Source organism: Arachis stenosperma, chromosome 9 (assembly GCF_014773155.1).
Source record: "Arachis stenosperma cultivar V10309 chromosome 9, arast.V10309.gnm1.PFL2, whole genome shotgun sequence".
Lineage (NCBI taxonomy): Eukaryota > Viridiplantae > Streptophyta > Magnoliopsida > Fabales > Fabaceae > Arachis > Arachis stenosperma.
The window spans coordinates 161339273-161410011 of record NC_080385.1 but is presented as its reverse complement, the minus strand read 5'-3'; the positions used below and the strand labels follow the sequence as shown (position 1 = coordinate 161410011).

Sequence of the window (70739 nt, the reverse complement as noted above, 5' to 3'; positions counted from 1 at the left end):
TGCTTTGGTAACGGTGCAATCTCATTAATGACTGCTTCTTTTTTACCATTATGCCCCTGGGCGCATTTATAAATACTTTCCCTCTCTCTCTATTTTCCGTTTCTGCAATCTTTCAAACTTCTCCTTATCTTGTTTGTGCTGCATTCTTGCGTTCGAAGACTTCTGTTCTTCTCCGACCTTCATTTTCGGATAAAGGTTAGTTTTGCTTTCTCCATGTCTTGTTTGCATGTTTTGTTTAGCGAGTAGATAGGTTGACCCATAGACCTCAGATTCGTATCTCTTCTCTTTAGGGGCCGTGTTTTTTGATTTTTCTTTTTCTTTTTCTTTTTGTAGGTTTCTGCCACTTTTCTTTGTATAAAAAATGGCTTCCGTAGATGTTCTTTCTTTGTGGGTTGATGACACTGTTCTTGGGGAGGAACCCCTGGTCGATGCTGAGTTTATCACTCATCTTCGCACTCATCACCGACTCTGTACTTCGGAGGAGGACGAGCCCAAATATGAACTGATAACCCCGGGTCCTGAAGACCGGGTCTGTTTTGGGAGAGAAAATGAGGCGGCCCCTCATTTTTTCTTTATGTATGAGTGTATGCTCACCCGTTTGGGTGTTTTTCTTCCTTTCTCCGATTTCGAGATATCCGTTTTGCACCACTGTAAAGTTGCCCCTACTCAGCTTCACCCCAATTCTTGGGAGATCTACCAGTTTATAAGCCATGCTCTGGACTTCCCGACCTCTTTGAGGGTTTTCTTCTTTCTTTTCCATATGACCAAGCCCTTTAGTGGGCTAAATAACAAACAGCAGTGGGTATCCTTCCGAGCCATACAAGGTCGGAGGATTTTCACCCTTTTTGACGAATCTTTTCATGACTTCAAAAACTTCTTTTTCAAACTTCAAGCTGTAGAGGGTCACCATCCCTTTTTCCTGGATGAGCATTCCTCCCCTCGCTTTCCCCTTTATTGGTTGCCGGCCTCCCCTTGTGAAAAATATGGTCCAGATGACCTGGACGAGGTGGAGGCAGCTATTGTAGGGTTTTTCCGAGAAGCGTGGGGGAGGTCCCCATACTTGGATACCCGAAAAATCCTTCAAGGAACGCCGACCTTTGTTCAAACTCAATTAGGTAGTGCATGCATTCTTGATTTCCGAGTTGTTTCTAATGACTTTGAACATTACCGACTTATGACTGTTGGTCGTTTTTCTTGTAGATATGGCAAAGAAGAATGCGCAAGAGGCCTACCAAAGGGTCCAGGAGGCTAAGGCGAAGTCCCGGGCTAGATCGGGAGGTGCCAGGGCGATCACCTCTCCTCCTCCTCTTCCTCCTCCTACAAATACTGGGACTCCCTCTCAACCCATTGTTATTTCTTCCTCAAGTTTGCCTCGACCACCCCCTTCTGCCCAAATTCTCTCCGAGCCAGAGAAGAAGAAACGCAAGACTTCAGAGTCTGGCCATTCTTCTTTTGATGGTGGGGTTAAGGCGGATGCTTTGGCATTCGTCCGAAAGAACATCTATCCTTTTATAAATATGGATGATGTTTCTGTTCGAAACCACCTCACCACCATGGCCGAGGAGAGTTTTAGGACAGCGGGTGTTTGTGGCAAACTTTTGGACATTTTTGAGAAGACTCCCCTCAGCTCTTTGGGGGCATCCTCGAAGGTTGAGGAGTTGGAGGGGAGGATTCTTCTTTACGAAAAACATGAGAAGGAGTTGAAGGAGGAGAGAGACAAATTGAGGAAGGAGAGGGATCACCTTAGGGAGGAGGTAGGTAAGCTGCGGGCTCAATGCACTTTGGAGGCAAATTTGAGGAAAACAGCACAAGACAGCTACCACAGTTTATTTCAAGATATTGTTGCTGTGAGGAAGGACTTGCTGAACTCTCGGAACGCCTACGCCGAGTTGGAGGACTCTATCGCCGATGGTGCCGAGGAGTCTTGGAGAATTTTCTTGGAATAAGTCAGGGTTATTGCTCCCGACTTGGACCTTTCTCCTTTACATCCCGACAAGGTAGTTATTGATGGCGCCATCGTGGATCCTCCTGTCCCCGAGGTCATTTCCGAGTCAGACCTGAAGACTCGGGGGCAGAGGATTATAGAGTCTCCTCCTCGTCCTAAGGATGCCTCGGGTTTTTCCTCCGTTCCTCCGGCCGGTCCTGGTGGCGCCCCTCCCGAGCCTAGCGGTGGTGATTCCTCGACTCCTTTGAAGAAATGACTCTTAATTTTTTATGGCTATATGGGGACCCGGCTTGTGGGTCCCTCCTTTTTTAAACTTCTATTTATTTGTTGGTAGTTGTGAACAATTTTCTTCTGGCCTTTTAAGGCCGTAAACAAAATATTCTGTTCGGTGCCCTTTTTGGATAAGGGTTTTAAACAAAATAAATGCCCTTTTTTGGATAAGGGTTTAAGTTGCTTTGCGCGTGTGCATGCTTTTCTGTTTTGAACGTATTTGATCTTTTCGGAAAGAGCCCTTGTTAGTTTGTATTGTTTTCTCGAGCCTTTTTCGTGCAAAGGCTTATATGCAAACTTTAAACTTTTCAGGTTTTCATATCTCTTTTGTTATCCTTTATACTCAACTTTGCTTTAGTGAGTTTTTATGACTTAGGTTATTTTTGCGATGCGTTTTTCCTCTACTCGGTTTTATACTCCGATCTGTGGATCGAAGTGTTTCCAAGTTTTCCTATTCGGGATTTCGTTCCGACTTATGAGTCGGGTTGTTTCCCGAGTTTATACGATCGACTCATATAACCTCTTTACACCGACTTGTACCTCGTCGTTTTATCCTGACGACCATCTAGGTCGATTCATGGGATTTTCACGTTTTGTCGAGCTTAAGTCGGCGCGTTTCGTAGAAAGACTTAGAAAAATAAAGGAGGATATTTGTAAGAGATATTATAAATGAAAAAGATCTTTATTGATTGGGGAGGTACCTTCTTTCGCTACTAAGGGCTTTGATAGTCTGTTCCCTTAGTCTCTACTATGATGCCTCGTTAAAAACCCTTCTCCAGAAAAAACCCTTTTGGGAAAAAATCATGAAGTTGGGAAAAGAGTACATCAGGGAGTAGAGTTCGCTTAACTATAGTACCTTTTTAAATTACAAGCATGCCACGACCTTGGTAGCTCAGTGCCATTTAGGTCGGTTACTTTATAATAACCTTTCCCTAACACTTCCTTGATCTTGTATGGCCCCTTCCAATTTGCGGCGAGCTTTCCTTCTCCTGATTTGTTGACTCCAATGTCGTTTCTGATTAGGACCAAGTCGTCTAGGGCAAATGTTCTTCGAATGACTTTCTTGTTGTACCTGGCAGTCATCCTTTGTTTTAATGCCGCTTCTTTTATTTGGGCCCCTTCTCGGACTTCGGGGAGCAAGTCGAGCTCCTCTTTGTGCCCCTGTATGTTTCCGACCTCGTCATGGAGAATTACCCTTGGGCTTTGCTCATTGATTTCTATTGGAATCATGGCTTCCACGCCGTAGACTAGTCGGAAGGGTGTTTCTCCCGTGGCGGATTGGGGAGTTGTCCTATAAGCCCATAGCAACTGAGGGAGCTCTTCAGCCCAAGCTCCCTTTGCTTCCTGTAGCCTCTTCTTGAGTCCTGCCAGTATGACCTTGTTAGCTGCCTCGGCTTGCCCATTGGCTTGTGGGTGTTCAACCGAGGTGAATTGATGCTTGATTTTCAGACTGGCTACTAGACTCCTGAAGGTAGCGTCAGTAAATTGAGTTCCATTGTCTGTGGTGATGGAATAAGGTATTCCATACCTTGTGATGATGTTTTTGTAGAGGAACCTGCGAGTTCTTTGAGCGGTGATAGTGGCTAGTGGTTCTGCTTCTATCCACTTTGTGAAGTAATCTATTCCCACGATCAAGTATTTGACTTGCCCTGGTGCTTGGGGAAAAGGACCTAACAAATCCATTCCCCATTTTGCGAAAGGCCAGGGGGAAGTTATACTGATGAGCTCTTCTGGTGGAGCCACGTGGAAATTTGCATGCATCTGGCATGGCTGGCATTTTTTCACAAAGTCTGTTGCATCTTTCTGCAAGGTCGGCCAATAGAATCCTGCTCGGATTACTTTCCTGGCCAGCGACCTTGCTCCGAGATGGTTTCCGCAGATCCCACTATGTACTTCCTCCAACACCTCGGTGGTTCTTGAGGTCGGTACGCACTTCAGCAATGGCGTTGATATCCCTCTTCTGTAAAGGACATTTCTCACCAAAGTATAATGTTGTGCTTCCCTTCGGATCTTTTTAGCCTCTTTCTCCTCTTTGGGGAGGATGTCGAATTTCAGGTATTCGACTAAGGGATTCATCCATCCGAGGTTTAGGCCGACTACCTCAAGTACCTCTTGTTGATCCTCTGTTTTTGATACCGAGGGCTCTTGGAGGGTTTCTTGGATCAGGCTTCTATTGTTCCCTCCGGGTTTGGTACTTGCTAACTTGGATAGGGCGTCAGCTCTGCTATTTAGATCCCGAGTTATGTGCTTAACCTCGGTTTCCGCAAAGCGCCCGAGGTGTTCCAAGGTTTTTTCCAAGTATTTCTTCATATTGGGGTCCTTTGCCTGATATTCTCCACTTATTTGGGACGTCACCACTTGTGAGTCGCTGTAGATTATCACCTTTGTAGCGCCAACTTCTTCTGCTAACTTTAATCCGGCAATCAAGGCTTCATATTCTGCCTGATTGTTTGAAGCCGGAAATTCAAATTTTAAGGAGACCTCTATCTGGGTTCCTTTTCCATCTACCAATATTATACCTGCGCCGCTCCCAGTTTTGTTGGAGGATCCGTCTACATAGAGTTCCCATGTAGTCGGTTTTTCCTCTTGTTCTCCTGCATATTCTGCAATGAAGTCGGCGAGACATTGGGCTTTAATTGCAGTCCGAGTTTCGTATCTCAAATCAAACTCGGAGAGCTCTATTGCCCATTGAACCATTCTCCCTGTAACATCCGTCTTTTGGAGGATTTGCTTCATGGGTTGGTTCGTACGGACTCTTATTGTGTGAGCCTGAAAGTAAGGTCGTAGCCTTCGTGAGGCTATTACTAAGGAGTAGGCAAACTTTTCTATTTTGTGGTACCTTAGCTCAGGGCCTTGTAAGACCTTACTGGTAAAGTAGACCGGGTGTTGACCGACCTCGTCTTCTCTGATCAGGGCTGATGAGACAGCGCTGTTTGCCACGGATAGGTAGAGGACAAGGTATTTTCCCGGTACTGGTCGGGTTAAGATAGGAGGTTGGCTTAAGAATTTTTTGAACTCTTGGAACGCCTCCTCACATTCCGGAGTCCATTCAAACTGGCATTCCTTCCTTAATAAGGAGAATAATGGAAGGGATTTTAGTGCCGATCCTGCCAAAAATCTGGAGAAGGCTGCAAGTCGGCCATTGAGCTGTTGAACCTCTCTTAGACAAGTCGGGCTTTTCATTTCTAAGATGGCTCTGCATTTGTCGGGATTGGCCTCAATCCCCCTTTGAGTTAGCATGAAGCCTAGAAATTTCCCTGCTTCTACTGCGAAGGCGCATTTTGCGGGATTTAGTCTCATCCCATGCACCCTTATAGTGTTGAAGACTTGCGAGAGATCGGTTAAGAGGTCGACTTCTTGCTTGGTTTTTACTAACATGTCGTCGACGTATACTTCCATTAGGCTCCCTAGGTGGGTGGAAAACACTTTGTTCATCAGCCTTTGATACGTGGCTCTTGCATTCTTTAGTCCGAATGGCATGACCACGTAGCAATAGTTGGCTCTTGGTGTGATGAACGATGTTTTCTCCTGGTCGGGTTCATGCATCGGGATTTGGTTATATCCCGAGTAGGCGTCCATGAATGATAGGTATTGGTACCCTGAGCTGGAGTCCACCAGGGCATCAATACTCGGTAGAGGATAAGGGTCCTTAGGACATGCCTTATTCAAGTCGGTATAGTCGACGCACATTCTCCATTTACCGTTTTGTTTTTTGACTAGCACTACGTTGGCTAGCCACGTTGGGTATTTGACCTCTCTAATAAAGCCGGCTTCCAGGAGCGCCTGTACTTGCTCTTCTACTATGGAGGCCCTCTCTGGGCCGAGCTTGCGTCTTCTTTGCTGTACAGGTCGGGACCCTGGGTAAACCGAGAGCCTGTGAGACATGAGCTCGGGATCAATCCCGGGCATGTCGGAAGCCTTCCAGGCGAAGAGGTCGGAATTAGCTCTTAGGAGTTCACCCAACCTTTGTTTCAGGGTTTCCCCTAGGTTGGCTCCTATGTAAGTGGTTTTTCCTTCCTCCTCACCGACTTGTATCTCCTCGGTTTTTCCTCCCGGCTGGGGTCGTAGCTCTTCTTTGGTCCTTGTGCCGCCCAGCTCTATGGTATGGACTTCTTTGCCTTTTCCTCTCAGATTTAGGCTTTCGTTATAGCACTTCCTTGCCAACTTTTGACCTCCCCTCACCGTTGCTATTCCTCCTGGAGTCGGAAATTTCATGCAGAGGTGGGGAGTTGACACCACTGCTCCAAGGCGATTAAGGGTAGTTCTGCCGATTAAGGCATTGTAGGCTGACCCTTCATCGATGACTATAAAGTCTATGCTCAGAGTCCTTGATTTTTCCCCTTTTCCAAAGGTGGTGTGAAGGGGTAAAAATCCCAGCGGCTTTATTGGCATATCCCCTAACCCATATAGGGTGTCGGGGTAAGCTCTCAACTCTTTTTCATCTAACCCTAGCTTGTCGAAGGCGGGCTTGAAAAGGATGTCCGCCGAGCTTCCTTGGTCTACTAGGGTTCTGTGGAGATGGGCGTTGGCTAGGATCATAGTTATCACCACGGGATCGTCATACCCGGGGATTATCCCTTGCCCATCCTCTTTAGTGAATGATATAGTGGGGAGGTCGGGTGTCTCATCCCCGACCTGATAGACTCTTTTGAGATGTCTTTTGCGAGAAGATTTGGTGATTCCACCTCCCGCAAATCCTCCTGAGATCATGTGGATGTCTCTCAGGGGTCTGTGGTGGAGGATCTCTCCTGTCCATATCATCTCGCTTTCTCTTTCCATGGATGTCCGACCTCTCCATGAGATATCTGTCAAGCCGACCTTCTCTAGCCAGCTTTTCTATCACATTTTTGAGGTCGTAACAGTCGTTGGTGGAGTGACCATATATTTTATGGTACTCGCAATACTCGCTGCGACTTCCCCCTTTTTTATTTTTAATAGGTCTTGGGGTGGCAGCCTTTCAGTGTTGCAAATCTCTGTATACGTCCACTATAGAAGTCTTTAGAGGAGTATAAGAGTGATACTTCCTGGGCCTCTCGAGACCGAGTTCTTCCTTCTTTTTGACTTCCCTTTCTCTCTCCCTAGAGGAGGAAGTGGGTCCAGGTCGTGAACTCAGGTCTCTTAGCTTTGCATTCTCTTCCATGTTGATGTACTTCTCGGCCCTCTCTTGTACATCACTTAGAGAGACGGGGTGTCTTTTAGATATGGACTGTGAGAAGGGACCTTCTCTGAGTCCATTGACTAACCCCATTATTACTGCCTCTGTGGGCAGGTCTTGGATCTCTAAACATGCCTTATTGAACCTTTCCATATAGGCTCGTAAAGACTCTCCGACCTCCTGTTTTATTCCCAGGAGGCTGGGTGCATGTTTTACTTTGTCCTTTTGGATTGAGAACCTCATCAAGAATTTCCTAGAGAGGTCTTCAAAGCTGGTGATGGATCTCGGGGGAAGGCTATCGAACCACTTCATCGCTGCTTTCGATAAAGTTGTCGGGAATGCCTTGCATCTCGTAGCGTCGGAGGCATCGGCTAGATACATCCGACTTTTAAAATTGCTTAGATGATGCTTTGGATCCGTGGTTCCATCATAGAGGTCCATATCAGGGCTTTTGAAGTTCGTTGGAACTTTTGCCCTCATTATGTCCTCGCTGAAGGGATCTTCTCCGCCCGGGAGTTGATATTCGCCTTCGTCGCGGGAGTTCTTGAGGGAGGATTCTAGCTGTAAGAGTTTTCTTTCTAACTCTTTTCGCCGTTCCATCTCCTCTTTAAGGTACCTTTCGGTTTCCTTTTGTTTCTCCCGCTCTTGCTCCAATTGCTCCAGGCGGCTATGGACCAATCCTATTAGTTCAGCTACGTGGGATGGTCCGTCCTTTTCTGATTCACGCCCCTCTGAGGAATTTACCTTCGGATTCTTTACTCCGGAGGTACCCTCTCTGTGCTGGTCATTGTCTTCATTGCCATTTCCCATGTCTAGATTCTCTTGTTCAGAATCTGTTTCGACATGGCCTTCTTCATGGGATCTATCTGCCATCGTGGGATGATCTCGCGGGTCCCCGGCAACGGCGCCAATGTTACGGTAGGTAACCGGAGATTAATACGACGAATGGCGTTTAGCGGCCCAAGTGTGTGGTGGAGGAGAATTCTGGGTAGGTTTGCAACTCGGGAGGCTCCGTCCGACTTGTGCTCGCGTGTGAATGGGGGGTGGTACCTGCAAAGACACTCCGATGCCTAAGTTAGCAAGAGTGTGAGCAGGTCTAGAGAGTATTGGACTTAGAGATACCTGAGGAGTGTCAGTGTACTTATAGTGGTGAGCCAATAACCACCGTTGGAGTAGTGCCGTATCTTTAGGATGATAACCGTCTCATTATCTTAGGGAGGTTAAGATATGGCTTTGTGAAGCGGTTAGAGAGATTTTAGGGGCGGTTACCCATGTGAATGAGTGCTTATCAGCCAGCTAATCTCATGTCCGACTTCTTTAGAGCAAGTCGTAGTGAACACCGACTTCTTATGTGAAGGTCGGTGCTTAGCTAGGCTTAATCTATTGGATTAGGCCTTTTAGTTGGACCTGGGCCCTTAACATTGGGCCATGGTATGAACAATATATATATATATATATATATATATATATATAACTGTAATAGTAGAATGTCAATTTTACACTAAACTTTATATTATATAAGGCTAATGAAAATTTATCGACAACCAAGTATTTTACTAACCTTATTAGAAAAATAATTGGCATATGATGTTGTGCTCCATGTTACACATTTTATTTTAAGTCTGAAAGTATAGTTAATGAATTAGTTATACCTACGACAAATATTTATACAAAAGTATAAATCATAATATGTTACTAAAATGAAAATACTATTTTCTTATTTAAATATTATTAAAAACTTTGTTGAACACGATATTTGTTGTTGACTAGTTTGGATTGCTGTCTTCATCTAGAAGTAGAATGTTCAAACTATTGCGACTCTTAACTCTTGACAAAGCAACGTGAAGTTGCCTATTGGTGAACACTGATTTTAGCAAGTAAAGTTCTATATGCGATGATAATTTACTACATAGTGAAATACCTTGGTTTTCAATGTTTTTCTCCTCATATATAGTATCCCGTCAGCCAATAATGTCTAAGTTGCATTCCAAATACGATTTAGTTTGTTAACATTATTAGATATCAATAGCATTACAAACAGTTTTTTCAATTGATGACCATACCTCATTAATAGCTTGAATGAATTTTCTATCGTCAAGCAATAGTCCCATAAAATAGAAAACATCTTGGAAGCTATATAGGATATGTAATCCCATTAACTGTCCTAATAGACTCCTATGTTGTGCAACTTTTTTGAATCATTACAAAATTCTCATATAATAGATATCACATGTACCCGGTGGAATATAGTTTAATCTCTCGATAAAATATTATCTCTTGCGTGAATATCATTTCTTTTCTTCTATATTATAAACAAATTGATTTGAAAACTCAGCATACGTTAAAGTTTGACCTGCTTTCAAATTCTTTGTTGACCTCCATCCATACTAAGAACATTGTACCTTTTCCTTTCTCTTAATCCATGATTTTCTTAAGATTGTCATCGTATTTAAAGATGATATTTTATTTTTCGGATAAATAAAAGGTAAATAATTTATTTGCCAAAGTTCTCCACACAGCCTCCCATGTAGATAAATACCCACAATCATAAAATTATTTAATCTCATAATACATTTTTTTAAGTATGCTTTATCTTTTATATTTTTAATACTAATATACCAATAATAATATTTTAAATAAAAAGATAGAAAAATATTTATTCACCGAAAATAATTTTTTCCTCAACAAATTAAAATTCTTCGAGCACAAAAAAATTTAATATAACAAAAATATTTATAATAAAATAAAATTAAAATAACAATCTAAATAGAAAATACTAAAATAGATAAATTTAAATTTATAGAATAAAATCTTAAAACAAATCTAAATAGATAAATTTATATTGAATTTAATATTAAAATTTCTACATTTATTTTACTCATAACTAATTATAACTTAAAAAATAACAGCAAAAAAAATTGTACCAAAAATTAATAAATTCATAAAATTTTAAACACACTTTAAAAATTAATAAATTTTAAACACACTTTATAAATTATTTTTTATTAAAAAAATAGTTATAATTTAAAAATTAATAATTAATTAATTATTTTATTTTATAAAAATAAAACGACGTAAAGTATTTTTTTAAAGTATGTTTATTTTTATATTTTTAATATTAATATATCAATAATAATATTTTAAATAAAAAGACAGAAAAAATATTTATTTTCAGCAAAAACAAATTTTTTTAACAAATTGAAATTTTTCAAGTACAAAAAAAATTAATATTATAAATTTTTTTAACAAAATAAAGTTAAAATAACAATTTAAATATAAAATATTAAAATAAATAAATTCAAATATATAGAATAAAATCTTGAAACAAATCCAAATAAATAAACTTATAATGAAATTAATATTAAAATTAATAGATTTCGTTTTACTCATTTATTATGTGAGTGTTTATATTTAAAATATAATAATTGATTATTCATCATTGACTTCTCTTAGCAAATTTATAAATCAAGACACAAGAGTCCTCTTAACTGAGGAATGTATTTCTTGAAATTTTTTTTAAAAATTTTAATTTATGAACAAATAATTTAAAATTAAAAAGTAACAATTTAAACAAATAATAATAATTTATAATTTAAAAGAGTAATCTGTAAATAATTTAAAATTTAAAAAATAATAAACTAAGCAAATAATTTAAAATTTAAAAAATAACCACATAAACAAAATAACTTAAAATTTAAAATATAACAACCTAAACAAAACAACTTAAATAAATAACTTCAATTTAAAAGGTAACAACATACATCTTTCGATTCTTTTATGCAAGCTTCTGTCTATCTCTCATTCTCAATCGATTCCTTTCTTTCTTTCTTAAATTTCATTTGGTAGAATGAATGGATGAAACACAATGAAACATATATATATTGCTTTTTTTTCACATTGGCCGAAAGCTAAGTAAATAATTTTCTTTTCCTTATCAAACTTATTAATTAATTAATTAATTAATTAATAATATTTATTTTTTATTTTTTTTAAATATCTCATTATAATGAAAATAGTTTAAAAATCTTAATAAATTTTAAATTAAAGTATCATAAAATTTAATTTTAATTACTTTTTAAAAAAATTTCTTTAATTAAAATTCTCAATAAATAAAATAAATTATGAATAACGCATTATTTAATTTTAAAAAATTCTGGTTGATATAATATCCAATAATATCTAGAATGAATTAAAATAAAATAAAAAATTATTGTCAATAAGTTTGTTAAGTAAAAAATACAATCGAAATTATCAATAAAATAAATAATTTTATCCATGAATTATACTTTTTTTAAAACAATAAACTTACTAACCAAATACCTGTAATTAAACCCATGAGTATTGAGAGTGTAAAACTCACAAAATTAAATCCATCTCATGCGATACTTGAAATTCTGGAAGTATCCGCACATCAGTATGTTAGTTTAAATTAACCGCATACTCATGATATTACCCACATTAAGTCCAATGATACAATTTTTATATGAGCGCCACGTCACCATATGAGATTTTCATTTATATTACTATGAAGATAAAGATTCTCTACATTTGATTGGCTTTAATTTAAATTTGAATTAAATTTGCAGATAAAATAAATATATAAATATATTTAAAATATAAATCTTAAGAAACATAAATATTCAAAGTTTCAAACATAGCGTTCAAATAAAAAGAATCAACAGATTTTTAAAAAGGTATTTTCTTAACTATAACCGAGGCATATTAAACATCATAGAGATTTTATGCGACAAAAGTTGTTACTTAATTTATAAATAAAATTTATATTGGCATTATTTAAATAATTAAATAATATCTTTATTTAGTTTAATAAATTTAAATTAATTTTTTCAAAAATTTTAATTTATGAGCAAATAATTTAAAATTAAAAAGTAACAACTTAAGTAAATAGTAATTTATGATTTAAAAGAGTAACATGTATATAACTTAAAATTTAAAAAATAACAATCTAAACAAATAACTTAAAATTTAAAAAATAACTACCTAAGCAAAACAACCTAAAATTTAAAAAATAACAATCTAAGTAAAACAATATAAGCAAATAATTTAAAATTTTTAAATAGAGTTTCCTAATTAGCTAGTACAAATTTTAAATTTTTAAATAAAATTTCCTAAATTAATACAATTTTATCGGAACAACATTAGAAACAGAATCACGTATAGAATAATATCAAATTAAAATTTTCTTTTAAATAGTATAAATAACCTCACATCTTAATAATACTGGTAATTCTATTTACTTTAATATAATCTTTTGTAATTAGTCTAGTAGCTTATAAATTATATAAAGTTTTAAAAAGTATTCTCAAACTCAATTGCTAACTTAAAATTCAAAAAAAAAATTATTTGAATTTAAATTTAAAATTTTAAACAGAATACTTTAATTAAATATTATAATTAGATGTTTTTAAATAAGTACACATTAAAAATCAATAACTAACTTAATTGTATGAACAATAATTCATATGAGAAATTTATAACTTTATGACATTAAATGCAAAATTTGAAATTAATAGAATGTCAAAGGTGTGAATAGAATTAAAATAAAACCACAAGCAATAACTAAATAACTTCAATTTATATTTAATAAAATTCTAAATTCCAAACATAAAAATTGAAAAGAACCAAAAGAAAAATAACAACTCAAGAGCAGACAATGTTTCCACCAAAACAAACATATGCTCGGCATTATTCTATTAGACAGACTCTAAAAGGATTCCAAAATACTGCGTCCAAATTCTCAAGTTTCATTCTCAATCTTGATCTTCTTGCAAGTTGAGGTATCTCCTTGCACCTTCGAATCTTCCAACTCTAAGGATAATCGCTTGGCTGGTGTAATAGCATTTTTCAACGCTTCGGATTTATCATTGTCTACAACTTCATTGGAAAATTTAAGCAACAAATTCTGTACAAAATATTACGTTAAATTAAAGACTTCATTCTCACCTCTGATTTTATCTCAATAATATTTTTTTGAATAAAATAAAGATCTAACTTTAAGAAAACAAACAAAAAAAATTCATTTTTTGAACAAATACCTTAGCACCTTCTACTTTCCCCTTCAATGATTGATGATGCTTTGAAATTGGAAGCAAACCATCGGTGTAGTCAACATCCTAAAATTATAATTAGTTATTAATTATTATTTATAAATTAGATATTACTAATGATCAAGAAAGAGAAAAATAAACTGATTTTTAATAGAAAGTACACTTATAACTGTACTTACAATTTGAATAGGGTGAGTCTTTTTGAATTTAGTTATGAGGTTCACATTATCAGTCATCTTCTTAACTTTATAAGAAGGTGAAAATTGTGGATTATCATATATTTGAACTTCAACGATGAAGAGGAATGTCTTATAAATTAGGTTGAGTAAAAGTATTGATATATCCAATAGATCTCTTTTATGCAGGATATTACATAATATATTAATAATAAATAATATAAAAATTACCATTAAAAATATCTTCACTAATGTTTTTAGAAATAAATATTGGTTAGAACTTACTGGTAAGAGTGGATCAAGTATCTCTACACAACTCTTTTTCAAAACTTGTTTTGCCTCCTCGTCAAAGACTACGATTACATCTACTCTCGTCTTCATCGAGGCAAACCATCTCAATTGATGAGTATGGCAATGAAGAATTTTCGTAACTTGGTAGTGTCTATAACCGTATCACTTGTATACGTACACACAAATTGTCAATTGTAGATTGATTTTCTGCGATTTCGTGAATACCAACCATTGGAATAAGTAGAAAAATTTTAGATTTTGGATGTATTTAAAGAAAGAATTTGATGTACTTTGAATTGTGTTGCTACACATATCACATAACTTACACTTTTATAGTTGACTCATAGCTAAACTTTTTAAATTTGATTGACTTAATTTAAATTTGAATTAAATTTGTAGATAAGTAAATAAATATATTAACAATTTTTAAAATTCTAAATTAATGGAAATATATTTAAATTTACATATGTAGCAATTTTTGAAAAAAATCTAAAAAAAATTAAAAAAGTAGTGCTAAAAAGAATCAACAATTTTTAAAAATAGTGTTAAAATTAAAAAAAAACCCTAAGTAAAAAATTTAAAATTTAAAAAAATAACAACTTAAATAAAACAATTAAAATAAAAAAAAAAAAAACCTAAGTACATCAATCTAAGATTTAAAAAATAATAACTTAAATAAATAATTTAAATTTAAAAATAATAACCTAAATAACAACCAAAAAAATAATTAAAATTTGAAAATAACAACCTAAACAAATAATAATTTATAATTTATAAATATAAATATAAAAATTTCTAGTAATAACACGTAAGTAAATAAACTCTCAGACTCGACGTATGAGCGCCACGTCAGCATATGAGCTTCCCCATTTGTATTACTATAAAGATAAAGATTATGTATGTTGTTAATCAATGTTTTACAATATTATTCATTCATGAAAATTATTAATAGTGACTAAAGAATAAATATAATTAATTTTTAATCTTTAATGAACTAATTTAATTAAAAAAATATTTGAGCACCAATTTAAAAAAATACTTTATCTTTTAAAAACTAATTTAGCTATTAATAAATCTGCCACACATCCAAGTAATATTGCCATCCAAATCCAACCAACTAAAGAGCTTGATTACACGCGCGGCACACCACATCATTCTTATATCCAAGTCATTTATGTTCATGCGCGGGGTTTTACATTATGGTGTCATTGTCGTTTTTTTCGTCTTCACATCCCTCCACCTACTCCTCATCCTTCTCCTTCTTTTTCTCCTTTTTATTCTTCACGTATTTTCTCCTCATCGTCATTCTTTTGTTGTTGCTGTTATTGCATAAGAAGGTGAAGAGAAATAGTTTTGAATTGTGTAAGACAACGAGTCTAAATGCACCTTAATTTATTTAGAAATGAACCGAAATTATATAATAATTGCGACAATTAACTCAGAAATAAACTAAAATTACATAATAAATTGTAACACAATTAATTGAGAAATGAATCGAAATTTATCATAATAATAATTGCGACACATAAACTTAATTCGAAAACAAACACATAATTCAAGACTGAATTATAAAAAAACCAGCATAGCAAAAATTTAACAATAACAATAACGACAATAATAATAATGACAAAAATAACGAAAAAGAAAAAGAAAAAAAATTTGCTATTTACGTTAAAAGTAAGAAATTGTTTACGTTTAAAAATTAATTACGTATAAATAACACGTAAATATAGAAGAAATTAAAATAACTTATTGAATTTGGTTAGTGAAATCTCTTGGATGCAGATTATTAGTAACTAGTAAGCTTTTTTTCAATTTTTATTTCTATAATAAAAAACAAAACAAAAAAAAAGAAAAAGAAAATCACGTGCATAGCATGCGGTGAATAGTTGCTCTGGCATGTGTCTCTTTCTCTTCTTTGTTAGCAGTCCCTATAAAAGCACAAAAGCACCTGCCTTCTCAGCCCTGTCTTCTTTCTCTCTTCCTTCTCCCTTCTTTCTCCCCACTTGTGTTTCAGAAACACAGAAAACCAGAATCTCCAAATAGCCGAGAAATCTCGGCTAGGTCACCGTCCAAATCACAAAAAGGAAGGGTTTTTAACCTCAGATGGCGAAGAAGAGAAAGTCGATAGCCACCAGCCTCGACGAGGTGGATCGAACCATGTATACATCCTTTTGCAGTGCCGCTAATTCATTATCGCAGCTCTATACTCACGCCATGAACCAACAGAAGCTTTCTTTCCAAGCCGGTGAACGGCACGGTCTTGTAATTATTCTCCTCTCACTTTTTCTTGTTTTGTTGCTTCAAAGATCTTAGATTTTTAGCTTTTGGAATTTTGGGTCTTTGATGTTTTTGCCCTTGGGTTTTATTAGGGCTGTTCTCCGTTTTCTTTTTCTTTTTTGGGGAAGTTAGAAATAATAAAATTATTTTTTTTTATGGTTTTAATTTGAATCTTAATTTTAAATTGTGCCTAGGCTGAAAAATCCCTTGGATTGTTATGGTTGGATGGCATGAAAAGTGTACTTGTAGTGTATCATGTTCGGATGCTGTTCTGTTTTTGCGTGTTTCTCTGAATCATATTTAGGGTTTTAATTGTTAAAACCAAGGGAAACCTTTTTAATTGTTGGAAGTAAAGAATGCTAACAATTCTTAGCCTCTTCACTATTGAATATGTGGCCAAATTTGGCTAATAGTTCTTAAGGTGAATGAACAAGTCCTTCTAGTAATATTTGATTGAAGGATTCAGCTCATATTCAGGTATAATAATCACTATGTGCCTGTGCTCATGAGTTTCAATTTAGCAGATGCTGATATTCAATTGCTGATGATTGTTTTGGAAAATAAAATCATTAAGATTCTTTTGCTGAATTCTAGTTCTGTTAATTTCTTTGCTGGTTTGTTTGTTGTGTTTTAATGTAGTGGATTTAACCTAATAACTTTATCTTGATTCACTGAACCATGTTAGATTGAGTATATAATCAGATATCAGGTGATATCAGATTAGTAAACCGTTGATTGAATTCTTGTGTTTTTGTAGGATGAAACTTGAAAGTACGGTTGCCTAGGTTGGTTTACATTGTTGTAAAATGATGTTTTCTCAAATGAAATTGAGACGGTTGAGATTAGAAGTTTGAAGTTTTTGCAAAATTTTTGCTTGCCTTTATTAGTGTCCAAAAATATATTCTATGTCCACTTTCAAGAAATTTTGCTAACATTCAGCAGGTTTTTATACATGTTTGCTTTTCTAAATATTATTATGGATTTTGGTGATTGCTTTTTGGAGCCTGGTTTCAATTCAAGAACTTGGGATAGCTTGTGATGGAAAATATTACCCCTTATTCTTGTCCCCATTTTCTCCTCCTTTGATTATTAAAGTTTTAACCATTTTCAGCTATGGTTCTAGTATGAGAAACATTGAACAATTTTGAATTTTTTCTTGGTTCTTATTTCATTTTCTTGGATCCCTTTATGATTTTAGGAAAAACTCTGTCAGTGGATCTGGAGACAACAAGAGGGAGGATCAAGGGTTGCAACAGTTGATATACTTAACTACATTCAGGTAGTATCATGTATAAATTTTCATAAATCCTTCTGCTGATTGAGAGTGGCTTAGTGGGGGAAATGTGTATTTCTCTAGCAAACAACACCAACACACACATGGGGTAAAAGGGGATGAGAGAGATATATGGACTATAGAAGTGGAAGTTAGTGAAAAGAAAGTGCGTGATCTACGGAAGTTGACCTGATCATGAGCTGGGTTTTCTCTTGGGATTGTTGAATTTTTGAAGGGCCTAAGCTAAGCAGCACAGAATTTTGTGTAGAATTTGGCCCAAATCCCACCCATGATCAGGGATGAGTTCTTTTACTGCCCATGGAGAAAGAGGTACAAGATAGTTTTGAAATGCTATACCAGTCTTGCTGTCTTCATTCCTCAACTATCAGTTGAAGTTTTTCATGGTTTTAAGAAACATTAAGTGGAGAAACGATGCTTGCTTATTTATCAGTTGTCTGTTGTATCTATAAGTAGGCTAATTAACTTCTTGTTGCTTTTCATTCTGTTTTTCTGCAATCCTGTCTATCTTTCTTTTTTTGTTTTCTTAAATTAAGAGATGGTTTGTATGGCGATGTTCTTTTTAGTTTTAGTTTCTGTGAAATGGTGTATTTGAAGTTGTATATTTTACTTGTGGGCTTCAAGACAGTACAAAATTGCCCTAAAGCTGCTTCTTGCTAGAGGTAGAAAAAATAATTGTAGATCTTATGCCACTTTGAAGATTTGCTGGATCATCCATTTAAAATCTTAAACAGTGAATATGATTATGAAACTTGAGAACTTGATGATCTTGTGGCAATCGAAAAGGGTAGTTATGCAGGATAGAAAATATTTTTGAGACTGATAACTTACCCTGAAAATTAAAGCGATTATGGTTGTTGTGTGTGGTTGTGGCTATTTAGATATGTAGATGTTTTGGGAAAAGTGTGATACTCAATGTTTGGCTGCTCTGGGATGCCTTTAGGCTTTGAGATTATTGGATTTGTTATTCTTGGTTGTAAAGTTCATATGTGAAAGTTTATTCCACTGCTTGCAGAATGAGCTTGATTACTGTGGAGAGGAGCCATCTGTGTCGCCCAGAGCACCACCACAAAACCAACAATCTCAACCAGTAATGCATGTGACTAATTCCGGCTTTCCATTAACTTCAGGATCTTCTGTCCAAACAATGATGGGGCAGGGACTCCGGTCTGAACAATGTGATAATCAACCAAAGAATTCTATGTTTTCAAATGCTTTGTCAAGTCCTATCCGTCGAAGTCTTCAGCACTATCAAGTTGGCGAGGGTGGGAATTACCCTAGTGGCCTCTCCTTGGTGAATGGAAATAGGAACAATGAATCAATCTTTGTTCACCAACAAAGCAGGGATTCTAGTGCATTCAATCCGAACGATTCTGCCATGGACATGCATGCAGACTAGTCGTGTCTGTTGGTCTATCAACTGCATATCTGTGTTTGGCCATCCTTATGCATTACCTGCAATAGATGTGAACATCCCTTGGAAGTCAGTATCTGGTGTTCGTTCGTCACATCCAACAAGAAACGGCGGTAGGTCGAGTCAGTTCTATTAACCTATTGATATGCTTATGTTATCCAAGTGATCAGTATTAGTTTGGATCTTAATTTTCTGTGTAAAGCTTTTTTATTTTTTTATTTTTATTTTTTGGTTAAAATAATTTAAAAGCATTTTATCTTAATGTTTACCATGGTTGCCCATGTATCTCCTCTTTTCTCAATGTAGTTCTATCTGAAGTTTCCTATGTAAATCTGTCCTTTTCTCAGATCCCCTATATGGCAATTTACAGCTTCGGGCATCTTTTGTTGATCCCTTCCTTTTTCTTTTCATTGCTATGCTGTTATTCCCTAGTGTGTGAATATGTGATTCCACAGATTTTTCTTGTTGGGTTATCAAGAGAAGGAATAAAAACACCCCATTTAGGCTGCAATTTATTTCTTCATGGGTGAATTGAAACTAAGTTCCTAGATGGTTGTGATGGTGATGTTGATGAAAAATAGTTTAGGAACTTGGTATATATGCTTTGCCACCAGGTCAAAGCTTGACATTTCCAAAATATTGCAAAGAAACAATTGAAAAGGGAAAGAAAGGAGCTACACTTGGAACCACAAAGTTAAAGTTTGAGTATGCAAAAGAAGGAGCAAGGAAAATAGGAAAGAAAGGTATTACTATAACTATCTGGAATTGCTTGTGCTGTTGTGCTTATGTGATGGCAGAGAGAGTTTATGTTTTCGTGCAATGGCACACTTTCTTTAAGTGTAGAATTGCTCCATGGAATATTCTCCTAACTTGGTGTTTTCCCTGTTCTGATTACTTGCACTGCCTGCTATCTCTCTTTTTTTTGCTTGTCCTAATTCTCTTCGAGCAAAAACCTTTAGAAGAATTTGGTTATTTTTTGAAAAATGGTTGAAGGTTAAAAGTTATTTTTTGTTTAACTTGGTAATTACTAATTAGACGGTTGGTTAAAATAATTTATTTGAAGAATAATTCATTTTTTGAATTTCATTTTTCCCCTTGTATAAAATGATTAAAATCCGGTTTACAAGCATAAAACATTTTGTGTTAACATAAGAATGGGAGAAAGTGAAAGGCCATATCCTGAATATTACGCGGGAAAAAAAAAAAAGCTGATGCCTAGAAATATTTTATGGTTAGATGCATTAAATTTTGATTTTAGGGCAATTTTTTTACATGAATAATTTTAATGTGAAATATGAGAATATTTGATATTTTGATATTTTATATTGTTATATTAGCAACATAAAATGTCATTGATGTTTTATAAAAATAAATTTTTAATTATAAAAAGTCAAAACATCATTAAAATTTTGTAAAAGTTCATAATAGCATATAGTACATAATTTATTTTTTAAAAAATTCACTTCTAAGTTCTAACAATTGAATATTAGAAAAAAAATAAAAAAATAGATAGATTTACATAATTGAGACCCAGAAAAGAAAAAGGATGTTAGGTCATTATTAATGTTTGTTCATTGCATAACTAATGGAGTAAATAGATAAAAATACACATAAAAGAGTAAAATACATATAAAAATTAATAATTATCAAAGTACATTCTAAAGATTATTTTGGAAGAATGAAAATGTAAATTAAAAATTTGTAAATATCAAACTCTTATCAACAGTATAATATTTTTTTCTATTAAATTAATCTTTCAAATGTGTCTTTATATATTTATGTAGAATTCTGCTAAGGAAACACTGAGAAATTTTGCCAATGTGTACAATAGATTTTAAATTTTTTTAATATACGAAAAAAATTAAACAATTATTTCAAAAAATTAATCATTTCAACTCTAATCTATCAATGGAATTTATCCAAATACCATCTTCTCTTCCCTTCAACCGTCTGTTATTCCATCCTCATCAATCATCTCACCTCTCTGGCATTAGAAGCTTGTTCTCAAACAACCATCTATGTAGTCATTAAAATAATCATCCGACTACCTAGTGAAATGACCATCTAATATTTCTTAATTGTATATATTTAAATTGAATTGAACAAAATAACCATCCAATTAAAAATTAAAATAACCATTTACATACCTAATGAATTGAACATCCAGTGATGATGTAAGACGAAAAAGTAATTAATTAGGATTAATATCGAAGACAGCAATCATGGCGATGTAGTCATCATATGAGCTTTCAAGACCAAACTGCTGCAGCATCTGTTGCAAACCCTTTAGGGTGATAGCTGACGATGACGATGAAGCTTCCGTGTTTTTCTTCTCCCACACGAACATTTCAAAAGCTTTTCTGAGATCATCATCCTTGTTAATGGTCATGAACTTCATGAAATCCTGAAAGTCTAACAAATGGTTGCCATCAGAATCGAGGTTGGCAAGGCATAGGGCGGCATTGTTCGGTGTTCTGGCGGCGGCGGCTGATGTTGTTGCAAAGTTTTCACCGGTGAAAAGGAAAGAGACTTGACAAAAAAAAAGCCACATCACATGAGAGAGAGATTTTTTTGTGGTATATGTAATTATTGCAAATTCTTATTTATTTTAAATTTTAAATTAAAAGTTATTAAAAATTAATTAACTTAATTATTATTTAATGTTAATTTTAATTTTATTCTATTGTATCATTGTAACTATTACCTCCTCGTAATTTCTCATTTAAGTATCTTTAACGTGTAGTTTTGTCTAATTTTAACTTCTTTTATTTATACTTTTGTCAATTTACTCATGTCTAACGCATGCAACTGATGTGTGTGCCCACTAGAGTTCCGACATTGATATTATAGATTAAAATAATACATGAGTGGGGCACTCAAACATTGGTGCTAAAATGGTAAGATGATGTTATGGTAACTGGGACTAAAACTCCATTTTAGTCTCTGAGATTCACGCGATTATTCATTTTAGTCCTTGAAATTTAAAATTACCTATACTTGTCCTCCAAATTTAGATCCGGGCACCAATGTGGTCTCTTAACCCTTTCCGGTGATGACTCAGCAAACAGAGTGCCTTGGTGGCACCCTCCCTGCCATGCTGAACCCTGCCACGGCTAGCTGACGTGACGAGGATTGTATTTGTACCCAATTTAGTACCTAAAATCTAATTTTCTCTCATTTATTTGAGTTAGGTTCTTCTTCAACTTCCGTCTTCCTTCCTCTTGTCTTCTTATTCTTCATTATCTTCTTCTTCTAGTCATTATTTGTTAAATATTCTTCTTCTTCTTGTTCTCAGTTTTGTTGAATCATGTGTGAGTCACAGGAATACCACTAATTAAATTATTCATTCCATTCAAATATTTTTGCACAATACATATTCTATTACATTACATTACACATGAATCTTTCATCATTTTTTCTTCAACATTTGTAACACATCACTAATAAAAACACTATCATCATAAACACAGCTACCATCAACAAATGGGTCATAAATTTTTGACTTCTTACAGCATCTTCTAACCTCCCAACGCTCCATGCTAGGTTCATCTTCATTCCACCATTGACTCTATCAGAATCTGTTATTCCAGCACTTTCCTCTTGTTTGAAATGAACCAACAAAAGATGATGAAATGAAGCAGACAAAAACAAATAAACAAAATATCGTATATTTAACTTGCATTATAATTGGGACATCTAAAAAATGGCTTGTTTGGATTTGATTCTGTTCCAAACCATCGCAGAACTGGACGGTAACCATACCCACACCATTCCGACACTCTCGCACTTCTGTTTTGGCTTTGTGACGTGGCCCAGTTACTGCTTGAAGGAGAGCGAATTGAGTTTCCAACTGCGGTGCTTCCACCACCCACCATGGTGCTGCAACTAGTAACGACAAATGACAAATATTTAACAAGAAGAAGAGCAACAAGAAGAAGAAGATAAAGAAGAATAAGAAGACAAGAGGAAGGAAGACGGAAGTTGAAGAAAAACCTAACTCGAATAAATGAGAGAAAATTAGGTCTTAGGGACTAAATTGGGTACAAATACAATTCTCGCCACGTCAGCTAGCCGTTGCAGGGTCCAGCGTGGCAGGGAAGGTGCCACCAAGGCACTCCGTTTGCTGAGTCATCACCGAAAAGGGTTGAGGGACCACATTAATGCCCGGATCTAAATCTAGAGGACAAGTATAGATAATTTTAAGTCTCGAAGACCAAAATGAGTAATCGCATAAATTTTAAGAACCAAATTGGGGTTTTAATCGGTAACTGGTAATATTGACTTTTTAGCATTGTGATAAGATAAAAGATTAGTGCTTTGATTTAAGATAAAAAGGGAGTTCTCTAATCTAAAAATGGAGCTAATAATCAATCGTTATAACGAAAATGTTTAAGTTGTTATCATCATTTTCTTTAATTTTCTCTTGAAGTTGTTAGGACATTTTATAAATTTTCTCTTGTATTTTAGTATGAGTATTTTATTTATTTATTTATTTATTTATTTATGAGGTTTAACATTGTTTAAACGGTAAAAATTAATGTTATATTAAAAGAATTATTTTCTACGTTCAAGTCTTTTACTCATACAAGCCATACAAATTCATATATTCTATTTCACGTCAGTTGTGACTCCTAATTTAACAGATATGATTTTTCAATCAAAACGCGTACGTTCTTCTTCTTCTTACTACATGTTCTTCTTTTTTTTTCGTTATCGTCGTCATCAACACCACCTTCTCCTCCTCTTCCTCCATCTTTTTTTTATTGGAATTTCTTCTCCTCTTTTCTTTTCCTCATTCTCTTTTTTATCTCGTTGTTGAAGATAATGAATAATTCAAGTTCAGATTATCAATTGAACCAAAATGAAATTGATTATTATTTTGAATTCAATCAAGTAGCTGAGGTGTAGTTCGATTTTAGTTAATTTTTTCGTTTGCAGTTTATGATTCTATAGGTGAATAATGTTTCACCGTTGATGGTTTGAATTGAATGTAATGTAAAATTTCTGCATTAAAGAAAATATTTTTTTGTATTTACAGTAAATTTGGGTGTAACACGAAGATATTTGAGTGTATTTTTTAAGAATTTTTGGTATATATATGCTGATAAATTCTGTATAATTCAAAACTCTTCTTCTCCTTCCTCCTCATCTTCTGCTGCTTCTTCTTTTTCTTTTTCATCATCATCATCATCATCATTTTTTTTCTTATTCATCTTTTTTCTTTCTTGTTTTTCTTCTCAAATTTCTTTTTGTTTTACTCTTTTAACAAGAATAAAAACAAAAAAAATCAAACAAAGAAGAAGAAAAAACACAAAATGGTACAAAATTACTTAGAATGTGATGAACTTATAACTAAAAGAAAGAAAGAAATAAGAAAAAAAAGAAGAAAAAAATACAACATTAAAAGAAATATTTTTCTGCATTTGCAGCAAATTTAGGTGTAACATGAAGATATTTGGGTGTAACACGAAGATATTTGGGTGTATGTTTAAGAATTTTCGGTGTATGTGTGCTGATAAGTTCTGCATAATTCAAAACTTTTCTTCATCCTCCTTCTCATCTTCTGCTGCTTCTTCTTTCTTTCTTTCATCATCATCGCCATCTTTTTCTTCTTTTTTTCTTATTCATCTTTTTTTTTTGTTTTATCTTCTCAAATTTCTTCTTATTTTACTCTCTCACCAATACCACCTTTTCCTCTTTCTCTTTCATCATTAGTTATCTCGTTGTTGAAGATAATGAATAATTCGAGTTCAGATTGTCAATTGAACCAAAACGAAATTGATTATTTTGAATCCAATCAAGTGGCTGAGGTGTGGTTCGATTCTAATTAATATTTTCGTTAGTAGTTTATGATTCTGTGGGTGAATAATGTTGTTTTTGTTTGTGAAAATTGTTATTCATCGTTGATGGTTTGAATTGAATGTAATGTAAAAGTTCTGTATTAAAGAAAATATTTCTCTATATTTAGGTATAACACGAAGATATTTGGATATATTCTTTAAGAATTTTTGGTGTATTTGTGCTGATAAATTCTACATAATTCAAAACTTTTATTCTCCATCCTCCTCATCTTCTGCTGTTTCTTCTTTTTCTTTTTCATTATCATCTTCTTCTTTTTTCTTATTTTATCTTCCTAAGTTTCTTCTTGTTTTACTCTTTTAACAAAAATAAAAACAAAAAATCAAACAAATAAGAAGAAGAAGAAAGACATAATGGTATAAAATTACTTTAAATAAAGATGATGAACTTACATTCGTTCAACTAAAAGAAAAAAAATAAAAAAAAGAAGAACAAAAAAATGCAGCATTAGAGAAAACATTTTTCTGTATTTGTAGTAAATTTAAGTATAACAAAAAGATATTTGGGTGTATTGTTTAAGAATTTTCGGTGTATATGTGCTGATAAGTTCTGCATAATTCAAAACTCTTCTTCTTTCTCTTCTATATCTTCTGCTGCTTTTTCTTCATCTTCTTATTTTATATTTTCATAATTCTTTTTAGGAGAAAAAAATCAAATAAAGAAAGAAAAAAATACATAATATTGTAAAATTAATAAAAAGAAAAGGAGGAAAAAAATGCAGCAGCAACAACTGTAATAAAAAATAACGATGAAGATAAAATAAGCGAAAAAAAAGAGGAGAAATTTAAAGAAGAAGGAAAAGAAAAAAGAAGAAGAGGAGGAAGAGAAACGCGAAGTGCGCTATGAAAACTGTTGAGTAACGCACATAGCCGCGTATTAACACGCTCGTATGGGTGAGCGTCATTTTTATTGGGTTTGGCTCAACTTATATGATTTAAAAAAAAATTATTTCAGCAATTACCAAGTAAAAAAAAATTAAGACAGCAGGTACCTTACCTTATTATACCTTTTTGACCACTCAATCATTTATGCACCAGGTTTAGCTTCAATTATGCTCCCACACTATCATTAGAGACTAATGCAATTTATATATGCTATCTAATCTGTGGTTTTACGTAGATCATAATAATTAATGTTCATATTTACTATCTCAAAAGAAGAACATCTTTTATCCACAAAATAACAACTAACTAAATATTAAAAAAAAAAATCACGTTCAACATGAGCATAAATAGAGACACACTGCCTTAGTCAGTGTATATAATATACAATGCACGAGCAAAAAAAGCACATGAACTAATTATTATTAAAATCAATGGATCAGATTGATTTGGATTTGTGGGAGAATAAAAACTTAACTAATAAAATTTAATTGATTCTGTTTAAATCGGGTAAGAAGGTTTTCTTATGAGTACATCTGAATTAATCCCAACTAATTAAATTTGAATTGGATGGATTCAGATAATTACGTATTTGATTGAAAACTAAATTTTAAAAGTAAAAAATAAAATTCTATAACAATGAAAAGTAAAATTAAACAGAGATAATATGTAGATTACAAACTATAAAACATCATCAAATTCATACTTAAAGTTAGGTTAAAGTTAATATATATATATAGTATAGTTTTTTAATGTAATATATAGACTAATTGGATAATTGAGTCGATTCGGTTTCACAACTATGAATCTGATATACGAACTAACTGAAGGTAGGTCAAATTAAATTTTACCCAATTATTCGATAAGTATTTGAATCTATGTTCTACGGACACTGACAGAGATATGAAAAATGACACGAAATGGGACATGTGAATATGCGAAGTTTAAAATTTTAGAAGATACGGAATAAGATACGGAATACGCATACATATAAAATATAAAGTATTTTTTAAATAAATCGTGATGATATTTTGATATTTTATTGATATTAAAATATAAATTAATTTTTTAATTATTTTTAATGTTTTATTTTAATTATATCAAATCTTTAAAAGAATTTTTATTTTAATAAATAATAATATATACTATATCTAAATTTATTTCAAGAATATATGTTAAGAATAAAACTAAACATGCTGACACATGATGATATTTAGGTGTGTTTAAGCGTGTCCAAAATTTTTTTTATTAAGACACAATTAAACACAGCAAATATGCATATCGAACAAATATCAGTAAATGTCGTACTTTATAGATTCGAATCAATTAACTTTGTCAGTTTGGTTTTAATCGAATAATTAGATTATTTCTTACGTGGTGTAATGGCTTTTTTAAAATTAATCATAGGCAGTAAATTATTATAAATTTAATATTTTAATTAATATATTTTACACAGAATTATATAATATGTTAAATTTTAATTTTTTTATTTTTTAAGCAACTTTTATCTTTCAAGTTTTGTTTAGAGTTAAACCAGATTCATTTAATTCTTGTACAATATTAAAATAAGTGAATTATAAGATATAGATGTAAATATACAGATATTTTATTTAAGTCACAAAATTATTGACACGTGTTCTGTCAGGGGAATGACATAAAGAAAGAAAAAATATTAATTAGCTTTTTTGCAATATATATAACGGGTTTGTTATTTTATTAAGGTAGAAATAAGAGACAATTACAATAGACAAATAACAGAATTATAATACTACCGTTTGTTGACCTTTCTTTAGTTTATACTTTATATTTTTTTTTTCAAGTTGAATTTGAATTTTAATATCATACCCATAGGCAATAGCTATTGTTTTTAGTAAAAAAATTTATAACTAATCTAAACTATGATGTAAAATGCACTAAGGCACTCAATTTTTATAATATTAATGAAAAATATTTATTTTGAATATTCAGTATTACAGATAAAAAATATAAACAATAAAAATAGTCAATTATTAAAATGCTATAATTAAGATATAGTTTAAAAGTCTATGTATAAATTGAGTGTATTGTTCCTGAAATATAATTATAACAAAATTTTTAGCACTATATCCATAATATATATAATTTATAAAAAATATTTTTTTAAATAATATTTATCTATCTATTATTTATATATTTTTTTAATTTTTTAAAAAAATTAATAGGATTACTTCATAAAACAAGAATATATTATAAGTGAGATATAAATTTAATTATAAAAACAAAAAATAATTTATTTGAATTAGATTAAATAAATTTTAAAAGTTAAACCTAAAATTTAATTTAAGTCCAATACAAATTGTTATTTTGATATATTTTATAATTAAATTTAAATTAGATCATATTGAATTAAATTGGATTTTAAATTTTTAACACCCTAATTAACCAACTAGCCTATTACATTAGCTAGTCTTAAAAACAAGGTTCTGAAAATCGGATCAGTTATCAAACCGTTTTAATTATTGATTTATTAGTTCATTAGTCTAATTGGTTTAACTATGGTTAAACTGATATAATTGTTTTATAATTATATAATAAATAAAATATAAATAAATACACTAAAATATAATTATAGTTTAATATAAATCTTAAAATGTCATTTAAATTTAAAGTACTACATCAACAAAAATCTTACGATCTTATTAAAATACAAACTAAAAAATTATTAATTAAATAATAAGTATTTTTTATTGATACTATCATTTATAACTGAAATTATAAATCATATAATATATAAATAACCTTTGATCTCTTTAATTATTAACAATCTAATACTCTTTATATGAAGTAGTAACAATTGATGCACAATTTTAATAAAGTTGTGAGGATAAAAATTAATTTTATTTTTAAAAATTATTTTATTAAAGATAATTATATTAAATTTTAAAAAATCTAGATTTAAATTAATTAAGACTTTTAAATAATTTTTATAATAATTAAATATTTTTTATATTTAAAATTTAATAATAGTTTCATAAATATGTACAAAATTTAAATTGTAACGACAATCACTTATAGGATATACGCATTGGGACGAGAATGTCTTTTTCAAATTTTATTTTACTAAGTTAAATTTGAAATCACATATACGTACATGGTATAAAAAAATTTAAAATTTTTAGTAAATATAATAATTTTTTATTTTGTTGGTTTTATCCATTCTTCCTAAAAAGTATTGTAGTTGTCATAATAATTCTTTAATATAATGCAAAATATATCTTATACAATGTCTTATATCATATGTACAACTTAAATTAAAAACTTATAATTATAATTTTTGTGTTACTTAAATTATATTTTGTATTATTCAACTAATTTTTTTATATTTTTTAATTAATTATTTTGTATTTTTATTAAAATTTATGGATTTTTTTGCATTATTCAACTAAACAATCTGCATAATTAAAAATAATTTATGTATTATGGAATGAACTAATTTTTTTGTGCCTTTTAACAAAATTTTGTGTTTTTCTTCTGTTATTCAACTAAAAAATTATACAATTTAAAATTACTTTACTTTAAAAAATATTTTTCACATAATAATAAGTAAAAAATATTTTTATATTATTGTATTTAAATATAATTAATAAATAAAAATATTTTTTATATAAAATATTTAAACATAAAATTATTTTTATTTTTTTAAATAATTTTTTGAATAAAGATAATTAATTTTTGTGTAAAGAATAAATAGGTCTCTAACCTTTCTTTTCGCAGACATTTTCATCCTCAAGGAAGGGAAAATACATTTAAGTCCCTCACCCCCGAAAAACGTGGACATTTATGTCCTTCCGTTGAATTCAGGCGTTTGGAAGGGATGGATTGGATCAGATATAGCCTATAATTCAATTCGATCAGCACTGCACTCATCGGATCGGATCGGATATGATATCTGCATTTTTTCATGTAACATTCGATCCGATCCGATCCACATACATGCGGATCGGATCGAATATCGAATATCGGATATATTCGCATAATTCAAAAAAACTATTTTAAGATACTGTTTGATTGTTTTTACAAAAAAATGTCCAGAAAATCTATTTTTCACCTATTTAAGCCTATTTACTCCTAAAATATTATCAACAAAAATTCTCTTGAATAACAAAAAGAAATAATAACACAAGATCTAAGTTTCATTGTTCTAAGTTGAAGTACAACATAAAAAATTAAAAACAAGATGTCATAAAATTAATAAAACAACACACTAAAATTTATATCACATTAGAGTTTATTTTCTTAAACTATGCTATTTATAAGAGACGCGCGGATATGCGGATCTGTGAATCGGATTCGCGAATATCACTGCCAAATTCGCAATCCGATCCTACTATAGTGCGGATCGGATCTGATCCTATCTGATAACTCTGCAGATCAGATAATATCCGTAAAATTCAGATCGGATGCAAATAATTATCGCGAATATGCAGATATTATCTGATCCATTATTTTATACTCATCAACATCATAATTTCACATACAAACCCTTTTAGTTATTCACTAATTTTATGCATAATTTTTTACCAAACTCAACATTTATATCAACAATTCACAATCATCATCAACTCATTATATTAGCAATTAAAAATTTACCATACTACCCCAATGTCATACACACATATATAAATACTCATTTACTAACCACATTACTCAATCAACTCATACCATTCAACTTATCCTACGGTTACCTAACTTAAATTTTTACGAGATATTACATATTATCTACAAGAAACCAAAATCATACTTTGTCCGATTTCTCCCTAATGCCGAAGCACCTCAAATTCACCATTTTCTTAAGCTCTTACTTCACTTAAATCACACCAAAACTGGTCTCCAGCTTCCAAGGTTTCAAATCTACAGGTTCAACCACAAACTGGACTCCAAATCAACATAATCTATCAAACTCAAAATCCCAAATTTTCAAATTTAAGAGAGAGAAACTGAGTGAGAATCTGAGATTTACTTACAAAATTAGTTAGTGGATTTTGTAGAGTTTGACGCGGTGATGAACGTGTGGCCGCAAATGGTGCAGCAATCGGAGCTCTGGGTTAAAAGTTATGTGAGATTAAAATTTGAAGTGTGGTTAGGATTCTCCTTCTCTTCTCACCGTGACTCCCTCTCCCTCTTCCAATGTATTGCTGAAAATGTTCTGATTTGGTTAAGTGTGATGGTGTTTTAATGGTTGGATTCGGCCTTAGGCCCATTATGGGTCTGGTTCACTCAGTTTGGTTCAATTTTGGATTAAATTCATTAAAATTAGTGTCAAATTTTATATTTTAATTTTTTTACCTCATTAAATTATAAAATTTAAATTTTTAATTTTTTTAAATAATAATTAATTTATTAACTAATTATCTATTAATTTTGCAAATTTTACATAAAGCTCAACCATCTCCTCCTTCACACCAATACTTACCATGTTTATTGCATTCTTGTCAGTTTTCAATATCCTCATACCTTCTTCTGTCCCCGCCTTACATGATTTATATCACATGGCAGTAATGTCCTTCTTCAAATAACCTTGTTTGTAGACTATTTCAAACATTTCGATCAAACTCCACTCATCTTCATTACAAGAGTCCACAATGGTACTCTCCCCACCCAAATACCTCAGAGACCCTCCTTCAAGCCCAAACCTTCATTGATAAAAAAATTTGATACTAAAATAACTCATGTCTTCTGCCGAGTCCCTATTAGATGTATTGACCATCATTAGAAAAAGGATAATAATTAGGCCACAATGTGTAAGCACAATAGTTCACAACAGATTCAAAAAAAAAAATCCCTAATTAATCACCACACTGAATAAACCCTCCTCCCCAGCAAACCACAGAAATATTACACTCACGACAATCCTGTGCGTTACAATTTATCATAGCATGCATTATTAAATACACAATGAATATGAAAGATAGTTAATACATACTGTTACACTCTGTATGATTTCACTTTGCTGTGAAGACCTATATGCAGCAATACTCTCTCCTTTACAGACAAAATCGATCAACAATCTACCTTCAAAGTGCAAGCATTTGTAGTGTTATAACTCGGAGAAGAAAATGGTGGTAGGGTTCACAAGACTCTGAAGAATGAAAAGTTACGCTCTCTTTTTTTTTTTCTTTCTTAGTGATATATTTCGTATAGAGAAAGAAACATTAGGCGCGAACATTCCACACGTGTTAATACACACGTTTGGAGCAGAGAGCATTATTGTCCATATAGGCAACTCTATCACTGTTCTGTTAGTGTAATTGATGGCAGAATAACATTGAAGTTGTTTTTAAATGTTAGGGATACAAATCGAACAATTTAAATATTTAAAAAAAAATAAAACTTACCTCAAACGTTGAGGACAAAAACTATATTTTACTCTACACATAAATCATACCATCAAAACCATTCATGGTATATACATTCATGACTCTTCTATATTTAAATTTTTTAGCCACAGGTTAATGCTATCACATTTATACTAACATAAGAAAATGATATGATAAAAAAATTTGAGAAATATTTTTTTTTCAATTATTAATTATAAGCTATTTATGAATGCTTTCATTTTTCATATTTTATACTTTATATATAAATATTTCTAGGCATAAAATTTTATTCTACTAAAAGCAAAAATTAAAAAGACTATTGTTTAAATATATTAAATTTTTAATAAATTTAAAAATAAAAATGACGCTTATTTTAAAATAAGAGTAGGTTTTATTTTTTTTTAATTAAAAATAAAATTTAAACTTATAATTTTTAAGTACGTATAAAAAAAACTATATCATTAGAGTGATAGCTCAATGGCGGGAATAATCCTTATTAGCAACATAGAAAATTAGAAATGTCAAATTTACAAAGAGTGTGTTTAAAATGTGAAATTTCTTTATCTAGTCCAACACATTGATTAGTCGTTAGATTTGTATTTAGTAAACAGATATCGACTTATCCGAACAATTTTGGAGATATTTTCTTGAAATGAGATTTTTGTGTGGGGTGAATCTAACATATATCAATTTCATCATGTCGACCACTTTAGTTGACGTACGTCTTATCTTTACCCTATGATTCATCAATACAAAAAGTTAAATGCTTAGAAAAATGTGCTATGATGGAGGGTATTTGGCTACTATTTTCTATAGTTTTCCAAACACAACGTAAATTTTCTTTTTAAGTAAATGTTCAAATTGGTTTATAAATTTGTTTATGAATTAATTTAATCACTTAAATTTAAAATGAATTAATTTGGTCTATATTATTAAAAAATATTATATGTATATTAAAATTAAATTAATTATCAATATATTTATATATAAATATACATGTGATTTAATTTATTTTTAATTTATATTTATATTAAAATATATATTTTATACTTATAACTAATTTTAGTGGTTGATTTTAGTGTTCGCGTAATATAGTCGAAAATTTAAAATTCGAGTCACAGTATCATACAAGGGCACACAATTTTTTTGTTGACATTATTTCTGTCGTCCTTAGCTTGTATAACCTATTAAATGTCATTACTTAAAAATGGTCTTGTTTTGTGGTTGTCCATAATAAAAGAAAGAATATATTGTATGTTTCGTTATTCATTCAATTAAATCAAATTAAACATATATTTATATTCAATGATGATTATTGTTCGTACGAGAGCTCACAAACCGTTTCTTAAAATCAAAAGGGTTCTCTTGTTTCCTCTATATTGGTTATTGAACTCTAATAATTCGGATAAAATAAAAATATTTTTGTATATAAAAAAATTAAACACTAAATAAATTATCAAATTGAAATATGTTTAAAGTTTTAAAATAAATTTAAATATATATCTAATTTTATAATTATATATAAATAAGTGAATTTTTTAGAGTTTAATTAATGCATTATATCAGTAAAATTTAATATTATTAGTAGCAAAAATAACAAAAAAATTAATGTGACTAATTTAAAATTTTTAGATGATAAATTTAATTAAAATATTTTAAAAATAAATTTAAAAAATAAATAATCTTTAAAAAGCAAATTTGATGAATTATTTTTTGTGTGTACATAAGTGCATTAATGCACATTTAATAAGGTGTAGTGCAACACCAAATAAATTAAGGCACTATACTAGCCTAGGACTACAAAAACCACTATTAAGATAACTTATCATAATAGTGTAGAAGTGCCAAAAGAAAAGAGAAAATTAAAGAAGAAAAAATGTTGTGTGCAATAAAAAATAGTGACTAAATTAATTATTATGTAATTATGTATGAATATATATTTTTAAATTATTTTTAATATATATTATACAAATAATTGAATTAGTGACATATTTTTTATATATACTGAACATAATTGATAAAGAAGAATACATAATTAAAAATAAAAATAAAACACACAACATACCATTACCACTGCTACTACAAGCTCACATTGAAAAACGGGGTCACGTCGCTATCATACGCCGTGTGCGTCGCTATCCCTATCCTCTTTTTAAATAATTGGATCCAGAACAAAATTTAATTACTAAAAATAAGTAAATATAAATTAAATCTTTTTTTTTTGGTGTCTTATAAATTAGACGATATAGTACTACCAAATCATTTTTTATTTTTTTCTTAATTAATTTCCTTTTTTCGTTTTGCGTTGAGCGTTAAATACTTCAATTCAATTCTCGCCGAGGTTTTCGTGTAGCTGCCATCATCTCGCACAGAGACATGCTGCTACTCGTCGTCGTTGATCCACGCGCCGCTTTCCTCCGCCGTTGATTCATCGCTGCTCCTCTTGGTACTTCTAGCTTTCTTCGATCTGAGAATTTTTCGTTTGTTTCCGGTGAAACTCAGAGAAAATTGATAGTTTGATATCTCGCTTTTGATTTTTTTTTTAAATTTATTTGTTGGATTTGAATGTGTGAGTTTTTGGAATAACTATTAACTCCGCTCGAGTGCGATTTAAGAGTGTTCTATTGTTTGTTGCTTGCGTTTTTATGATTCTGTTTCTCCAGCATTCGAACGAGCTTGGTGTGGCTTTCGTGATTTGTTCTTTTTCTGCAATTTTGGATTTTGCGAGGGGAACCGGGTACCATGCGTTTCGCGAGTTTTTGCATTGAACAAATGATGATATCTTCCTCTTCTATTGTTGTTGTTGTTGTTGATGATGATGATGATTGTATTGTTGTGCATGTTCATTGTGTTGGTCAAGAATATCTATGACGGTTTACATTGATGATTAAGATAAGATGGATGGGGGTGTTCATTGAGTTATGTTTTGATGATGTTAATAATTTTGATAATTTCAGTGAGAACGGAACTCAATGAATTTGAGCCTTTGAGGCCCCTCTTCTAACTATCTGGGCCTTTGTACAACAGATGCACAACGCTGTTGGGACTTTAATCTTGATATAGTTTATTATACGATATTCGAAGACATGTGATACATGATTGTTTCAAAAGAAAAATATTAAAAAGAACAAAAACTTGGACGTTGAATCAAATTGAATTCTGTTTTAGCCTCTAGAAAATTGAGGAAGCCTTAACGGTAGTGTTAGTTCTGTATTTTGTCCTTGTCTTAATTCCCAAGTCATTTCAAGTCTGTATGTTCCCTGCGAAATGTGTGGACGTTAAATTTGTTTGATTGAACATATTCTGTCTTTAGATAGCTGAAAGGAATAAGTGGAACGAAAAATATTGTTAGAAATAGTTAAAGTAGATCAGAAGTGTAAAAATTTGAAGCAATATAAAGTCGTTCTGATCTCAAATCTGATAATCAATTTTTTTTTTGTTTCTTCTTGAAAGGTTTGTTTCTTTGGTTCTTCTCAGGGAGGGAGCCACAAATCGAAATCATTTTATGGTGTGCCCATGAGCAGAACTGATGCTATTGGCAGTAGAAGGAGGAGGGTTCTTCTCGTCTTCGGCTTCAGGATATAGCAAGGGCCTGAGCCTTCTTCTGCTGGGTCAGAGGAGTGAGGATAAACCCATGAGAGTTGCGCCGTGGAACCATTACCAGTTGGTAGAACAAGAATCTGACACTCAGCTCCAGCTGGCTTCCACAAAGAACTACCTTCCCCGCGGGTGTGCCTCCTTTGTTTGCTTTGGTCGCACTTCCGCAGGGCATGACAGTCCATCTCCTCTCAAAGTGGGCCCTGCTCAACAGCATGATGTCTCCTCAGGGTCATTTGTTTCCAACCAGGGAAAGGATCCCTCTACTCAAATTGATAATGAGAATGATAATAGAAAGGTTGTACTTAAAAGTAGCTTGAAAAGGCCGCGAATTAATAAATCAGTGGACGCTGCTAATGAACATGAAGCATCAGATGGAAAGGTAGCTGATGCTCCTGGTGCCCCACCAGAGAGGAGGAGAGTGCAGTGGACAGATGCTTGTGGTAGTGAGCTTGTTGAAATACGAGAATTTGAGCCCAGGTATTTGGATATTTTATTTTCTATTTCAGCTGTTATTAAAGGAAAAATCATTCTATTTGTCCCCTTGCCATATATTAGAAGGTCCTGTTTATCAGACTTCATCATTAGGAGCGCCTGAACTTTATTAGGTGCAGCTGATGCTAGTGAATCAGATATGCTAAGATGATTATTGATAATTGCTACTAGGACATGTACTTTTTATATTTTGGTTGATCTATGTACATTTTGTATACTATTGGAAATAGCACAAAAACGGAGGTTGCTTTAGAATTTTCATACTTGTGCTATGATGTTGGAGAAACATGAACAAGACTGCAAGAGTAATAGAATCCCCTTAGGAATTGTGTGCTCATCTACCATTTGATTCTCTCTGTGTCATCAGCAATACACTATTTTTGGGTAAAGAAATGCTGTTCATTAATTAATGAATTTACTTGTCAGATATGGAGTTTAGTAGGGAGTTGCCCTAGAACTCATTTCATAGTTGGCTTTATTGTTTGCTTCTGAAGGGGCTAATGGCAAGTATTATTGGGGATTGTTCTGCTGGTCTTTTCTTCTTTCTTTTTTGACAGTAAAAGATGCAAATTTGTGATTGATAAATTTTTGGGAATGGCTTTAAAGTTCCACAAGTTAGGTATGATAAGCACCTGTTGTTTTTGTTTTTGTTTTTTTAATCGAAAAAGAAACCCTATTATAAGTAAGTACTCTGAGAAAATTTTTCTAATTTGAACTACATTTATTCTACTCTTCAAATATCAGTTTATTAGGATTTTAGCTGTTAGCAGTTTTGCAATATTTTTTTGCCAAAAATCTTATTACCAAAATTCTTATTAACTCCTGAACAGTTCATAATCACTCACAGCAACCTTTTTGGAGACTAAATCATTATGCCTACTAAGGATCAAACCTGTAGATGTTATTTATGAGCCTTACAAGATTGGCCTAACAGATGATCATAGTACATCAGACAGTGTATGTATGTCTAATGTGTTTATATAGGCATGCGTAAAAATAATTGCTTTAGATCAATTACTCAAAAATATATAGCTTTTGTTCATTTAAATAGTTCTTTATTACCCACAGTTCCACAGAAATTTCAATTTCTTTCTTACACTTTCTCCCTTTAGTTTAGCTCATGTAATTTTGTTCCAATTTTAATTCGGCCAGGATGTCACTAACAATGATACCCATACCCTGTCATAATCTGCCGATGTAACACTGGCAAATTGAATGTCCACACACGAAGTCTTTTCCATGTTAATACAACATTTAGAACTCAAGTTTATCTTCAGTCTATACTTTCCTCCTAGGTCACTTCAGTGATTCTCAATACAAATCCCATGGGGCTGCCTGGTGAACAAGCTCTTGCGTTATGCAGGTTCCAGAAAATGGCTGCTCCCAAAGGAAAACATAAAATCTCATTAGTTTGTTGGATGTAATATATAGAGAACAAGGAAAACATAAAATTTCCTTAGTTTGTTGGGTGTAATATATAGTGAAGAAGGAAAACAGAAAATCTCGTTTGTTTTTTCTCCAGTAAATTAGCATGTTGCAATGACAGGGAACATTGAGATTCGATCTCTATTTTACGCTTTATCCTTGTTTATGTCTTTCTTATAATCTGTCTATTACCCGATCTGTACTTTGCTAGGTTCAGAACCGTTCATTTCATGTATTCTGTGTTGAGAGTGTTTATATACTTGATGATTTTGTTGTGAATGAGTCTTGAAGGTTTCTAGCAGTATTCATGTGATGCTCTTTTTCGTTTTTCGTTTTTCATGTGTTATTACCTACTTGAATTGATTCAATAATATGGGCTCTTTTTTGTTTTTCATTTTCACGTGTTATTACCTAGTTGAATTGATTCAATAATATGGAATTATCTTACAACTGCAGTGAGGATGATGGATCAGATGATGAATTTGAAAATGGAAGTGGCAGGACTTGTTCCTGTGCGATTATGTAAAGCGGAGTCATAATTGATGATAGGATCAGATCACATTCATCGGGTTATTCACTGCTAACACAATCCATCACTCGACCTGAGGCAAAAATGGAGCAAATATTTTTCAGTCATGTGGAGATACATACACCAACACCACCTTGATTAAGCGATTATTTGTGTCTATAAATTGCTTGCTGCGGCTTTAAATTTTGCTCCTTCACCCTTCAACAATTTGTTGTATAATTCTTGTCATGTGTGAATTCTTTACCTTTGATTCATCATTTTTATGCTACATTATGTATTTTTATATGGATTAACAGAAGTTAAGTTATATTCTATGGCGTTCTCTAGAAGATTTGAGTTGGGTGGTGATATGATCCAGCAAAAGGTGCAATGACATTGTTTTCACAACGTAGCCAACTCCAGCCAGTGGGATATAGCTTTAGTTTTGTTGTATGTTATCTAGAAGAAAGGTAATACAAATGTAAAATTTTGTAAAGAATCAGGGTTGTCATGATGGGAATGTAAGTTTGCGGGGGTGGGTCTTGCTTAATTTTTTTATTGGAGAAAACTCATGTTCTTACCTTGCAATTGCTCAAGATGAGGCTGTAAATCTGTAATGAGCTTGGTATTGCAAGTTGGAATTTCAAAATACTATTTCCTTAGACCAGTTTGTTTATTTTTGATGTGCTAAATAGACTAGAAAAAAAAACCTTGTTAACTGAGTAATTAATTAATTAATGGATAAAATACTAAATTGGTTCCCTAAGTTAGATGTAATTATATTTTGGTTCTTAAAGGTTTAAAGTTTTCTATTTAAATCTAAAAAATTTCATTTAACTTTAAGAGTTATTCTTTGCATACAAGCGATTAAAGCTTGTAAACCTTACAAGTTCAATTAAAACTAACTCAAAACGCGCTTCGAACCATTTTTCTTCCTCTTCGTCTTCTCCTTCTTCTTTTCTTTCGTTTTTTGCCTTCTCTTTCTCCTCCTTCTTCTTCTTGCTGCACGTTCTTCTTCCTCTTACTCTTCTTCTTCTTCTTTTCTTTCGTTTCTGCACGTTCTTCTTCTTCATCTACGTTCTTTTCTCTCTGTTTTCTCGTTTTTTTTTCGATTTTTCATGGTGAAATCGTTTTTGAAGAAGAAGAAGCAGCAGAAGATGAGGAGGAGTAAGAGAAAGAGTTCTGAATTATGCATAAGATGTACTTCAACGAATTTTGGGTGTATTTCTTAAATCCTTTGGGTGTAGTTTTGTAATCTTTTGGGTGTATTTCTGTAATCCTTTGGGTGTATTCCTATAATCGTTTTGGGTGAATTCCTATAACCATTTGGATGTATTTCTGTAATCATTTGGGTGTATTTCTGTAATCGTTTGGGTGTATTTCTGAAGTTCCATTTTCTTCAAAAAGATTATAGAAATACACCCAAAGGATTACGAAAATACACCTAAAAGATTTAAGAAATACACACAAAATTCGTTGCATAATTCAGAACTCTTTCTCTTTCTCCTCATCTTCTGCTGCTTCTTCTTCTTCAAAACGATTTCAAAACTTAATTTCAGAAACCATAAAAATCGAAAAAAAAAAACGAAGAAGAGGAAGAAGAAGAGGAAGAGGAAGAGGAAAAGGAAGAAGAAGAAGAAGAACCGTTCTGAGTGTAGCGCTTTGAAAACAGGAAAATCGAAAAAAAAAACGAAAAAGATGAAGAGGAAGAGGAAAAGGAAGAAGAACCGTTCTGAGTGTAGCGCTTTGAAAGTAGGAAACGGTTGAATAACGCATTAAAAAGGCCCGTATATGTAGCAACTTGTAAGACTTGTAAGTCAAAAAGATTTGTATGTGTAGCACTTCTCTAACATTAATTTAATCTCACCGTGAGGTTAATGGAATGTCACACAAGAACAAGGGTATGGAATGTCACACAAGAACAAGGGTAATAATATAGAGAACAAGTATAATCTCTAAAGGTATAAAATCAACCATAAATGTATCAAATATATTTATTTATCATTCTTCTTAGATTTATAGAAAATATTTCATTTAAATTGTAAGAAAAATAATAAATAAATGTATTGATGCATCTATGGTTGATTTTGTGCTTCCGGAGCTTATACTTGTTATCTAGATTATCGATCTTGTTCTTATATTGTTGTCATGTAGAACATTCTATTAATTATTTAACTTTGACCTCACGATGAAATTACATTGAAGCTAAATAAAACTTTTTTTATTCAAATAGGACACTTTAAACCTTAAAGACCAAAATATGATTATGCCTAACCGTAATTTAATACTTTACCCTTAATTAATTCTAACATAATTGAGAAAACATATTTTAACTAATATAAAAAATGTTTATTTACTGAGGTTAAGCCTCGTTGACAATATATATATATATATATATTTCCTTTTTTTTGTAAAAATAAAATTAATTTATTAATTGCTTTTTTCTTTTTATATATATTTTGGTGCATCCTGATAAAAGTCAAGAGAGTAAGCAAAATCCAATAGATGATGGTGGAATTCTACTTTTTTCCAGTTGTGAGAGAAGAAGAGATGGAGTAAGTTAAAAGCAGTTGCTTCTCCACTTGGCCACACCTTGTCCACACAAGTTGTTCTGATAAGATCCCTTTACATCCACACTTCCAAACCCAACTTGAAAAAGTTAAAATCTTTGAGGATTGTTTGTGAGCATCATCAGAAAATATGTCTATGACATGTTCCTTCCCATGCATCAAAATCCCAACTTGTTCTTCATCATCATGCACATCTTCATCATCACCATTACCACCAACACATTCCTCATATTACTCTCTTAGATTCTCTTCTTCCAAGCCTTTTTATGCTGTTTCTACCATAAGGAACTCTCAGACTGAAGGCCCTATCAGAAGACCAGTGGCTCCTCCTGTTAGAGACCCTTCTTCTTCTTCTGGTGGCACTGTTCCTCAGCCCATTAAGCCCACACCACCTTCTTCTCAGCCTCCACAACCACCACAGAAGCCACCACCTTCTGCTGTTTCTGATGATAAGAATGTGGTCACACTAGAGTTTCAGAGGCAAAAGGCCAAGGAGCTTCAGGAATACTTCAAACAGAAGAAGCTTGAAGAAGCTGCTGATCAAGCTCCTGTCTTTGGCTTCATTGGCAAGAATGAGATTAGCAATGGAAGGTAAAGGAAAAAGTCTTTCTTTTTGTTGTTAGGGTTTATGACTTCATACTTTTTGTTTAAGAGTTAGGGTTAAATTTTACCTTTTATTCATGAACAGTAGACTACTAATTTGTCTTCAAAATATTGAATTTCAGTTTGCAGCTCTTGTAATTCTACAAATAATGGTAATTCTGATTGTAATGATAATGAGTACAGGAAATTAGGCATAGAAATGTGATAAAACAATAGAAACAGTGAGTTTATGTATGATTGTTATTGGAAAAGTGAGTTACTGAAGAAAGAAGAATTACTGAACCAGAGAGAAATTAGAGAAGATAGAAATCAGATGAGGAGAGAATTCAATCCACTTTCTACATAATCCAATTGGTTACAATGGTTAACACCTTTATTTATACTATTTTTTCTACTAATAAACTAACTACCTTTGCTCTACTCTACTAATTAAGCTAGGCCCAATATAGTAGAACTTGTTAAACATTACAATAACTGAATTGAATTGTTTGGGAACAAATTGGTGCAACCATGGGGGAACACATTGGAGTAAGAACCATGCTAAGTGAAATGATGTTTTGTTTGCTCATTTTACCTTGTACACTAAGCTAACAGACACATCCTTCCACTATTGGATGAGGTATCCCACACCACATCTAATGGTGAAAAGGTTAGGGGTGACAAATGTGTAGGGCAGGGATCAAGCTCCACCCTAACTCTATCTATGACATTAAATCCCTCGATTCGAACCTTACCCGTATCTTAAACCTCTCAATGTGGCCCTACTTGACCCAACCTGCAAAAAATAAATTTATTTTCACTCAAACACAACATTTAGCCCTTACAGATTTCATAATATCAAAGATGAATTGTTAGTTTAGTGGTGCTGACTTGTGCAAAAGTCAGAACTTGGGATCAAATTTTCACTCGCCCATCATATGTATATGTATTTTTAGAACATTCACATTATATATTAAGGGTGCAGTGATTTCTCAGCATAATCTAACTTTGCGACTCCCCATTATTTGCATTATCCGGGGAGTGGGAGGATTAAGATGTTCACAAAGGAGGGTTAAAGATGAGTAGTGGTGGATGTGTAATATTAAATTCCAATATTCTTGGCAAAACAATCCCTTTTATTCAAGTCTTAGAGGAACAATTAGTCAAAGTTTCAGTAAAGCATAATATATATTGTTCTGCAAAAGGCTCCATTGTGGTGGTGGCAGTCATGTTTATTTTACTTTGGGTGGTTTTTGCTGCATTCTTTACTCTTCCCACTGATATTTTTACAGCTGTTTATCAAAGCATAATTTTTCTGTTTTCTTGCCAAATTGTGCTTAATCATTTTCCATTCTTTTGAGATAATACCTCATAGCCCTTTATTTTTCTAGGACATTCTATCACATCTATGCAAGCTTCTGCCTTATTTATTTGACTTTTTAATCTTGAACTTTGTTATCTTACAGATGGGCAATGTTTGGTTTTGCTGTTGGGTTGTTAACAGAATATGCAACAGGCTCAGACTTTGTTGATCAAGTAAAGATCCTTCTCTCGAATTTTGGGATATTAGATTTGGAATGAACACCATAAATATTTTGTTCCTTACTTACCTTTCCCTGTCACTTTCTTATACATCGTCGGATCGATGTACCAAAGAATGACAGGGATAGATAAAAGGGAATAGAGCGAGTACATTATATACAGTTAATACTTTCTTGTTACCACCTCCTTAGTGTAAGCAACATTGATCAATTTGTTTCATCTTCATTTCATAGCAAGCAAGCTTGCTTGCTTTCTCTTCATATTGGTGATAAAAGAAAATAACAAGAATGTGATTTTCCTGTTTGACTATGCTCAACTCTTGTGTGTGTATATATAACAAATGCTTCACATTTGATGCATTAAACTTGCAACACACCTTGCAAATTGCAATGGCAACAATGTTTGGAAATGCTAATTTGACAAACAGGAATTCAACCAACAATTTTTCATACATCATTGTAGCTTTTGGGAGACTTTTAGCTGTTAAATTAGCATTTCTTACCATCTTACTGTCTTTTTTTCATTTAATTATTTAGAATGTTGGATTGATCCAAGGATGTCACCCTTGTTAGGAGGTGAAAGGAAAGGGAGGGAGTATTATTTATTTATTGAGAACTTTATTGACATTGAAAATAAACAAACATAAATAAATAAAACTGAAAAGGGAAAAATGACACCTAATTAAAGCTGTAGGTACCAATTGGCACTATGGGAAATGGTGTCAAAAATATTATTCAGAACGGCAAATTGCTTTGTAACGCAAGAAAGTAAGCACCACTGACAATTGGAGATGAATATATCCCGAAAGATGTTATCGACAAAAAACTGAAAATAGTTCTTAAATAATTTGAAAATGTAACAAAAATAACTAATAAGTATTATATTTTTTGTGAATGATAAAAAAATTTTGTATTTAATAAATGATTTATTTATTTGATTCGAATTTTTTGATAATATTTAAATAATTATTTAAAAGTTTTAAAACAAAAATCAAAACAAAATTTAATCTTTATATTTTTTTATTTTTCAAAAAAATATGATCATTCACACTAAAAATAATTAAAAAATCACTTAACATAAAATTATTAAAATTTAAAAATAAAAATATCTCAATTTTTGATAATAATTATAAAAATTGATCAAAATTTAATTTTTAAAATTTAATTTTAAAATATATATTTAATATCTAATTTTTTATCGTACTTTTAAATTTTTCAATAACGCAAACTTTCTACTACTATTTACTCCATAATATAATATCATTATATCTGAACATCATAGCTACAAAAAGCAAGGCTTGGTTGATGATATAACATCAGTATCTATCTTTAATTGAAGCCTTTTATGTTTCCCCTCATTTCATTTGTTAAATTTAATTGATAAGATCATTTCATGAAGTAAAAATATCTCACATCACCCAGATTGAGAGTCATATTGTTAATTTACATTTTAATTGATAAGCTAAGATTATTATTAATTTTATTTTACATTTAAGTCAACATTAATTAATTTTCTATTTCCATACTAAAAATATTAGTCTCTTAACATTTTTCACAATTTAATTCAATTAATTGAATTCTTTTTGGCCGAAACTCTTGCTTTAATAATAAGATAGGAATACGTAAACTTGATTAGATCATTAATAAGCAACAGTGATGTGATTTGAGAACTATCAAATAATTTAAAATATTTAATTAAATTATTTAACATAATATATATAAAAAAAAAGTAGAGGACAGAAATAATGAGGGAATCTGGTGTGCAAAATTCTGACGAGGTTGCCGGCAGTTGGGACCCACACACAAGAAGAATATCTGGATTTCCTGTCTGCCCAATGACAGACACGTGTGCACTCTCTCTCTTCTCTCTCTGCGGAGAAAGCAAAGAAAGAAGACATGTTCAGTGTGTCTCAACTCTCAACTCATCAGTGAATTCCAAGAAAAGAAAAAGCACCCATTTTGCTTATTTACAAACTACACACAGCAACATTCCAAATGTGCCGCCCATGGCCGCCTTCTCCTTCTTCCCATTTCTGTCACTATCAACTTCACATTCATCATTTCATCCCACCCCCATTTCCTCCTTTTCTTTTTTCTAATTCTACTTCTTCTCACTACTCTGTCCCTCCAATAAAAGGTATCAAAGAAGAAGAAGAAGAAGAAGAAGGGGTGCTTTTATGGGGTGTGTTCAGGCCAAGACACTTGAAGGTCCTGCTCATGAACCCAAGGGACTAGACAGGCTCAAATTGGAAAATGGGTATGTGTCAAATTCTGATTTTGTTGCTCACAGAAGATCCACTGGTCAAAAGTATGAACCTATGGAGGATGCTAATGGTAGGCATCATCATCATCATCAGAAGAGAGAACAACCTCAACCCAGAAACCTTGCAAGAGTTAATGAGCTTGCTGCTGTTCCTGGCGGCAACAATGGTGAAAGTGGCAAGGGGAAAGGGGGTGTTACTAGAGAGAGGAAGAAGAGAGAATTGGCAAAGAAGAAGACTTTTGAGGATGACTATGAGATGGTTGATGGATGGCCCAAATGGCTAGTTGATAATGTTCCTGCTCAAGTCTTTGGTGGATTGGTCCCAAAGAGTGCTGAATCCTACAAAATGATTGATAAGGTCCCTATTTTCTCTTTCTCAGTTCCCTCTTTTGATCTTGATTATGCAAGGCTTCTGGCCATTAGGATGAAGATTCAAGGGTTATGCAAAATGATTTGGGCATTCAATTCATAGTGCTGAGCTATTTATATATTTTCCTTGTTTGAATAATGAAATCCAGAGTTTAGTGCACATGTCCAAAGCCTTACTAGTTATAACTGTTGTCTTAAGTTTAATCAATGATCTGATCAGTTACTTTATGAGAACTGTAAGCTATCATGCAACCATTATATTGATTTATGTCTAGTATAGAAAAGCAATAATCTTCAGTGGTATTCAGCTTCAATCTGTCTGTTCTTCTTTTCGAACATCGAAATCTGATAGGTAAACTTTAGAGAAGTTAATGGCTGATGTGAGCTAGCCAGTTGACTTGGCCTGTTTTACACATTTATGCAGGTAGGACAAGGAACATACAGCAATGTCTATAAAGCTCTAGATCGGGACACCGGAGAAATTGTTGCCCTAAAAAAGGTTCGCTTCAATACATCAGAGCCCGAAAGCATTAAATTTATGGCAAGAGAAATCTTGATACTACAAAGATTGGATCATCCTAATGTGCTAAAACTTAAAGGATTAGCCACTTCAAGAATGCAATACAGTATATATCTAGTTTTTGACTTCATGCAAACGGATTTGACAAGAATTATCTCTCATTCTGAAGAGAGGCTAACCGAGCCGCAGGTTGGGAGTTTCCCACTTTCCCTTCACTGCCATTTTAGTATTTGGATCCCATAATTCTCCTTTATAATCTTAAAAGGTAAAATTGTATATTGTAGGTCAAGTGCTATATGCAGCAATTGCTTTCTGGTCTGCAGCATTGCCATGAGAGGGGAATTTTACATCGAGATATAAAGGGATCAAACCTTTTGATTGATAGAAATGGAATGCTTAAGATTGCAGATTTTGGGCTAGCCAACTATTATAGTCCAAACCATGAGCATCCTCTCACAAGCCGGGTCGTGACACTGTGGTATAGAGCCCCTGAGTTGCTGTTAGGTGCCACGGATTATGGAGTTGGTATTGATCTATGGAGTGCTGGATGCCTCCTTGCAGAAATGTTCACCGGAATTCCACTCATGCCTGGCCGAACAGAGGTGATACTGCTGATATTATGCCATTGTTTTTCAACTTTCCGGTATCTATGTTACCACTACTTAATATATCTCTGCTTCCAGGTTGAGCAACTTCATAGAATTTTCAGATTATGTGGCACACCATCAGAGGAGTACTGGAAAAAATTTAAAATATCTGCATCATTTAGACCTCCAAGGTCGTATCGACCTAGCTTTCTAGAAACTTTCAGGGATCTCCCTCCATCTTCTTTGGGGCTTTTATGTACCCTCCTTGCTTTGGAACCGGCGTTCCGTGGAACTGCATCTAAAGCTCTTAACAATCCGGTGTGTGCAAGTATCTATTGACAATTCCCATTAAAATGTGCACAACACATCCATAACATTCATTTTGTTGATCATGAAGCAATTGTAGACTTAGTGAGCAAGCTCATGTGTGTGTCCAATATAATATTAAGTTAAGATTGCAATTGCTAATGAATAACTAGGAAGTAAAATCATTGCATGAGTAAGCTATTCCAAACTTCTCATATACAATTATCTTTGGCCTGCAGTTTTTCTTTACAAGCCCGTTGGCCTGTGATCTCTCTGGTTTGCCTGTAATCCACAGAGAAGATGATGAACATGATCAAGCCAAAGAACAGATCAAGTAAGTCACTTTGGCTCAAAATATGACATTGATCAATCAATCCAATTTTTATTGTCCTAGTTTGATGAACATATAAATCGAATCTCATTGCTTTACTAATATTTCTAGGTACATGAACTCTAAAATCAGGCGTTCTCGTACATACCTGGAGCGTCGCAAGAGTCTAGCTCCTAAGAGGCAGATAGAACATACTGTGTCTAACAAGGAGGTAAGTTTCAAACATTGTGCTTTAGAAATCTTTGATTTTCATGCATAAACCAAGGCAAAATGGTCATAAGATGATGCTAATGATAAACTAGCAACTCTTACATGATGGTTTCAGTTCCTATTAATATTTTTATCACCTTATATGATGTGTGACTGATACATCTCTGATGTTCATTGATCCATCTGATTTTTTTTCTTTTTTCTTTTCTCTTTTTCTGGTTATGCATATGTTTCTAGCACAACTACTTTGATAGTTGATTCATTGCTTAAGTACTGAGGTATTGAATTCACATAATATCTAGGATTCAAGAAGGAATGTGGAACCTGAAACTTACATTCCAAGCGAAGAACCGGGTAGCGCCACCATAAGCAGTACCTCATCTAGTGTAAACCCTGGTGTGGCTAAGGAGCAGTTTCCACTTTTGGCTTCAGATAAAAAGGTGGCCCCAAAATACCATCACCATGGCAATGTTGGTGAAATTACAAGGTACCTTCCTCCATTACCCAAGTCAAAGCCAAAAGCAACCCAGAATGATGACTACAACAGATTCAGTTTCAGGAGTGCTTCTACCAGAGAATTTAGAAACTTTAAGAGGGAGGACTATTTACTCTTTGAAATTGATTAGAAAATTTTGTACAATTTTTTATGGATATTGTAAAACCACCTTGCAATTAGTTACTATATCTCAAATATTGACCCTTAAAAATTGTACCTATAGAATTAGAAACATACAATTGGTTCAATTCAATTAGAACCTGTAATTGATTGATTGTTTTCCACTGAATCATTAGTCTTCAATGGTTAAAGTAAATACTTATTGGTTTTCATATCATTATCAAATTTGGATCATACTTATCTGGGTTATCTTATTTCCCGTGTAGAGAAATGTTAGGAGCCATCATAATTTATTGATTTTGGTCATCATTTAGCTATTAACTCAATTCTTTAAGGCTAATTTGTTTAGTCTAGTAATCTAACAACATATTTTATGTTATATTTTTAAACATTGATGGCTAGCTGATAATCAAAAACAGTAACTTTTGATGGTCATCTAGCATTCTTCTCCTAAATATTATGTACTGAATTCTCTGTTCTACATACGAAATTATTGTTAAAAGATTACTTGTAATATAATTACAAAAAGTAGTAAATTGCATGCCAAAATGAACCGCAGCTTCCCTATAATCATGGTTAAGATAATTCAAGTTGTTTACATAATGCAAGAAGTGCAGTAAGTTGGAATGTCACTTTCTAATAGAGACGATCACAGTACGGTTTGGATTAGCTTTGTGTCAAATATTTATCTGATCCAAACACTAATTTTATTTAAGGTGCGATTTGAATTGGATACTTTTTTTTTAACAATTCAATCAAATTTCAAGTGTTTTGGATTGCATTCGATTTGCGACTTTGTAAATTTGAAAAAATAATATACATAACAAGTATCAACACCAAATTTTAAATAACTAACAATGACATAACAAGTCTCAATAATATCTTAAAAAATCAACAATAACATAATAATAAAAATAAAATTATAAATTCATTAAAATAAATAAATTTTATTTTGAATTCATAAAATACCCACTATATAATAATAATATATGAATATGATAAAAATGTATAATAAATTGAATATATTATAAGTAAAATTTTAAATATGATAATACAATAATAATATTATATTACATTGTATGGTTTGGAGTGGATTGGTTTCGAAGAATAGATCCAAAATTCGATCTAATCCATATGATTTGTCAAAAATAAAATCCGATCAAATTTAAATTAGTATGGTTTTAATCGATTTTTAGTTTGAATGAACGGTTTAATTTGGGTCGATTTGAATTTGAACACTCCTACTTTCTAGTAGCTGCTCAAAATCTCCCTAACTTTCTTAGTTGTTTGTTTTACTCCTTTGTCGTTTTATTTTCTTCTTCATATGCTATTGATGCAGTACATCCATTGAATTTGGATTCTAGAGTTCTATAATATGCAGAACAAAGAACCAATGATGAAAATGGAACTATTGTAAGTTTTGAGATCCCTTCCCTTGGCACCATGTGTTGAGCAATAAACTCCAAGGGTCAAATCCAAGTACAAGTTTCCAAATTGTAACAGTAATTCGTTTTCTTTTGCATAGGATAAAAGAAAACTTTTAGATTCTTGAGAGTATTTCAGTGATATATTCAACAAAAAAAATTGAATGAACCTTAAAGCAACGGATGAGTTGTTTCTGTGTGACCTCAAAGGAAAATTTGTATCCTATAAATGATTTTTCCAATTATCTTTGCTCATTTATTTTATTTAGATTGAAGATATTATTGCAGATTGATATTGATCAGAAAGAATATTGGAGCTTGACAACAAATACCATCACCAAGAAAGTAAATAAGAAAGAAATGATAAATAAAGAGAAGGAATGAAAAATGGTTGTCTTAACTCTCAAGTAAAAGTGAATTACAAGTGCAAAGAGGCTTTACATGAATGTTTTTAGTTACTTTATCAGCTATATATATATATATATAAATCCTTTCTACTATATCTCAGGTCTTTTTGGCAAAAGAATTAGAGTACCAAAAGAGAATAACTAAAGATAAGGACAACAATAGAAGTCTATATTACTATTACTAATCATAGTTCCTATGAACATACATACATTTTGAACTCTTGATTGTTTCATACAAAGCATGCTAGATTGCTTGTTTTCTCTTACTCTTACAAACCAAGAAAACACTTTTGATGATGATCTGAAAACACTTTTTGTTTCCCTTAAATATTCTTACCTTTTCTTGTAGGCAATTCTAATGGTTCACACAATCACACACCATAGCGGATATCACTGAACTTGTTCTTGATCCACTTGAAGCTGTTTCTGAAACTGGTTTTGAGCTTCCCCTCTGATGTCAACACATTATAGGCCTTGATCCTCTTCTTCCTCTTAAGCTCAGGATCACTTGCTGCAGAAAATCCACCTCCTTTCTCAGTTGGACCATTGAAACTATATGAGTTGGATCTTTCTCTGAATCCAAACTCAGAGTAAGAGCATGAGTATTCAGGGAATGACTTGCTTTTCTCCATCACCAAATGCTTTAGAATGAAACCTTCTCTTATTATTGCATGGAACAGAAATATATATATCTATAAATACAATTGAGAAGGAAAAAATAATAGGACAAAAAGTGATCATGGGATTTTAGAGGGAGAGGATTAGTACTACTACATCATGATCCATGATCTATAGTGGTGGCATCCCATGTGTGATGTTTGATAGCTACTTTTTTTTATTTTGGGAAATCATAAGGGTCATTGAAAATTTTAGAGGTGGAGCATACTTGTTTAAACTACTAAATTTAGAATAAATTATATTTTAATTTATTCATTTTAAATTTAAACAATAATGTAATACTATACTTAGTACTTAGTACTTTGTATTTGATTGGAATACTTAATCAATAGACACATTAAGAATCAAACTACTCAAATGACAGTATGCATGAGTGAAAAGTCAACAGAGGAGCCAACCCTAGTTGGGACCAATATTTCCTAGTGATGAATTCGCATGGTAAGGGTATGGACCCACCATATTTAGTGGGGGGACCAAGGTGGTTGCTTTGTTTGTGAATTATGATACCAAGATAAGGCACTAGCTTTTGCTTTGAACAGATGCCAATTTTCCATTTGCAAGCTATGATGCATTCTCATTTATGTTGTTTAGTAATGGGGGAGCTTCTAGCTAGTGCAATCCCCCAACCATTTCTCTTGTTAAAAAGAGGTAAATTAAATGGAGTTATCTCTAATCACTTTATGTCAATATCAGCTTCTTATAGTCTCTGTGGGCCTTGGGTTTTAATTTCCATGCAGATATCAAACATTACAAAAAAATAAAATAAAATGAACTAATTTGGATTACTCGAGTGGTTAACTCATTCGTCTGTTTAAGCAAGTGTCGGGGTTTGAATTCGAATCCCACCTTGTGCATGCAACAACTCATTGATCAGAGGCAAACTCTTAAATAGAGATCAGATCCACGACAAATTAATTCTTGACTTGTCGGACTGAAAAATATCGTGAATAACCAAAAAATATAAAACAAAAACCTTAGAAGTTAGTTACCTAATGCAATTATATATAATTGACCAAACTCATATCATTATCATCACCATTATCATTATACTTATTGGTTGTTAAAAGTGGGTGACACCAATATTTTCTGATAAATTATTTGTTATTACTGAAAAATTATTTATAACACAAATAAAAACTTTGGCTTCCATTCATATGTATACACACAAATATATTTGTAGCTTCTAAATGGCTAATAAGATTTGGTCCATTCAACAATCATCATGAGGTTGAGGATACATAGATGGTAAAAGAAAATTGAAGCTATTTGAGTTTGATTGGATAATATATACTCCATTTTCAACATGTTCAGAGAATTCTTTGAGGGTCAGCATCTTATTTATTTATTATATTCTTATTCTTTATCAATTTGATGTATGTATATGTAGACTCCAAAAATAGGAGCCTCTATACCAAAAAGAAAAACGAAATAAAGGGGCCATGCTGATTAATTATATTCCAGGTTACCATCATCGATTAATTGGGCAACCCACCACTATAAATATCAATGAAGCTTCATGATTTTTTATTTAATCTTTGGCCTTTTCTTTATGCGGTTCTCGAAATCATATTCCAAGCAATTCTAATGAATATTCCAAATGCCCTTTAGCATTTTACATAGTGGGGATGAAGTCCTAAAATCTATCTTCTCTAGATTTCAAATTTTAATTTTCTTTTTCATAGTAGGACTTTTCACTGCTAATCGTAACAAACACAAATATATTCTATATCATGGTTCTAATTCAAGTTAATTGAAAATCGGTTACTAGATTAATTCAATCTAAGTAAAAAATTGATTGAGAATAAATTAATCAAAAATAAAAAAAAAATTAAAATTTGGTTAATTAGTAAAATCGATATAAATTTTTAATAATTAAATCATTTAAAATAATAAAATAAAAAATTACTTTTTTCCTAAAGAGATATATTATTAAATCTCCATTAAATTTTAAATCATTAAATCTCTAATTCTATGGGACGATTAGTATAGTTTTTAAAACCTTGATATATACATATAGTATAGCATGTGTGTGTTCTTTACGATTTGTTATCAAAACAAACAATAAGAGAAAAAAGTAAGGGTAATGCTCAAGCTCATTAATTGCGCTACAAATCTGCAATCATTATGATTGAGGAGCACAACTGAATTCAAGACAATAAAAATGCACCACCAAGTTTTTTTTTTAATGTTTAGCTAAAATATATTTATAGAATAGATATTCAGGCTATAATAATACTCCTAGTAATTTTTTTAATAAATGCATAAAAAACATATTAAAAATATAATTTTTTATTTTATAGCAAGCATGATACCATAATAAGACTAATAATATTACACTAGAACTAAAAGCAACAGTGTACCTGTTATTAAATAAAGTTTTAATTGTGAGACTCTCTTAGCTAGCTAGGTTTTTTTTTTTGGGTCATATCCGTTTTTGGTGAAATTATATCAAGAGAGCCTTAGAACCGATTTTGGTTTTTAATTCTTTGATCGAAAATTGTCCACTTAAAAGCCCAACTTTTCATCTATACTGGGCCTGTTTGGGGGGCTATATACAAAAGAAATGAAAATCATGAAATCACGCCCAGTGGGACTCGAACCCACAATCGCCTGATTAGAAGTCAGGCGCCTTATCCATTAGGCCATGGGCGCAGTTATATACTTCTAAGCATTTTATTTTATATAATAAATAACTAATTTGGAAACAGAAAAAAGGAGATAAATTCTGTATTTACCTTTCTTTCTTTTCCTTTTCTTTCATGTCTGTTTTTCACCAAAAAATTAAGGAGATAACAATTTTTAAATAAAATTTTCAACAACTAGAATCTAACTCAAATCTTATGTTTAAGAGGAAAAAATGTTTGAATTTTTATTTTATTTGTAGTCTAGTTTGTTAATATAAAAATTAGTTTGGATTGTATTGTAATTATTAAGAAATTTTATTAATTAATTGTATTGACAGTTGATTTGTTCTTTGATAAAAAAAAATACGATTGTTCATAAAATTCATAAAGTTTAGGTCTCCAATTCTAATCAAAACAATAACAACAACAACAAAATCTTATCCCACTAAATGGGGTCGGCGTCCTCAATTCTAATCATCATAACAAAACACTCTGATTTTATCTAAGTTGGTGGTTTAAGAATTGAAAGTTTCTAATCATAATTTAGGATTATTGACAATGATTGAAGATATGTAAATTACTAATATGTAGTATCAGACCAAAATTATCTCTACCTTGTCATTTCAAAATTAAATCATTGTACATTGTTTTGATTACTTATTTTTTTAAAAAAATACATAATATAAATTTTAGAATAAAAAAATTATTGAAATTAAAATTAAATGAGAAGAGAGAATAATAGATAAAACTTTCTTAAGGAATTTTTCAATTTTATGTGGTAGTTATTTTTTCTAATAGCATGATTTTTCATAATTCTCATAAGTTTTCTTATTTTTGCATTAAAAAAAAGAATAAAAGATAAATAAGTCCCTAACTTTTTTAAACGTGGACATTTTCGTCCCTCAAGATTTAAAAATACATTTAATTATTTAAATCCCTCCCCTTATAAAACGCGTGACAATTAGACCCCTCCGTCGAGTTGGGGTTCAAAACGGCAACGGAACATGCTGACCTGGAAGGGTAGAGTGTTAGGTGTCCGTTTTGGTTGCTGACGTGGATGGAGAACAAATTTTTAATGGACAAATTAATCCTTGATGCCTAACATCTTGCCTCTGCCATGTGAGTTTATGCTCAAAGATCCTCCTACTCTCCACATTTTGATTATTCTGAAACTTGTTCATAGCTTGCTCCAATTGATTCAGAACCTCCATTTTACTGTACAAATTCTTAGTGTTACTAACATACCTATCCATCTTTCTCACCATACCTTCCATATGCTTAACCAAAAACCCTAATTTATTGACATCTATGACCCCACTCACAATGTCACCATACACATGCTCAAATCCCTGCAATGCAGGAACAAAACACTTCTTCCCTAACCTGGAAACGACACTGGCGACACGGTTCAACTTGTCGACCTTCTCGACGAGAGCAAGGTCGAGGAGATAGGAATGGTCGGAGGAAACGAGGCTCCTAACAGCTTCAGAGGTCAAGATCTCATTCCTGAGCCTCGACATCTCAGAATCCGAAAGGGATTTGTGAAGGTGAACCGTTTTGGACATGACATTGGCTACTTCAAAAGAAAGAACGTCAATGGTTACCTTATTGTTGTTCTTGATGGTGCTGCTATGTTGCTGCTGCTTCATCTTTCCCAAAGAAGTTTCTAGAAGAAGGGCGTACTTGAGATTGGAACTGACTTGGTTACCCATCTTCACAAACCATGCCTTTGCAATCAGGTTTCTGTGAGTCAGCATCACTCCCTTCACCTTCCCTGTGGTTTCTGAAGAGTAAAGAATAGTTACCACGTCTGACTGACTCACCTCCACTTGTTCGAGTTTGGTGCCGGGTCGACTCGCAGTCATGAGCGATTCAAACTCGGGCGAGTCGATGAGGACGGTTCCGTGATGGAACTCATCGGGAAGACTGTTAGCCGCTGATGATGTGGCGACTGCAATGGTAGGTTTTCTAAGGCGGATGATGCGCGTGAGATCGGAGCGCGTGGGAAGTGGATTTGCCGACAAAACAATGACACCGAGGGAGAGGAGTGCGAAGTGGAGGATAGGAACGTGGAGAGAGGTTTGGAGAGAGGACCAAAGTGGTGTCGTTTTTGGAGAGTGTGAAGAGGGATGTAAGGTTGGCAGCTAGGGTTTCTGAACGGCGGATGAAATTGGCGTAGGAGAGGTGGCGGCCGGTGGCAGAGTCGATGAGAGCGGCGACGGAGTCGGACCAAGGTGAGTTGCAACGGAGAGAGAACATATGATGGATGCAAGGACTAATTTTTCTATTAAAAATTTGTTCTCCATCCACATCAGCAATCAAAACGGACACCTGACACTCTACCCTTTCAAGTCAGCATGTTCTGTTGCCGTTTTGAACCCCAACTCGACGGAAGGGTCTAATTGTCACGTGTTTTATAAGGTGAGGAATTTAAATGTATTTTTAAATCTTGAGGGATGAAAATATCCACATTTATAAAGGTCAGAGACCTATTTGTCTTGTACTCCAAAAAAAGGGAGAAAAGAGAGACAACGTGCACGAAGAACTGTTACTAGCATAATAAACAACGTGTGTGACATTAGGTTTCAATGACCTTTTCCCTTGCTGCAATTATTATATGGTTTAGCTCGATCCTTGGTCCATTGGGCTTCATTTGGATTGCTATAAAAATAAAAATTTAAACTTTGTTATGAGGGAGAAAAGTTCAATCAGGTCGGATTTTTGGGTTTTCTAGGTTGAGCAAGAATTTCTGTTTTGTTTGGAGTTGGGTCAGGTTGTTGGTTCAGTTTCTGACAAAAAAAACTTGGATCCTCCAAGTATTATTAAAATGTTTAGCCATTGGAGCATTTTTTTATTTTGTTATTATGTATGTCATTGAAATTATTTATCTGATAATAATTATATTTGCATGCTATATAAATTCTTTCGCTGCATATCATATTATAATTAATACATAATTTAGAGTAATTACAGTATTTTTGATAATAATTGTATTTAAAAAAATCACATAAATATTAATATGATACATTTGTAATTGTTGTGAATAATATGATGACCTTACTCATAGAAATTTATTATGTTATTCACATTTAATTAGGTTGAAATAGAAAATATTTTATTTCTTAATTAGCCCACGAATGTTAAGTAGTATTTTATTTTCTAGTTTCAACACTTTAGTCAAAATATAGTGAATATTATGTGTTAAAGTCTTTGCCCACAAGTAGATTTTAATGACACTATAATTTATATTAAATTTGATATGACTTGTATTGGCATGTATTATCATATGTTATGAATTTTGATATGCCTATTTAAAGTTGAGTAATATTAGCATAATTTACTATTTGCAACAGTAATAATATCTAAAACTATATCTGAAGTTTATTTATTAAGTGGTAACAACTATAAGAAGGGAAAAGATAAGGTTCTTTTTCACTTAGGGTGTGTAAACCTTGATTATGTTCTTTGTAGGGAAGAGCCTCCGACACCTACTGATGCTAGTACTTGGACTGAGGTAGCATTATAAAAATAGTGGGAGTAATCCAACTGTACAAGTATGACGTTCATTAAGTCTCGTATCTCAAGTAGTATTTAGGGTTCAATTTTTTATTGCAGAAATATCAAGAATTACATGAAAGTTACTAATCACCAATTTGAGTCTTTTAGTAAGGCACTTGCAAGCACTCTAATGGCACAATTATCATTTATGAGGCTTACTGGCGTAAGGGGTGTGTGTGAGCATATCATGAGGTTAAGAGACATAGCATTAGCAGCACAACTAAAGGCTTTAGAAGTTGAAATCTCTGACTCATTTTTTGTGCATCTTATTATGAATTTTCTTCCTACTCAGTACCAACCATTTAAGATTTCTTACAACACACATAAAAAAAATGGTCCATTAATAAATTACTAGTGATGTGTGTTGAAGAGGAAGGAAGGCTAATTCAAAAACTTGGTGAAAATAGATTATTGGTGACAAATGAGAATGGTAAAAAACAAGCTTATAAGAAGAAAGAAAAGGATAATGCATCACATCCTATGAAAAAAAGGTGCACGGTGTTTCTTTTGCAAAAAGAAAGGACACATAAAAAAGAAGTGTCCAAAGTTTAAGGTTTGGCTTGAGAAGAAAGGTACTACCTTTGTGATTTTACTCCTTCAATGTGTTTTGAATTTAATTTTATTGAAATATGTCATGATACTTGGTGGATTAATTCTGATGCTGAAATTCATATTTCAAATATCATGTAGGATTTCATAAGAAAAAGGAACCGATAAAAAGTGAATTGAGCATCTATATGGACAGTCTAATGCATTCACATGTGAAGTTGTTGGAACATTTAGACTTATATTAAGTATTAATTGTATTTTAGATTTAGAAAGAACTTTTTATATTCCAAAATTTTCTAAAAATTTTTTATTTTTTTATCTAAACTTATAAAACAAGGATTATATATAAATTTTAATAATGATACTGTTGATTATATTAAAAATTTTAATATTATTAGACGTGGTACTTTAATTGGTGATTTATTTAAAGTCTATTTTGCTAATAATTTTCCATCAGGTTTAATGGTTATGCATGGTATTTTTATGAATAAAAAATTCTCCATGTTGTCGCACCGTAGGTTAGGACACATCTCTATTAGGAGAATGAAAAAATTAGTAAATGATGAAGTTCTTGAATGTTTAAACTTTACTGATTTTAATACTTGTGTGGATTACATTAAGGGTAAGCAAATCAAAAAGTCTCAAAAGGATGCTAAAAAGAATTATGACATATTAAAAATAATTCACACTGATATACGTTATCCTGATATGTCCTCAAGTGGTCAGAAAAACTTCATCTTCTTTATTGATAATTATTCACGATATATGTATCTCTATATGTTTCATAATAAATATGAGGCATTTGACGCTTTTAAAGTTTATAAAGTTGAAGTAAAGAAACAATACAGAAAGCGTGAGATCAGATTGAAGTGGAGAATTTTACGATATATATATTGTGGAAGTGGACAAACACTTGATCTATTTGCAAAGTATCTTCAAGAGCATGATATTGTGGCACAATACACTATATTTGACATACCAGATCAAAATGGTGTAGTTGAAAGAAGAAATAGAATTTGCTGGATATGGTGAAGAATATGCTTAACAATTCCAATCTTCCTTTATCCTTGTGGAGCAAAGTCTTTAAGACAATCGCGTATATATTAAATAGAGTTCCAACTAAAGCGGTTGTTAAAACGCCATTTGAACTATGAAAAAATTGACAACTTAGTTTTAATCATATACGCAGTTGGGGTTGTCCTACTGAAGTTTGGGTTTATAATCCACAAAAAAAAAGTTAGACCCAAGGACGATAAGTGCCTATTTTATAGGTTATCTAAAAAAAGTCTAAGAGTTTCTGGTTTTATTGTTCCTCCCACTTAAGTAAAATAGTTGAATCTAGAAATCCAAGGTTTTTAGAGTATGATGTGGAAAGTGAGAGAAATCGTTTTCTTAAAGTTGTGGAGAATGAAAATATTTGTTAAACCTCTCCATGAACAAGAGTGATTGTTTAATACAATTTTCATATAGATAAAGTGAATATAGAACAAGCTATTACTAATATTTTACATCATGAAGATAATATTCTAGTAGATCATATGGTAAAAGATCAAACTTCTTATAATAAAAATGTTGTTCAAAAACACATTGTTCAAGAACAACCTCAAGAAGAGGAATAATCTGTTATGCTATTATCTTTACAAGAGGTTAATAATGCAACATTAAAAAAAGGAGATGATAAAAATTTTAAACACAGTAATAATAGTGAGAAAGATTTAGTTTCAATAGATTATACATCCGTACAACGAAAACCACCAATCCACAATTAGTCCTTTTTATTTAATTTAATTTGATGTGCAACAAATATATTTTATTGTGAATTTCTTTGGTAGTACTATACTACTATTTAATTAGAGAGAATTATTATGTCTCTTCTATTATTTTATTATTATTATTATTATTATTATTATTATTATTATTATTAAGATATCATTGTTAGTTGTTATCAATATTTGTTGTGCAATATTTTTTTTAGGATTAAGATTAAGTTTTTTTCCTTTTAAAAGAAAGAAAATTATTTTTCTTTTTTTTGGTCATAGTAGATTATATTTCATTAATCAGTGAAAAATAAAATATACAGATATTCAAAATAGGATAGCATAGCAAAAAGTGAAAATCTTTCAAAAAATACACTGATGATATATATCCAATGGTATATAGACAAACTAAGAATAAGCTAGAAGAAAGAAAATAACAAGGTAAATTGAGTGAAACTAAAAATTGTTCTCGTGGAGACGGTGAGCTAGAAGGGAGATTTTTTGGATTGCACGAAGCAACTTGACGGAATTTGTGAGAATGGCTGATGACATCAAAGTGCAGCTTTCAAAGACTAACTGGTTGCGTACTTTTCAGCAGTGCTAGCAAATGATGGCAAACAATTAAGGATTTTGGTCAGCATTTTTCAATGAGTTAATCATCTCTATTACTGCAATCCACCATGTCCAGAAATCATCACGAGGGAAGACAGTATCTAAGAAAACTTTGAGACCATACCATACTTCTTTACTTGTAGAGCAGTAGAACAAATAGTGAGTGATCGTTTTTGTTGCTTCCTGATAACAGGGCATGTTGGCAATGTAGATAGGCAGCGGCGGCGGTGAATCTGAGCAAGAACCAAAAGACGGCCATGTCGAGCTTTCCAAATAAAGATCTTAACTTTGTGGGGGTAAGTTCAGCTTCCATAGTTCAATCCATGGCTTCTTCTGCTGCATATGATTAATAAGGCAAAGTTCAAGAGGCGAGTGGTGAAATAAGTAGCCGATTTTGTAACCTAAAGCAGTATCATACTGTTTGGAATTGTTTAAATCCCATTGCAATTAGTCACGACTCCCATGAATTTTAACTGCAAGAATCCTGTCAGAAACGCCTTAGGAAAATAATTCTCAAATGAAGCTTTAATTCCGAATTTCGTTTTCAGTAATTAAATCTGTCACTTGTGGAACAAGATTGGAAATAATCTGACTGTTTGGCATTGCCGATATTATTAGAGGATACAGAGGAGGTAGCCACGGATTCTTAAAGGTTCGGATGTTCTCTCCAATACCCAAGACCTTTTTCAACTATTTTTCGACCTTCCAATATGCTCCTCCATCCCTAAGAAGGTAAGACTCTAGTTTCTGTAGTTATAGCATTACTATATCTAAAGTACATTCTTCTCAGGATTTTGGATAATAGAGAAGTTAGCTGTGTTACCAGTCACCAATACTGTTTGCCTAAGATCACCAAATTCTGAATTCTAAGGTCTTTAAATTCAAGACCTCATTCTCTTCTTGGACGAGTCATAGTGTCCTAGCTAATCCAAGTTATCCGTTTTTCAGAGCCTTTTTGCCCCCACCAAAACTGAGAGAGTAGAGAGTGAATTTTTTAATTAAACCATTAGGCAATCTAAAGCAAGACAATGTATAGATAGAAATAGCTTTACCCACAACCTTAAGCAATACCTGTCGACCTCTTGAAGATAAGAGACTGCGTTTCCATCCTTGGATTCTCTTTTGCACCTTCTCTTTGATCATACTGAATGAAGCCTTTTTAGATCTAGAGATCCTAGAAGGCAAGCCCAGATATTTATCTTAAACCCCAACATGATTGATATTTAAAGAGTTAGCCAATTATGTACGAATAGAAGAAAGAGTGTTGTGGCTAAAAAAATACAGCAGATTTACTAAGATTCACCCGCCGACCACTGATGCTTTAATAAGAAGTCAACAATTGCAGAATGTTTGAACATGTCTCAAGATTAGCCTTATAGAATAAGATGGAATTATCAGCAAAGAGGAGGTGATTGACCTTGGGGCATCACCTATGAACCTGAATACCTTGAATTGGTCTGTTTTATTCTGCCTTGTGTAATAAGAAGGATAGACCTTCTATACAGAAAAGAAAAAGGTAGGGAGATAGAGGGTCTCCTTATCAGATACCTCTATTTGGTTTAAAGAAATCATAGGTTGTTCTTCCACAATGATAGAATAAAAAACAATTGTCACCAATTTCCGAATTCACAATCCTCCAGGAGTCAAAATCAAACTTCTCCAAAATAAACCAAAGAAAGTGTCATTCCACCCTATCATATGCCTTACTCATGTCTAATTTTAGAGCTATTTCAGTTGTGAGCCCTTGTTTTTTCTTTTTCAAGTAATGTATGCACTCTTGGGCAATTAAGATATTATAAAAAATTAATCTGTCTTTAATAAAAGCGCTCTATGTAGGGCAATTAGTTTGTTCATCATACCTTGAAGTCTATGTACAATAACTTTAGAAATAATCTTATAAAAGACTGAGGATAGGCTTATTGGTCTGACCCGAGTCATATCTTTAGCATATGAAATCTTGAGGATAAGACAAATTTGAGTGTGATTAAAGCCCTTCAAAATTCTACCTCCTGAGAAAAAGCTCCTAATTGCTCGCAAAACATCACCACTGAAGATGTTCCAAAAGATTTAAAAAAAATTTGTTGTCATACCGTCATCTCCTGAAGCACTTTGAGAATGAATGTTAAATAGAGCTCGTTTCACTTCCTCCAAAGTCACTGGTCTTTGAAACCTACGATTCATGAAAGTTGTAACCTTAGGTTCCAAACTAGTGAAAAAAATTCAGGGTTCTCATGACAAGAGGAGGAAAAGATGTCTTTAAAATATGCTTCTGCCACGGAAGCGATTCCAGTATTAGAAGTTGCCACTCCACTGTTACCGTCATTTAGTTGCCAAATTCGATTTCTCCTGGTACAATTTCTGAATATCTGATGGAAGAAAGTCGTGTTCTGATAATCAGATTTGAGCCATTTGATTCTAAATTTATTCTTCTAATAAGATTTCTCATTTTGCACTGTTTTCTCAAGTTTGTCTTCCAATTCTAAAATAATTTCACCGCCATGAATTCCTGATAAGGTAAGTGTGCCTCTAATTCAGACTGTAATGAATCAATCTCTACCCTTAAATTAGATCTGTTTTCTTCCTTCCACTTGACAATTTTATGTCGACATTACTTTATTTTTTGAGTTAGAAAATACATGGCTGATCCTTCAATCTATTTATGCCAAAGTTCTCTAATAATCATTTGAACTTAGGTAAACACATGAAATACTACCGAGATCACTAGAATTATTTGTCAAAATTGATGCTGCAATAAAGAATCTACATACTATAAAATCTGGACGATATAACCATCTTTTCATGTCATTACTAAATTTTCAGATAAATTTTTTTCCCTTTAAAAGAAAGAAAATTATCTTAAACAAAAAAAAAAGTGATTTGTGTGTGTTTTGTGTAGATAATTTTTGTTGGGTCAATAAATAACCGGACCAACTTAGTCGAAACTAAGTACTCTGTACAATTTTGAAAATCGAAGATGAGCGGTGGAGTGAGCGGGGAAGAGACTTTGAGGGTGAAACACGGTGAGGCAGCCGATAATGTCGGCGGAAGAGATAAGGGGGAGAGCGGGGGAGGGATTGCATCAGGAGAAAAGGAGGATCATATTTTGGGAGGGGTTTCTAAGCCTTTGAAGGTTTCTTTCAGGGACAAAATTGTGGGTTCCAAGATTGCTAAAGCTTTTTCACTTGTTGAAACTTTATCAGGAGATAACATTGCGGTAGTTTCTGGGAAGCAAGGAGATCTCTTACCACCGAGTGTCACATTTACCCAAGAAACTAAGAATTGCTTGGCAGAACCTTATAAGGATGCTATAGTGATTAAGGTGCTAGGTAAACATTATAGCTACACTGCATTGTCTCATAAACTCCGAACGGTATGGAGGATTAAGGGAGGTTTTGATTTATTGGACGTGGGATTTGACTACTTTCTTGTGAAGTTTGATGTGGCTGAGGAGCGAGAAAAGGTTCTCTTAGGAGGTCCACGAATGATTGAGGGAAATTATGTGGCTGTGAAGCCTTGGGATCAAGAGTTTAGATCAAGTGAAAACTTTTGGAGCAACTTTAGTGTGGATTAGAATTTCTGGATTACCAATTTGGTGCTACCAAGAAGATGCAATGCTCCGTGTGCGGCTGCAGTTGGCATTCCCGTTAAGGTTGATTTGGCAACAAAATTAGCTGAAAGAGGACGATATGCTCGAGCCTGTGTTCAGATAGATTTAGGATTGCCAGTGACTAAGAAGATTCTTGTTGAAGGTGTTGAATATGAGGTTGAATATGAAAGTCTTCACCTTATTTGTGGCTCCTGTCTCAAGTTTGGTCATGATATGAAGGTGTGCAAGACTGACAGCAATGCAAGAGGAGGAACTAATGCCAAGGTGATCAGCGATGTAGCAAAACAGCCAGAAAGCTCAAATTCAAAAAATCCAGTGCATGTGGAAAAGGCAAGTTTTCATTTTGGCAAGAATCTTGGAGATGAGACTGTAAATGTTACAGTCCCGAATTTGGTGGAGAGTGATTTGCATGCTGTTCATGTAGACCATGCACAACATGAGGATTTGGAAGGTTGGACTCAAGTGATTAGGAAAGGAAAGTATAAAATGGGTCAAAAGCCTTCTCCTAGTACCCATCAGGTCCAACCAAAAGCAAAGAAGACTAACAAGGCTACCAGTACTTGGACAAGGCCTAACCACCAACGTACAACACATGCTACTGGATCCAAAGTAAAATTAAGCAGGGGCATCAATATTGGAAAATCGGTTAGTGTGGCTTCTTCGGGGACCCGGCACAATGTTCATCATCAGCAGCAATGTGAGACAACAAATGGCACTGTGCGAAAGCGTCCTCGCCCAAACTCTTTGCAGAATTCACCAGTAGATAAGGATGGAGCATCGACGGCAGGTATGGTGCAAGTTTCGACGGAGAAAATTGGGCTGCCACTTGAGAGTCCATTAAAGGCAGGATTGTCGAAGACAGGGACAACATGTTGAGTCTCGGGTTTGTTATTGGAGCTCCCTTTTTGCTGTTTTTTATGGATAGTTTCAATATCATAGCCTGGAATGTGAGGGGTGCGTCTAACAAGATGGCCCGTGTGCATTGCAAAAATTTGGTGAGAATATAAACCATCTTTCTTTTTCTCTTTGAGACTCATACCATGTTAATAATTTAAAAAATTTTGGGATAAGTTGGGTTTTCATTGTGTTGGTATTGAGGAAGTAGGACACAGGGGTGGCATTTGGTTTCTATCTTCTATTGCTAATGCTTCTTGTGTGGTTATTGATCAAATTGACCAATGTATCACAGTGAAAGTGAGTGTGGGTAACTTAGTTTGGCTTTGTAGTGCAGTATATGGGAGTCCTCAATTCGAAAAAAGATGTATGCTTTAGGATCATTTGCGTTCTATTAATTCAGGCCATAATAGACCATGGATGGCCATTGGTGATTTTAATGAGATTGTGGCACCAGATGAGAGTACAGGTGCTTATTTTTCTTCTCACAGAGCTAGTCTATTAGCTACTACTCTAGATGACTGTGAGCTCTTTGATCTTAAAGTGACTGGTAGGAGATATACTTGGTATAGAGCAGTTCAGGCTAGCAGGGACTTGGCTAAAAGGTTGGATAGAGCTCTAGTTAATGAGGCGTGGATGTCAATGTTTCCTGAGGGTTATTCTGAAATTCTTAGCAGGCTTCATTCTGATCATTGTCCTATTTTAGTTCGTTGTCATGGTAGCCCCAGAGTGAAAGGTTCTCGTCCTTTTAGGTTCCAAACTGCGTGGGCAACACATCCTTCTTATAAACATGTTATTAGTAAGGCTTGGAATCAAGAGTTTGGAGGCGTTACTGAAACGCTTAAGATGGTTCAACAGGCTTCTTTGGACTTCAACTCAAAGATTTTTGGAAATATTTTTGTGCGAAAAAATAAGCTGGAATATCAGATTGATCAGATTCAATGGCGTTTGGAGGTTACCGATGTGTTATCTCTGAGAATTAAAGAAGCTGAACTGAGGGAAGATTATAATAGGCTTTATTGCAAGAGGAACTTTTTTGGTACCAGAAATCTAGAGAGCAGTGGGTCAAGTATGGGGATAGAAACACTAAATTCTTTCATCTTCAGACTTTGGTGCGTAGAAACCATAATAGAGTACATGGATTATATGTTAGAGATGGGTCTTGGTCTACTGATCCAGATATTCTCCAGGAAGAAGCCCTCTCTTTTTACAAGAATCTCTTTGGTACAACGGAAGAGGTTGAGGTTGATTGTTTAGGGGATGTTCCGATGCCCACTCTAAGCATTGAGGCTTGTGCTAGGTTAATTGACCCTGTCTCTTTTGCGGAAGTCAAGTCAGCAGTATTCAGTATGAGCCCTTTTAAGGCTCCTAGTCCAGATGGCTTTCAAGCTTATTTTTTTAAAGAATATTGGGAGATAGTAGGCACTGAGATTTGGAATATTGTCCGGAGCGCTTTTTTGGGAGAGTTCTTAAATCCTAGCATCATGGAAACTCTGATTGTGCTTATTCCTAAAATTGATAATCCTACCTTTATGAAGGATTTCAGGCCTATTAGCTTGTGTAATGTTGTTTATAAAATTATCACCAAAGTATTGACTAACCGACTTCGGCCTTTTCTTCCAGATATTGTTAGTCCTTTACAAGGAGGTTTTATTCCGGGTCGTGGTGCTCCTGATAATATTGTGGCCCAAGAAATTTTGAATTTCATGAAGCACACAAAATCCAAGAAAGGTACTCTTGCTTTTAAAATTGATCTTGAAAAAGCTTATGATAGGGTGGATTGGAGGTTTTTGGAGAGTACTCTCATTGCTTTGGTTTTCCTATCATCACTGTTAATTTGATTATGACTTGTGTCCGTGCATCATCTTTCTATTATGTGGAATGGGAATAGATTGGATAGTTTTGCTCCTAGAGGGGGCTTAGACAGGGCGATCCAATGTCTCCTTACTTATTTGTGCTTTGTATGGAAAGACTTGCCTGCTATATATCTCAAGGTGGTCGAGGGTGTGTGGAAACCAGTTTCTGTCACTAGGGGTGGCCCAAAATTTCTCATTGATGTTTGTAGATGATCTCTTACTCTTCTGCCAGGCTACAAAAAGTCAGGTTCAAATGGTCATGCATTCTCTTAACATTTTTTGCAAGGCATCTGGCATGAAAGTGAATCTTGAAAAGTCTAAAGCTTTTTGTTCTAAAAATGTGACTGCTCGTAGAAGAGATATTTTTACTAGTGTTTCTTCAATACGTTTTGCTTTGGACTTAGGAAGATATGTTGGAGTTAACCTTAATCATTCCCGTACCAGTAGGGCTTCTTTTCATTCGGTGATTGAAAAGGTGAGGGGAAGATTATCTAATTAGAAAGGAAGGCTTCTAAATAAAGCAGGGAGACTTTGCCTGATCAATTCTGTTGCAGCATCTATTCCTGTCTATCATATGCAGGTATCTTTTTTTCCAAATTGGGTTTGCGATAAATTATCTTCTATGATGAGACAGTTCCTTTGGAAGGGTCAAGTTGATGGTAGAGGTCTTTCTCTTGTTAATTGGAGGACCGTGATCACTCCAAAAAATTTGGTGGCCTGGGTGTTAGAGACCCTGCGTGTGTTAATATCTTTACTTGGTAAATTGGTGTGGCAACTTTTTCATTGTCAGGACAAGCCTTGGGTTGCTCTATTGAGGGCGAAGTATCTGAGGAATGAGAGAGTTTTAGATGGCCCTGTCCCTTGCAATGCTTCTCATGTTTGAAAGAGTATCTCAAAGGCTTTTGGTGCTCTTAAGGATGCCTTCTCTTGGTGCGTTGGGTCACTTGATCAATCTTTTTGGTTTGACAATTAGAGTATTGAGGGCCCAATTGCTCAAGATGTCCCTTTTGTACATATATCTGACTCTGATTTAACTATTAGAGACGTTTGGAAAGATGGTCAATGGAATCTCCATGATATTTTCTCTATCATTCCAGAAGATGTCAAACAGCGTTTGAATGCTTATAATCCGGATTTGAATGCTGGAGAGAGTTCGGGTTGGTCGTGGGGTGTGGCATCTTCTAGACTCTACTCAGTTAGGAGTGGGTACAGTTGGCTAGCCAAAAGAAAGTTTGACTGGAATGAGCATGATAATTGGTTGTGGGTATGGCGTCTGCATATTCCTGAGAAGTATAAGTTCTTGATTTGGCTCAGTCTTCATAATGCTATTCCTACGGCAGAGTTTCGTTTGGGTCGTAGTTTAGCTTTATCTAGCACCTGTCATCGGTGTCAGAATGGTTCTGAATCCATTCTTCATTGTCTTCGGGAGTGCCCTAGTGCCAAGGAGGTTTGGACCCTTTTAGGCCTGTATTCAGATAACTCGAATTTACATGATTGGCTCTACAGAGGTGCAAGGAGTGGAGATGTTTTTCTTTTCTTTTCGACCATCTGGTGGATTTGGAGAAGCAGGAATCATGACTTATTTAATATAGATGATTCATAGAGTGCTAGTAAAGTGGTGAGTTTGATTCGTAGTTCAGTAAGGGAGTTTCACACTATTTTTGCTATGCATCAATCTCTGTCTCCTCCTTCACTTTGTTTGCATTGGGTTCCACCTCCAGTTCATTCTGTTAAATTGAATTGTGATGCTAGTTGGTTTGCTCCTTCTGGCTATGCTAGTTTTGGTTGTATTATTCGCAATCCTGATGGATGTTGGTTGAAAGGTTGCACTGGAAAAGTCGAAGTGTGCAGTGTTCTTTTTGCTGAATTGTATGCAATTTGGAGAGGTTTACTTCTTGCTTGGGAGAGTGGATTTCGTGAGGTTATTTGTGAAACAGACTGTTTAGAAGCTCTTTTCTTGGTAAACCAAAGAATGCTTAGTAAGGATATTCCGGAATGGGATTTGGCAAAGCATATTCAGGAGGTTATGAATTGGAATTGGAGAGTCTCTATTCTTTTAATTCAGAGGACTGCAAATAGTGTTGCAGATTGTATGGCTAAAGCAGCTGCTTTTGTCGCGGACATTCACTCGAATTGGAGCCAACCATGAAGTGAGTTTCAACATCTAATAGATTTAGATATGACCCTAGCCAATTAATTTGGTTTTGTCTCTTTTTTTTTTCTTTCTTTTCTATTTAGTCACAAAAAAAAGTCGAAACTAATTACTAAAACTGTTTATACATGTAATATATATTCTTATTATTCTAACATATATTATATAAGTGACAAATTTTATAAATAATAAGAGGTCATTATAGGTTAACTGTGACACCTTTGTGAAAAAAATTTAAATTCATTTTTCTACACCTCAACATCTTATTGAAAAGGATAACCAAGAATATGCTGCATTATTCAATATTCTTGGTCCACATAGAACATCACAACATATCTCTATTTAGGGGGTATTTAAAACTCAACTTGGATTTGACTCTGTTATTTTTACCCATTGCTATTTTAGAGTTAGGATTCGAAAGGGGTTTGTTACGGTACGATGATAAATTCATATGTATCGATATAATAAAAATATGGACAAATAACAAAATATCAAGTAGATTATATTATCTCCGTCAGCAGTTATTTTTTTTTAAATAAATATATATATCATATTAATACTTTTATCAAAATATCTTTATAATTTAATAAAAATAAAAAAATTTATAAAAAAACTTAAATATTTTTTTTATATTGAACAAAAATTATCTATTTAAATTAATTAAAATTTTAAATTTAACTAACTTTAAATTTAAAACAACATCTAATTTATTATTCATGTACAATTAATCATGCTTATACTCTTCTATAAACCCTAATTTGATATGTTTATTCAAAAAAAAAAGAAAAAGAAGAGCACATCTAAAGAACAAAAAATATTCAGAAGAACCATTCTAGTGTTCTTCATCTTTCCTGGATTTTCTTACATCTCTCTCAATTATCAGACTGGAACTCTCTTCTTTCTAAATTGGTTTCGCTGTCGCCGACTCGCCGTCACAGGTGCGGGCAACCGATTTTCCTTTTTGTTTCTGGGTCAGTGGATCAAGGATCTGAAAGCCGAGCTTGCTTTGCTCTGTGTCGCCAAGGTGTCTTTGTTTACTTTGATGGGTTGCTTTCTTTCTGAATTGATTTTGGTGGTTTATGGATTCTGACCTATTTCTTGTTCTGTGAAAAGGGGTTTTTGTTTTTGGGTCGGTTGAGTGTGCGTGTGGTGTTTTGCTCTGTTTAATCTTTGTCTGAAGGTGAATCTTGGGTGCTGCTATTCTTCGATTCCTTCTATGTACTCTTTTTCTCTTCATGTTATTTGGTGTAATACTTTCGATGACTCTTTGGGTTGTTTTTGTTGTTTCTAAAGTTTTAGTTTTTATTGAAATTTACATGCCAATGAGAGTAATGACAGATCAGATTTCAAAAACTAACAATGACATATCAGAGTTCAAATGTACAGTGTTTTTGGTTAAAAAGTGATTTTAAAACTGAATTTTTGGTTTAAAATAGGGCTTGTTTGGGTGTAAGAGAAAATGGAAAAGCAGGGCACTTTCTCATATTCATCAGCATGAAGATGGGTTTGAGGTTGTTGTTGTTGGTCAAAGCTGATGTAAGAATCCATTAATGCTAGAAGAGATGAAGAGCCTATGTCATCATAGCAACTTCTCATGCTATTAGATTTGCCACCAACTTCTCTGTTCTTGTAGAACACCCTACACAACACCTAATCTTCCTGTATAGACAGAAAAAAGAGTTAATTAGATGCTATCATAGTTAATTTGAACCTATGACTATGCTTCAGAAAATGGCCAAGGTTTGTGAAGCTTCAATTTTTACCATCATTCAATTGCTTCTTTTTCTGTTCTTTTTTGCTGCATCATTGAACTTCAAAGTGTTTGGACTAGTTGATGGAGTACTCCCACTTGCTTGATAAAGCAGATGAGTGTGAGGATCCATACATGCGGCTTGTGTATGCATGTGAGTGTTTCTCTCCCTTTAATCCTTCTATACAATAATTTTATTTTATTTGGAGATAGTGGAGGAATAGTTAAGATTTAGACGAATGAAATCAAGAAATGTAGTTTTAACCAGTGTGACATGTGATCAATCAACAATGTAAATCATTTGAGCTTAAACATTTTATGATATGACTTATGCAGTTTTGATCTGATGTTGATTTGATTATTGACTTTACATATGTCTGATGGGGATATATTTCAAAGGCTGACTTTATTAGGAGTCCAGAAGTAGGTACTTTTATTTATCGGGTTTCATTTATAAACCAGATAGGGGCTTTATGTATTTCATGGTAATATTCGGTTTTTGCAGTGCTTCGGTATATTTGGTTTGAAAGGAATTCTAGGTTTTTGCAGATAATCTCAGAAAGGAAGGTAAGGCCCTTAGAGTCGGTTCATTCGTTTCATGGGAACTTTTCAACGAGCAATCGGAAGCATACAAGGAGAGTGTTCTCCCTGCTGCTGTTTCAGCTAGTGTTTAGCATTGAGCATGGATCAACATTTGGGTGGGAGAGAATCATTGGAAGCAATAGGCATTGATCGATTCGGAGCTAGCGCTCCAGCAGAAAAAATATACAAAGAGTTTGGCATCACAAAGGAAGCTGTTATTGCTGCAGCAAAATCACTTATCTAAGATGTATTAGTTTCTTTATTTTTGTTTCTGCCTTGGTTTGAGTTGATAATTACATTTAGAGGGAAATTTGCATGAGGCATGTTTAAAGGGCATTCCTTCACTTGAATAAGGAATAGGTTAGGTTACAGTTGTTGTGATC

At 33.2% G+C, this 70739-nt stretch overlaps 7 protein-coding genes and 1 non-coding gene across 9 annotated transcripts; 4 read left to right on the top strand and 4 right to left on the bottom strand.

Moving 5' to 3' along the window:
- The first annotated feature begins 15864 nt into the window (after positions 1 to 15864).
- Positions 15865 to 19283, top strand: LOC130951980 (uncharacterized). The gene is made up of 3 exons (XM_057880740.1): positions 15865 to 16170; positions 17384 to 17464; positions 18492 to 19283. Exons 1-3 carry the CDS (start codon positions 16012 to 16014, stop codon positions 18873 to 18875), a joined length of 624 nt encoding a protein of 207 aa, XP_057736723.1. The 5' UTR covers positions 15865 to 16011; the 3' UTR covers positions 18876 to 19283.
- A 1798-nt stretch (positions 19284 to 21081) lies between these two features.
- LOC130950360 (uncharacterized) lies at positions 21082 to 22765 on the bottom strand. Its single transcript, XM_057878862.1, has 2 exons — positions 22711 to 22765; positions 21082 to 21419 (listed from the first exon to the last, which is right to left on the bottom strand). Exons 1-2 carry the CDS (start codon positions 22763 to 22765, stop codon positions 21082 to 21084), a joined length of 393 nt encoding a protein of 130 aa, XP_057734845.1.
- An 11425-nt stretch (positions 22766 to 34190) lies between these two features.
- Positions 34191 to 38673, top strand: LOC130951467 (uncharacterized). 2 transcript variants are annotated; one of them, XM_057880121.1, is made up of 3 exons: positions 34191 to 34432; positions 35464 to 36063; positions 37960 to 38673. In XM_057880121.1, exons 2-3 carry the CDS (start codon positions 35516 to 35518, stop codon positions 38027 to 38029), a joined length of 618 nt encoding a protein of 205 aa, XP_057736104.1. In that variant the 5' UTR covers positions 34191 to 34432; positions 35464 to 35515; the 3' UTR covers positions 38030 to 38673. The 2 variants fall into 2 exon arrangements, with proteins under 2 accessions (XP_057736104.1, XP_057736103.1); XM_057880120.1 differs by having other exon boundaries at positions 34212 to 34432; positions 35440 to 36063.
- A 1872-nt stretch (positions 38674 to 40545) lies between these two features.
- LOC130947655 (light-harvesting complex-like protein OHP2, chloroplastic) lies at positions 40546 to 43021 on the top strand. Its single transcript, XM_057876361.1, has 2 exons — positions 40546 to 41172; positions 42630 to 43021. Exons 1-2 carry the CDS (start codon positions 40712 to 40714, stop codon positions 42742 to 42744), a joined length of 576 nt encoding a protein of 191 aa, XP_057732344.1. The 5' UTR covers positions 40546 to 40711; the 3' UTR covers positions 42745 to 43021.
- A 1580-nt stretch (positions 43022 to 44601) lies between these two features.
- On the top strand, positions 44602 to 48084 carry LOC130947978 (probable serine/threonine-protein kinase At1g54610). The gene is made up of 7 exons (XM_057876692.1): positions 44602 to 45325; positions 45761 to 46045; positions 46141 to 46458; positions 46540 to 46761; positions 46989 to 47083; positions 47192 to 47291; positions 47593 to 48084. Exons 1-7 carry the CDS (start codon positions 44882 to 44884, stop codon positions 47914 to 47916), a joined length of 1788 nt encoding a protein of 595 aa, XP_057732675.1. The 5' UTR covers positions 44602 to 44881; the 3' UTR covers positions 47917 to 48084.
- Positions 48085 to 49711: 1627 nt separating this feature from the next.
- LOC130951084 (uncharacterized) lies at positions 49712 to 50485 on the bottom strand. The gene has a single exon (XM_057879694.1). It carries the CDS (start codon positions 50367 to 50369, stop codon positions 50109 to 50111), a length of 261 nt encoding a protein of 86 aa, XP_057735677.1. The 5' UTR covers positions 50370 to 50485; the 3' UTR covers positions 49712 to 50108.
- Positions 50486 to 52994: 2509 nt separating this feature from the next.
- TRNAR-UCU (transfer RNA arginine (anticodon UCU)) lies at positions 52995 to 53067 on the bottom strand. The gene has a single exon. It is a non-coding gene; the product is annotated as a tRNA-Arg (tRNA).
- A 1000-nt stretch (positions 53068 to 54067) lies between these two features.
- Positions 54068 to 54904, bottom strand: LOC130950358 (uncharacterized). The gene has a single exon (XM_057878861.1). The coding sequence runs from the start codon at positions 54902 to 54904 to the stop codon at positions 54068 to 54070; it is 837 nt and encodes a 278-aa protein (XP_057734844.1).
- Positions 54905 to 70739: the final 15835 nt, after the last annotated feature.

Excerpts from the sequence above, each read along its gene's own strand:
- LOC130947655 (XM_057876361.1), top strand. The coding sequence starts at position 40,712 with ATGTCTATGACATGTTCCTTCCCATGCATCAAAATCCCAACTTGTTCT. Across the intron at positions 41,173-42,629 it reads AATGAGATTAGCAATGGAAG|ATGGGCAATGTTTGGTTTTG; the intron begins GTAAAGGAAAAA and ends GTTATCTTACAG.
- LOC130950358 (XM_057878861.1), bottom strand. The coding sequence starts at position 54,904 with ATGACTGCGAGTCGACCCGGCACCAAACTCGAACAAGTGGAGGTGAGT.
- LOC130950360 (XM_057878862.1), bottom strand. The coding sequence starts at position 22,765 with ATGGTGGGTGGTGGAAGCACCGCAGTTGGAAACTCAATTCGCTCTCCT. Across the intron at positions 21,420-22,710 it reads AATTCGCTCTCCTTCAAGCA|TCTCTTTCCTTTTCACCGGT; the intron begins GTAACTGGGCCA and ends TTTTTTGTCAAG.
- LOC130951467 (XM_057880121.1), top strand. The coding sequence starts at position 35,516 with ATGCTATTGGCAGTAGAAGGAGGAGGGTTCTTCTCGTCTTCGGCTTCA. Across the intron at positions 36,064-37,959 it reads ATACGAGAATTTGAGCCCAG|TGAGGATGATGGATCAGATG; the intron begins GTATTTGGATAT and ends TTACAACTGCAG.
- LOC130947978 (XM_057876692.1), top strand. The coding sequence starts at position 44,882 with ATGGGGTGTGTTCAGGCCAAGACACTTGAAGGTCCTGCTCATGAACCC. Across the intron at positions 46,459-46,539 it reads TCATGCCTGGCCGAACAGAG|GTTGAGCAACTTCATAGAAT; the intron begins GTGATACTGCTG and ends CTCTGCTTCCAG. Across the intron at positions 47,292-47,592 it reads ATACTGTGTCTAACAAGGAG|GATTCAAGAAGGAATGTGGA; the intron begins GTAAGTTTCAAA and ends CATAATATCTAG.
- LOC130951084 (XM_057879694.1), bottom strand. The coding sequence starts at position 50,369 with ATGGAGAAAAGCAAGTCATTCCCTGAATACTCATGCTCTTACTCTGAG.
- LOC130951980 (XM_057880740.1), top strand. The coding sequence starts at position 16,012 with ATGGCGAAGAAGAGAAAGTCGATAGCCACCAGCCTCGACGAGGTGGAT. Across the intron at positions 16,171-17,383 it reads CCGGTGAACGGCACGGTCTT|GAAAAACTCTGTCAGTGGAT; the intron begins GTAATTATTCTC and ends TTATGATTTTAG. Across the intron at positions 17,465-18,491 it reads ATATACTTAACTACATTCAG|AATGAGCTTGATTACTGTGG; the intron begins GTAGTATCATGT and ends CACTGCTTGCAG.